We start from the raw sequence: 72,089 nt of genomic DNA, 5'->3' as shown, positions 1-72,089 counted from the left end.
TTGATGGCCAATTATCTTTTTTAGTGGCCAATTTTTTCAGTTTGACTTTTTTTACCATTTTGAATTAAAGCTTTCGTGACTGCAGGGATTCATATTCTTGGTTCCTTCGGTAAAGTCACGTAGAAGGGAATTTAATTGTATTATGTTTTCATTATTTTTTTTTTTTTACCAGTCAAATTTTTTTATGGCCACTCATCTGTTTTTTACTGGCAATTCTTTTACTGGTCTCTTTTTTTACGGGCCACCTACCTCTTCCGCCTCCTCCTCCTCCTCCGCCTCCTTCTCCGCCTCCTCCTCAGCCTCCTCCTCCTCCGCCTCCTCGTCCGCCTCCTCCTCCGCCTCCTCCTCCTCCGCCTCCTCCTCCGCCTCCTCCTCCAACTCCTCCACCTCACTGTGTGATGAGCAATACATTTTTTTACTGACCAATTTTATTTGACTTGTCTTTCCTTTTTACGGGCCAATTTTTTGTAATCACCTTTTTTAATGGGCAATTTTTTTAACGGGTCACTTTTTTTGATGGCCACTTATCTTTTTTACTTGCCAATTTTTTTCGACTGCTCTTTTTTAACAGGCCAATTATTTTTTGGTAGGCCACTGTTTTTTTAATGGCCGCTCTTTTTTAACCGGTCGCTTTTTTGGATGGCCATTCATCTTTTTTACCGGCCAATTTTTTTCGACTGGTCTTTTTTTTATGGGCCAATTCTTTTTTGATCGGCCACTTTTTTTTACTGGCCACTCTTTTTTAACCGGTCACTTTTTTTGATGGCCATTTATCTTTTTTGCCAGCCAATTTTTTTCACTTTTTTCATGACCATTTTTTTTTTACCAGTCAAATTTTTTCATTAATGGCCACTCTTTTTTAAGCAGTTACTTTTTTTGATGGCCAATTATCTTTTTTAGTGGCCAATTTTTTCAGTTTGACTTTTTTTACCATTTTGAATTAAAGCTTTCGTGACTGCAGGGATTCATATTCTTGGTTCCTTCGGTAAAGTCACGTAGAAGGGAATTTAATTGTATTATGTTTTCATTATTTTATTTTTTTTACCAGTCAAATTTTTTTATGGCCACTCATCTTTTTTTACTGGCAATTCTTTTATTGGTCTCTTTTTTTACGGGCCACCTACCTCTTCCGCCTCCTCCTCCGCCTCCTCCTCCGCCTCCTCCTCAGCCTCCTCCTCCTCCGCCTCCTCCTCCGCCTCCTCCTCCGCCTCCGCCTCCTCCGCCTCCTCCTCCGCCTCCTCCTCCAACTCCTCCTCCGCCTCCTCCACCTCACTGTGTGATGAGCAATACATTTTTTTACTGACCAATTTTGTTTGACTTGTCTTTCCTTTTTACGGGCCAATTTTTTGTAGTCACCTTTTTTAATGGGCAATTTTTTTAACGGGTCACTTTTTTTGATGGCCACTTATCTTTTTTACTTGCCAATTTTTTTCGACTGCTCTTTTTTAACAGGCCAATTATTTTTTGGTAGGCCACTGTTTTTTTAATGGCCACTCTTTTTTAACCGGTCACTTTTTTGGATGGCCATTCATCTCTTTTACCGGCCAATTTTTTTCGACTGGTCTTTTTTTTTATGGGCCAATTCTTTTTTGATCGGCCACATTTTTTTAATGGCCACTCTTTTTTAACCGGTCACTTTTTTTGATGGCCATTTATCTTTTTTACCGGCCAATTTTTTTCACTTTTTTCATGGCCATTTTTTTTTTACCAGTGAAATTTTTTCATTAATGGCCACTCTTTTTTAACCAGTCACTTTTTTTGATGGCCAATTATCTTTTTTAGTGGCCAATTTTTTCAGTTTGACTTTTTTTACCATTTTGAATTAAAGCTTTCGTGACTGCAGGGATTCATATTCTTGGTTCTTTCGGTAAAGTCACGTAGAAGGGAATTTAATTGTTTTATGTTTTTATTATTTTATTTTTTTTACCAGTCAAATTTTTTTATGGCCACTCATCTTTTTTTACTGGCAATTCTTTTACTGGTCTCTTTTTTTATGGGCCACCTACCTCTTCCGCCTCCTCCTCCGCCTCCTCCTCCGCCTCCTTCTCCGCCTCCTCCTCCTCCGCCTCCTCGTCCGCCTCCTCCTCCGCCTCCTCCTCCGCCTCCTCCTCCTCCTCCGCCTCCTCCTCCACCTCCTCCGCCTCCTCCTCCGCCTCCTCTGCCTACTCCTCTGCCTACTCCACCTCACTGTGTGATGAGCAATACATTTTTTTTACTGACCAATTTTGTTTGACTTGTCTTTCCTTTTTACGGGCCAATTTTTTGTAGTCACCTTTTTTAATGGGCAATTTTTTTTAACGGGTCACATTTTTTGATGGCCACTTATCTTTTTTACTTGCCAATTTTTTTCGACTGCTCTTTTTTAACAGGCCAATTATTTTTTGGTAGGCCACTGTTTTTTTAATGGCCACTCTTTTTTAACCGGTCACTTTTTTGGATGGCCATTCATCTCTTTTACCGGCCAATTTTTTTCGACTGGTCTTTTTTTTTATGGCCCAATTCTTTTTTGATCGGCCACATTTTTTTAATGGCCACTCTTTTTTAACCGGTCACTTTTTTTGATGGCCATTTATCTTTTTTACCAGCCAATTTTTTTCACTTTTTTCATGGCCATTTTTTTTTTACCAGTCAAATTTTTTTATGGCCACTCATCTTTTTTTACTGGCAATTCTTTTACTGGTCTCTTTTTTTATGGGCCACCTACCTCTTCCGCCTCCTCCTCCTCCGCCTCCTTCTCCGCCTCCTCCTCAGCCTCCTCCTCCTCCGCCTCCTCGTCCGCCTCCTCGTCCGCCTCCTCCTCCGCCTCCTCCTCCGCCTCCTCCTCCTCCTCCTCCGCCTCCTCCTCCACCTCCTCCGCCTCCTCCTCCGCCTCCTCCACCTCACTGTGTGATGGCCAATACATTTTTTTACTGACCAATTTTGTTTGACTTGTCTTTCCTTTTTACGGGCCAATTTTTTGTAGTCACTTTTTTTAATGGGCAATTTTTTTTACTGGTCACTTTTTTTGATGGCCACTTATCTTTTTTACTTGCCAATTTTTTTCGACTGCTCTTTTTTTATGGGCCAATTATTTTTTGGTAGGCCACTGTTTTTTTAATGGCCACTCTTTTTTAACCGGTCACTTTTTTGGATGGCCATTCATCTTTTTTACCGGCCAATTTTTTTCGACTGGTCTTTTTTTTATGGGCCAATTCTTTTTTGATCGGCCACTTTTTTTTAATGGCCACTCTTTTTTAACCGGTCACTTTTTTTGATGGCCAGCCAGCCAATTTTTTTCACTTTTTTCATGACCATTTTTTTTTTACCAGTCAAATTTTTTCATTAATGGCCACTCTTTTTTAAGCAGTTACTTTTTTTGATGGCCAATTATCTTTTTTAGTGGCCAATTTTTTCAGTTTGACTTTTTTTACCATTTTGAATTAAAGCTTTCGTGACTGCAGGGATTCATATTCTTGGTTCCTTCGGTAAAGTCACGTAGAAGGGAATTTAATTGTATTATGTTTTCATTATTTTATTTTTTTTACCAGTCAAATTTTTTTATGGCCACTCATCTGTTTTTTACTGGCAATTCTTTTACTGGTCTCTTTTTTTACGGGCCACCTACCTCTTCCGCCTCCTCCTCCTCCTCCGCCTCCTCCTCCGCCTCCTCCTCAGCCTCCTCCTCCTCCGCCTCCTCCTCTGCCTCCTCCTCCGCCTCCTCCTCCGCCTCCTCCTCCAACTCCTCCTCCGCCTCCTCCACCTCACTGTGTGATGAGCAATACATTTTTTTACTGACCAATTTTGTTTGACTTGTCTTTCCTTTTTACGGGCCAATTTTTTGTAGTCACCTTTTTTAATGGGCAATTTTTTTAACGGGTCACTTTTTTTGATGGCCACTTATCTTTTTTACTTGCCAATTTTTTTCGACTGCTCTTTTTTAACAGGCCAATTATTTTTTGGTAGGCCACTGTTTTTTTAATGGCCACTCTTTTTTAACCGGTCACTTTTTTGGATGGCCATTCATCTCTTTTACCGGCCAATTTTTTTCGACTGGTCTTTTTTTTTATGGGCCAATTCTTTTTTGATCGGCCACATTTTTTTAATGGCCACTCTTTTTTAACCGGTCACTTTTTTTGATGGCCATTTATCTTTTTTACCGGCCAATTTTTTTCACTTTTTTCATGGCCATTTTTTTTTTACCAGTGAAATTTTTTCATTAATGGCCACTCTTTTTTAACCAGTCACTTTTTTTGATGGCCAATTATCTTTTTTAGTGGCCAATTTTTTCAGTTTGACTTTTTTTACCATTTTGAATTAAAGCTTTCGTGACTGCAGGGATTCATATTCTTGGTTCTTTCGGTAAAGTCACGTAGAAGGGAATTTAATTGTTTTATGTTTTTATTATTTTATTTTTTTTACCAGTCAAATTTTTTTATGGCCACTCATCTTTTTTTACTGGCAATTCTTTTACTGGTCTCTTTTTTTATGGGCCACCTACCTCTTCCGCCTCCTCCTCCGCCTCCTCCTCCGCCTCCGCCTCCTTCTCCGCCTCCTCCTCCTCCGCCTCCTCGTCCGCCTCCTCCTCCGCCTCCTCCTCCGCCTCCTCCTCCTCCTCCGCCTCCTCCTCCACCTCCTCCGCCTCCTCCTCCGCCTCCTCCGCCTACTCCTCCGCCTCCTCCACCTCACTGTGTGATGAGCAATACATTTTTTTACTGACCAATTTTGTTTGACTTGTCTTTCCTTTTTACGGGCCAATTTTTTGTAGTCACCTTTTTTAATGGGCAATTTTTTTTAACGGGTCACTTTTTTTGATGGCCACTTATCTTTTTTACTTGCCAATTTTTTTCGACTGCTCTTTTTTAACAGGCCAATTATTTTTTGGTAGGCCACTGTTTTTTTAATGGCCACTCTTTTTTAACCGGTCACTTTTTTGGATGGCCATTCATCTCTTTTACCGGCCAATTTTTTTCGACTGGTCTTTTTTTTATGGGCCAATTCTTTTTTGATCGGCCACATTTTTTTAATGGCCACTCTTTTTTAACCGGTCACTTTTTTTGATGGCCATTTATCTTTTTTACCGGCCAATTTTTTTCACTTTTTTCATGGCCATTTTTTTTTTACCAGTGAAATTTTTTCATTAATGGCCACTCTTTTTTAACCAGTCACTTTTTTTGATGGCCAATTATCTTTTTTAGTGGCCAATTTTTTCAGTTTGACTTTTTTTACCATTTTGAATTAAAGCTTTCGTGACTGCAGGGATTCATATTCTTGGGTCTTTCCGTAAAGTCACGTAGAAGGGAATTTAATTGTTTTATGTTTTTATTATTTTATTTTTTTTACCAGTCAAATTTTTTTATGGCCACTCATCTTTTTTTACTGGCAATTCTTTTACTGGTCTCTTTTTTTATGGGCCACCTACCTCTTCCGCCTCCTCCTCCTCCTCCGCCTCCTTCTCCGCCTCCTCCTCAGCCTCCTCCACCTCCTCGTCCGCCTCCTCCTCTGCCTCCTCCTCCTCCGCCTCCTCCTCCACCTCCTCCGCCTCCTCCTCCGCCTACTCCTCCGCCTACTCCTCCGCCTCCTCCACCTCACTGTGTGATGGCCAATACATTTTTTTACTGACCAATTTTGTTTGACTTGTCTTTCCTTTTTACGGGCCAATTTTTTGTAGTCACTTTTTTTAATGGGCAATTTTTTTTACCGGTCACTTTTTTTGATAACCACTTATCTTTTTTACTTGCCAATTTTTTTCGACTGCTCTTTTTTATGGGCCAATTATTTTTTGGTAGGCCACTGTTTTTTTAATGGCCACTCTTTTTTAACCGGTCACTTTTTTGGATGGCCATTCATCTTTTTTACCGGCCAATTTTTTTCGACTGGTCTTTTTTTTATGGGCCAATTCTTTTTTGATCGGCCACTTTTTTTTAATGGCCACTCTTTTTTAACCGGTCACTTTTTTTGATGGCCATTTATCTTTTTTGCCAGCCAATTTTTTTCACTTTTTTCATGACCATTTTTTTTTTACCAGTCAAATTTTTTCATTAATGGCCACTCTTTTTTAAGCAGTTACTTTTTTTGATGGCCAATTATCTTTTTTAGTGGCCAATTTTTTCAGTTTGACTTTTTTTACCATTTTGAATTAAAGCTTTCGTGACTGCAGGGATTCATATTCTTGGTTCCTTCAGTAAAGTCACGTAGAAGGGAATTTAATTGTATTATGTTTTCATTATTTTATTTTTTTTACCAGTCAAATTTTTTCATGGCCACTCAGCTGTTTTTTACTGGCAATTCTTTTACTGGTCTCTTTTTTTACGGGCCACCTACCTCTTCCGCCTCCTCCTCCGCCTCCTTCTCCGCCTCCTCCTCAGCCTCCTCCTCCTCCGCCTCCTCGTCCGCCTCCTCCTCCTCCTCTGACTCCTCCTCCGCCTCCTCCACCTCACTGTGTGATGAGCAATACATTTTTTTACTGACCAATTTTGTTTGACTTGTCTTTCCTTTTTACGGGCCAATTTTTTGTAGTCACCTTTTTTAATGGGCAATTTTTTTAACGGGTCACTTTTTTTGATGGCCACTTATCTTTTTTACTTGCCAATTTTTTTCGACTGCTCTTTTTTAACAGGCCAATTATTTTTTGGTAGGCCACTGTTTTTTTAATGGCCACTCTTTTTTAACCGGTCACTTTTTTGGATGGCCATTCATCTCTTTTACCGGCCAATTTTTTTCGACTGGTCTTTTTTTTTATGGGCCAATTCTTTTTTGATCGGCCACATTTTTTTAATGGCCACTCTTTTTTAACCGGTCACTTTTTTTGATGGCCATTTATCTTTTTTACCGGCCAATTTTTTTCACTTTTTTCATGGCCATTTTTTTTTTACCAGTGAAATTTTTTCATTAATGGCCACTCTTTTTTAACCGGTCACTTTTTTTGATGGCCAATTATCTTTTTTAGTGGCCAATTTTTTCAGTTAGGCTTTTTTTACCATTTTGAATTAAAGCTTTCGTGACTGCAGGGATTCATATTCTTGGTTCTTTCGGTAAAGTCACGTAGAAGGGAATTTAATTGTTTTATGTTTTTATTATTTTGTTTTTTTTACCAGTCAAATTTTTTTATGGCCACTCATCTTTTTTTAGTGGCAATTCTTTTACTGGTCTCTTTTTTTATGGGCCACCTACCTCTTCCGCCTCCTCCTCCTCCACCTCCTTCTCCGCCTCCTCCTCAGCCTCCTCCTCCTCCGCCTCCTCGTCCGCCTCCTCCTCCGCCTCCTCCTCCGCCTCCTCCTCCTCCGCCTCCTCCTCCTCCGCCTCCTCCTCCACCTCCTCCACCTCCTCCTCCGCCTCCTCCGCCTACTCCTCCGCCTCCTCCACCTCACTGTGTGATGGCCAATACATTTTTTTACTGACCAATTTTGTTTGACTTGTCTTTCCTTTTTACGGGCCAATTTTTTGTAGTCACTTTTTTTAATGGGCAATTTTTTTTACCGGTCACTTTTTTTGATGGCCACTTATCTTTTTTACTTGCCAATTTTTTTCGACTGCTCTTTTTTTATGGGCCAATTATTTTTTGGTAGGCCACTGTTTTTTTAATGGCCACTCTTTTTTAACCGGTCACTTTTTTGGATGGCCATTCATCTTTTTTACCGGCCAATTTTTTTCGACTGGTCTTTTTTTTTTATGGGCCAATTCTTTTTTGATCGGCCACTTTTTTTTAATGGCCACTCTTTTTTAACCGGTCACTTTTTTTGATGGCCATTTATCTTTTTTGCCAGCCAATTTTTTTCACTTTTTTCATGACCATTTTTTTTTTACCAGTCAAATGTTTTCATTAATGTCCACTCTTTTTTAACCAGTCACTTTTTTTGATGGCCAATTATCTTTTTTACTGGCCAATTTTTTCAGTTTGACTTTCTTTACCATTTTGAATTAAAGCTTTCGTGACTGCAAGGATTCATATTCTTGGTTCTTTCGGTAAAGCCACGTAGAAGGGAATTTAATTGTTTTGTATATATATATTTTTACCAGTCAAACTTTTTCATGGCCACTCATCTTTTTTTACTGGCCAATTATTTTACTGGTCTCTTTTTTTACAGGCCACCTACCTCTTCCGCCTCCTCGTCCTCCTCCGCCTCCTCCGCCTCCTCCACCTCACTGTGTGATGGCCAATACATTTTTTTACTGACCAATTTTGCTTGACTGGTCTTTCCTTTTTTACGGGCCAATTTTTTGTAGTCATTTTTTTTAATGGGCAATTTTTTTAACCGGTCACTTTTTTTGATGGCCACTTATCTTTTTTACTGGCCAATTTTTTTCGACTGGTCTTTTTTTACGGGCCAATTATTTTTTGGTAGGTCACTGTTTTTTTAATGGCCACTCTTTTTTAACCGGTCACTTTTTTGGATGGCCTTTCATCTTTTTTACCGGCCAATTTTTTTCGATTGATATTTTTTTTATGGGCCAATTCTTTTTTGATCGGCCACTTTTTTAATGGCCACTGATTTTTTAACCGGTCACTTTTATTGATGGCCATTTATCTTTTTTACCGGCCAAATTTTTTCACTTTTTTCATGACCATTTTTTTTTACCAGTCAGATTTTTTCAATAATGGCCACTCTTTTTTAACCAGTCACTTTTTTTGATGGCCAATTATCTTTTTTACTGGCCAATTTTTTCAGTTTAACTTTTTTACCATTTTGAATTAAAGCTTTCGTGACTGCAGGGATTCATATTCTTGGTTCTTTCGGTAAAGTCACGTAGAAGGGAATTTAATTGTTTTATATATATATTTTTTACCAGTCAAACTTTTTTTATGGCCACTCATCTTTTTTTTCCTGGCAATTATTTTACTGGTCTCTTTTTTTATGGGCCACCTACCTCTTCCGCCTCATCCTCCTCCTCCTCCTGCGCCTCCTCCTCCGCCTCCGCCTTCTCCTCCGCCGCCTCCTCCTCCGCCTCCTCCGCCTCCTCCGCCTCCTCCACCTCACTGTGTGATGGCCAATACATTTTTCTACTGACCAATTTTGTTTGACTGGTTTTTCCTTTTTACGGGCCAATTTTTTGTACTCACTTTTTTTAATGGGCAATTTTTTTAACCGGTCACTTTTTTTGATGGCCACATATCTTTTTAACTGGCCAATTTTTTTCGACTGGTCTCTTTTTTACAGGCCAATTATTTTTTGGTAGGCCACTGTTTTTTTAATGGCCACTCTTTTTTAACCGGTCACTTTTTTGGATGGCCATTCATCTTTTTTACCGGCCAATTTTTTTTCGACTGGTCTTTTTTTTATGGGCCAATTCTTTTCTGATCGGCCACTTTTTTAATGGCCACTGATTTTTTAACCGGTCACTTTCATTGATGGCCATTTATCTTTTTTACCGGCCAAATTTTTTCACTTTTTTCATGACCATTTTTTTTTACCAGTCAGATTTTTTCAATAATGGCCACTCTTTTTTAACCAGTCACTTTTTTTGATGGCCAATTTTCTTTTTTACTGGCCAATTTTTTCAGTTTAACTTTTTTACCATTTTGAATTAAAGCTTTCGTGACTGCAGGGATTCATATTCTTGGTTCTTTCGGTAAAGTCACGTAGAAGGGAATTTAATTGTTTTATATATATATTTTTTACCAGTCAAATTTTTTTTATGGCCACTCATCTTTTTTTTCCTGGCAATTATTTTACTGGTCTCTTTTTTTATGGGCCACCTACCTCTTCCGCCTCATCCTCCTCCTCCGCCTCCGCCTCCTCCTCCGCCGCCTCCTCCTCCGCCTCCTCCGCCTCCTCCTCCGCCTCCTCCACCTCACTGTGTGATGGCCAATACATTTTTCTACTGACCAATTTTGTTTGACTGGTTTTTCCTTTTTACGGGCCAATTTTTTGTAGTCACTTTTTTTAATGGGCAATTTTTTTAACCGGTCACTTTTTTTGATGGCCACATATCTTTTTAACTGGCCAATTTTTTTCGACTGGTCTTTTTTTACGGGCCAATTATTTTTTGGTAGGCCACTTTTTTAATCGCCACTGTGGCCAATTTTTTTCAACTGGTCTTTTTTTATGGGCCAATTATTTTTTGGTAGGCCACTGTTTTTTTAATGGCCACTCTTTTTTAACTGGTCACTTTTTTGGATGGCCATTCATCTTTTTTATCGTCCAATTTTTTTCGACTGGTCTTTTTTTTATGGGTCAATTCTTTTTTGATCGGCCACTTTTTTTAATGGTCACCCTTTTTTAGCCAGTCACTTTTTTTGATGGCCAATTATCTTTTTTACTGGCCAATTTTTTCAGTTTGACCTTCTTTACCATTTTGAATTAAAGCTTTCGTGACTGCAAGGATTCATATTCTTGGTTCTTTCGGTAAAGTAACGCGTGTAACACTCACACGAGTGTAACACTCACACGAGTGAAACACTCGCACGAGTTTAACACTCACACGAGCGTAACACTCGCACGAGTGAAACACTCACAATAGTGTAACACTCACACGAGTGTAGCACTCACACGAGTGTAGCACTCACCCGAATGAAACACTCACACTAGTGTTACACTCACACGAGTGTAGCACTCACACGAGTGTAGCACTCACACGAGTGTAGCACTTACACGAGTGTTACACTCACACGAGTGTTACACTCACACGAGTGTTACACTCACACGAGTATTACACTCACACGACTGTAACACTCACACTAGTGAAACACTCACACGAGTGTAACACTAACACTAGTGTAACACTCACACGAGTGAAACGCTCACACGAGTGAAACACTCACTCGATTGTAACACTCACTCGAGTGAAACACTCACACGAGCGAAACACTAACTCGAGTGAAACACTCACACGAGTGTAACACTCACACGAGTGAACGTGACACTCACACGACTGAAACACTCACTCGACTGAAACACTCACACGAGTGTAACACTCACTCGACTGAAACACTCACATGAGTGTAACACTCACTCGAGTGAAACACTCACACGAGTGAAACACTCACTCGATTGTAACACTCACACGAGTGAAACAGTCACTCGAAAGAAACACTCACACGAGCGAAACACTAACTCGAGTGAAACACTCAAACGAGTGTAACACTCACACGAGTGAACGTGACACTCACACGAGTGAAACACTCACACGAGTGTAGCACTCACTCGAGTGAAACACTCACTCGACTGAAACAATCACACGAGTGAAACACTCACACGAGTGAAACTCACACGAGTCGCTCTAACACTCAGATGAGTGAAACACTCACTCGAGTGAACCTCACACGAGTCGCTCAAACACTCACATGAGTGAAACACTCACTCGAGTGAAACACTCACTCGAGTGTAACACTCACTCGACTGTAACACTCACTCGACTGTAACACTCACTCGACTGTAACACTCACACGAGTCGCTCTAACACTCACACGAGTGAAACACTCACACGAGTGAAACACTCACACGAGTAAAACACTCACACGAGTGTAACACTCGCACAAGTGTAACACTCGCACGAGTGTAACACTCGCACGAGTGAAACACTCGCACTAGTGTAACACTCACACGAGTGTAACACTCGCACGAGTGAAACACTCGCACGAGTGTAACACTCGCACGAGTGTTACACTCGCACGAGTGTAACACTCGCACGAGTGTAACACTCACTAGTGAAACACTCAAAATAGTGAAACACTCACACAAGTGTAACACTCACTCGACTGAAACACTCACACGAGTGAAACACTCACTCGACTGAAACACTCACACGAGTGTAACACTCACACGAGTGAAACACTCACACGAGTCGCTCTAACACTCACATGAGTGAAACACTCACACAAGTGAAACACTCACACAAGTGTAACACTCACACGAGTCGCTCTAACACTCACACGAGTGAAACACTCACACTAGTGTTACACTCTCACGAGTGTTACACTCATACGAGTGAAACACTCACACTAGTGTAACACTCACACGAGTGTAACACTCGCACCAGTGTAACACTCACACTAGTGAAAGTGACACAAACACGAGTGAAACACTCACACGAGTGTTACACTCACACGAGTGTAACACTCACACGAGTGTTACACTCACACGAGTGAAACACTCACACGAGTGTTACACTCACACGAGTGAAACACTCGCGCAAGTGAAACACTTACACGAGTGTTACACTCACACGAGTGTAGCACTCACACGAGTGTTACACTCACACGAGTGAAACACTCACACGAGTGAAACACTCACACTAGTGTTACACTCACCCTAGTGTTACACTCCCACTAGTGTTACACTCACACGAGTGTAGCACTCACACGAGTGTTACTCACACGAGTGTTACACTCACACTAGTGTTACACTCACACGAGTGTTACACTCACACGAGTGTAGCACTCACACGAATGAAACACTCACACTAGTGTTACACTCACACGAGTGTAGCACTCACACGAGTGTTACACTCACACGAGTGTTACACTCACACGAGGGTAGCACTCACACGAGTGAAACACTCACACGAGTGTTACACTCATATGAGTGTTACACTCACACGAGTGAAACACTCAAACGAGTGTTACACTCACACGAGTGTAACACTCACACTAGTGTAACACTCACACGAGTGTAGCACTCACACGAGTGTAGCACTTACACGAATGTTACACTCACACGAGTGTAGCACTCACACGAGTGTTACTCACACGAGTGTTACACTCACACTAGTGTAACACTCACACTAGTTTTACACTCACACGAGTATTACACTCACACGAGTGTAGCACTCGCACGAGTGTAACACTCACTAGTGAAACACTCACACTAGTGTTACACTCACCCTAGTGTTACACTCATACTAGTGTTACACTCATACGTGTGTAGCACTCACACGAGTGAAACACTCACACGAGTGTAACACTCACACGAGTGAAACACTCACACGAGTGTTACACTCACACGAGTGTAACACTCACACTAGTGTAACACTCACACGAGTGTTACACTCACACGAGTGTTACACTCACACGAGTGTAGCACTTACACGAGTGTTACACTCACACGAGTGTAGCACTCACACGAATGAAACACTCACACTAGTGTTACACTCACACGAGTGTAGCACTCACACGAATGAAACACTCACACTAGTGTTACACTCACACGAGTGTAGCGCTCACACGAGTGTTACACTCACACGAGTGTTACACTCACACGAGTGTTACACTCACACGAGTGTTACACTCACACGAGTGAAACACTCACACGAGTGTTACACTCACACGAGTGTAACACTCGCACGAGTGTAACACTCACACGAGTGAAACACTCACACGAGTCGCTCTAACACTCACATGAGTGAAACACTCACACAAGTGAAACACTCACACAAGTGAAACACTCACACGAGTGTAACACTCACACGAGTCGCTCTAACACTCACACGAGTGAAACACTCACACTAGTGTTACACTCACACGAGTGTTACACTCATACGAGTTAAACACTCACACTAGTGTAACACTCATACGAGTGTAACACTCGCACGAGTGTAACACTCACACTAGTGAACGTGACACAAACACGAGTGAAACACTCACACGAGTGTTACACTCACACGAGTGTAGCACTCACACGAGTGTTACACTCACACGAGTGTTACACTCACACGAGTGTAGCAATCACACGAGCATTACACTCACACGAGTATTACACTCACACGAGTGAAACACTCACACGAGTGTTACACTCACACGAGTGAAACACTCACACGAGTGTTACACTCACACGAGTGTAACACTCACACTAGTGTAACACTCACACTAGTTTTACACTCACACGAGTGTTACACTCACACGAGTGTAGCACTCGCACGAGTGTAACACTCACTAGTGAAACACTCACGATAGTGAAACACTCACACAAGTGTAACACTCACTCGACTGAAACACTCACACGAGTGAAACACTCACTCGACTGAAACACTCACACGAGTGTAACACTCACACGAGTGAAACACTCACACGAGTCGCTCTAACACTCACATGAGTGAAACACTCACACAAGTGAAACACTCACACAAGTGAAACACTCACACGAGTGTAACACTCACACGAGTCGCTCTAACACTCACACGAGTGAAACACTCACACGAGTGTTACACTCACACGAGTGTAACACTCACACGAGTGTTACACTCACACGATTGAAACACTCGCGCAAGTTAAACACTTACACGAGTGTTACACTCACACGAGTGTAGCACTCACACGAGTGTTACACTCACACGAGTGAAACACTCACACGAGTGAAACACTCACACTAGTGTTACACTCACCCTCGTGTTACACTCACACTAGTGTTACACTCACACGAGTGTTACACTCACACGAGTGTAGCACTCGCACGAGTGTAACACTCACTAGTGAAACACTCACACGAGTGAAACACTCACTCGACTGAAACACTCACACGAGTGTAACACTCACACGAGTGAAACACTCACACGAGTAGCTCTAACACTCACATGAGTGAAACACTCACACAAGTGAAACACACACAAGTGAAACACTCACACGAGTGTAACACTCACACGAGTCGCTCTAACACTCACACGAGTGAAACACTCACCCTAGTGTTACACTCACACTAGTGTTACACTCACACGAGTGTAGCACTCACACGAGTGAAACACTCACACTAGTGTTACACTCACACGAGTGTAGCACTCACACGAGAGTTACTCACACGAGTGTTACACTCACACGAGTGTTACACTCACACGAGTGTAGCACTCACACGAGTGTTACACTCACACGAGTGCAGCACTCACACGAGTGAAACACTCACACGAGTGTTACACTCATATGAGTGTTACACTCACACGAGTGAAACACTCACACGAGTGTTACACTCACACGAGTGTAACACTCACACTAGTGTAACACTCACACTAGTGTTACACTCACACGAGTGTTACACTCACACGAGTGTAGCACTCACACGAGTGTTACACTCACATGAGTGTAACACTCACGAGTGAAACACTCACACGAGTGTAGCAATCACACGAGTGTAACACTCACTAGTGAAACACTCACACTAGTGTTACACTCACCCTAGTGTTACACTCATACTAGTGTTACACTCACACGAGTGTAGCACTCACACGAGTGAAACACTCACACGAGTGTAACACTCACACTAGTGAAACACTCACACGAGTGTTACTCACACGAGTGTTACACTCACACGAGTGTTACACTCACACGAGTGTTACACTCACACGAGTGTAGCACTCACACGAGTGTAGCACTCACACGAATGAAACACTCACACTAGTGTTACACTTACACGAGTGTAGCACTCACACGAGTGTAGCACTCACACGAGTGTAGCACTCACACGAATGAAACACTCACACTAGTGTTTCACTCACACGAGTGTAGCACTCACACGAGTGTTACACTCACACGAGTGTTACACTCACACGAGTGTAGCACTCACACGAGTGTTACACTCACACGAGTGTTACACTCACACGAGTGAAACACTCACACGAGTGTTACACTCACACGAGTGTAACACTCACACTAGTGTAACACTCACACTAGTGTTACACTCACACGAGTGTAGCACTCACACGAGTGTTACACTCACCCGAGTGTAGCACTCACACGAGTGTTACCCTCACACGCGTGTAGCACTCACACGAGTGTTACACTCACACGAGTGTAACACTCACACTAGTGTAACACTCACACTAGTGTTACACTCACACGAGTGTTACACTCACACGAGTGTAGCACTCACACGAGTGTTACACTCACACGAGTGTAGCACTCACACGAGTGTAGCACTCACACGAATGAAACACTCACACTAGTGTTACACTCACACGAGTGTAGCACTCACACGAATGAAACACTCACACTAGTGTTACACTCACACGAGTGTAGCACTCACACGAGTGTTACACTCACACGAGTGTTACACTCACACGAGTGCAGCACTCACACGAGTGAAACACTCACACGAGTGTTACACTCATATGAGTGTTACACTCACACGAGTGAAACACTCACACGAGTGTTACACTCACACGAGTGTAACACTCACACTAGTGTAACACTCACACTAGTGTTACACTCACACGAGTGTTACACTCACACGAGTGTAGCACTCACACGAGTGTTACACTCACTAGTGAAACACTCACACGAGTGAAACACTCACACGAGTGTTACACTCACACGAGTGTAACACTCACACTAGTGTAACACTCACACTAGTTTTACACTCACACGAGTGTTACACTCACACGAGTGTAGCACTCGCACGAGTGTAACACTCACTAGTGAAACACTCACGATAGTGAAACACTCACACAAGTGTAACACTCACTCGACTGAAACACACACGAGTGAAACACTCACTCGACTGAAACACTCACACGAGTGTAGCACTCACACGAGTGAAACACTCACACGAGTCGCTCTAACACTCACATGAGTGAAACACTCACACAAGTGAAACACTCACACAAGTGAAACACTCACACGAGTGTTACACTCATACGAGTGAAACACTCACACGAGTGTTACACTCACACGAGTGAAACACTCACACGAGTGAAACACTCACACTAGTGTTACACTCACCCTAGTGTTACACTCACACTAGTGTTACACTCACACGAGTGTAGCACTCACACGAGTGAAACACTCACACTAGTGTTACACTCACACGAGTGTAGCACTCACACGAGAGTTACTCACACGAGTGTTACACTCACACGAGTGTTACACTCACACGAGTGAAACACTCACACGAGTGAAACACTCACACTAGTGTTACACTCACCCTAGTGTTACATTCACACTAGTGTTACACTCACACGAGTGTAGCACTCACACGAGAGTTACTCACACGAGTGTTACACTCACACGAGTGTTACACTCACACGAGTGTTACACTCACACGAGTGTTACACTCACACGAGTGTAGCACTCGCACGAGTGTAACACTCACTAGTGAAACACTCACGATAGTGAAACACTCACACAAGTGTAACACTCACTCGACTGAAACACACACGAGTGAAACACTCACTCGACTGAAACACTCACACGAGTGTAGCACTCACACGAGTGAAACACTCACACGAGTCGCTCTAACACTCACATGAGTGAAACACTCACACAAGTGAAACACTCACACAAGTGAAACACTCACACGAGTGTTACACTCATACGAGTGAAACACTCACACGAGTGTTACACTCACACGAGTGAAACACTCACACGAGTGAAACACTCACACTAGTGTTACACTCACCCTAGTGTTACACTCACACTAGTGTTACACTCACACGAGTGTAGCACTCACACGAGTGAAACACTCACACTAGTGTTACACTCACACGAGTGTAGCACTCACACGAGAGTTACTCACACGAGTGTTACACTCACACGAGTGTTACACTCACACGAGTGAAACACTCACACGAGTGAAACACTCACACTAGTGTTACACTCACCCTAGTGTTAAACTCACACTAGTGTTACACTCACACGAGTGTAGCACTCACACGAGTGAAACACTCACACTAGTGTTACACTCACACGAGTGTAGCACTCACACGAGAGTTACTCACACGAGTGTTACACTCACACGAGTGTTACACTCACACGAGTGTAGCACTCACACGAGTGTGGCACTCACACGAGTGTTACACTCACACGGGTGTAGCACTCACACGAATGAAACACTCACACTAGTGTTACACTCACACGAGTGTAGCACTCACACGAATGAAACACTCAAACTAGTGTTACACTCACACGAGTGTAGCACTCACACGAGTGTTACACTCACACGAGTGTTACACTCACACGAGTGTTACACTCATATGAGTGTTACACTCACACGAGTGAAACACTCACACGAGTGTTACACTCACACGAGTGTAACACTCACACTAGTGTAACACTCACACTAGTGTTACACTCACACGAGTGTTACACTCACACGAGTGTAGCACTCACACGAGTGTTACACTCACATGAGTGTAACACTCACTAGTGAAACACTCACACCAGTGTAACACTCACACTCGTGTAACACTCACACTAGTGTAACACTCACACTAGTGTTACACTCACACTAGTGTTACACTCACACGAGTGTAGCACTAACACGAGTGTTACACTCACACGAGTGTAGCACTAACACGAGTGTTACACTCACACGAGTGTAGCACTCACACGAGTGTAGCACTCTCACGAGTCTAGCACTCACACGAGTGAAACACTCACACTAGTGTTACACTCACACGAGTGTAGCACTCACACGAGTGTTACTCACACGAGTGTTACACTCACACGAGTGTTACACTCACACGAGTGTAGCACTCACACGAGTGTTACACTCACACGAGTGTAGCACTCACACGAATGAAACACTCACACTAGTGTTACACTCACACGAGTGTAGCACTCACACGAGTGTTACACTCACACGAGTGTTACACTCACACGAGTGTAGCAATCACACGAGCATTACACTCACACGAGCATTACACTCACACGAGTGTTACACTCACACGAGTGTTACACTCACACGAGTGAAACACTCACACGAGTGTTACACTCACACGAGTGTAACACTCGCACGAGTGTAACACTCACTAGTGAAACACTCACTAGTGAAACACTCACGATAGTGAAACACTCACACGAGTGAAACACTCACTCGACTGAAACACTCACACGAGTGTAACACTCACACGAGTGAAACACTCACAAGAGTCGCTCTAACACTCACATGAGTGAAACACTCACACAAGTGAAACACTCACACAAGTGAAACACTCACACGAGTGTAACACTCACACGAGTGTAACACTCACATGAGTGTTACACTCACACGAGTGAAACACTCACACGAGTGTTACACTCACACTAGTGTAACACTCGCACGAGTGTAACACTCGCACGAGTGTAACACTCGCACGAGTGTAACACTCATACTAGTGAACGTGACACAAACACGAGTGAAACACTCACACGAGTGTTACACTCACACGAGTGTAACACTCACACGAGTGTTACACTCACACGAGTGAAACACTCGCGCAAGTGAAACACTTACACGAGTGTTACACTCACACGAGTGTAGCACTCACACGAGTGTTACACTCACACGAGTGAAACACTCACACGAGTGAAACACTCACACTAGTGTTACACTCACCCTAGTGTTACACTCACACTAGTGTTACACTCACACGAGTGTAGCACTCACACGATTGAAACACTCACACGAGTGAAACACTCACACTAGTGTTACACTCACACGAGTGTAGCACTCACACGAGAGTTACTCACACGAGTGTTACACTCACACGAGTGTTACACTCACACGAGTGTAGCACTCACACGAGTGTTACACTCACACGAGTGTAGCACTCACACGAGTGTAGCACTCACACGAATGAAACACTCACACTAGTGTTACACTCACACGAGTGTAGCACTCACACGAATGAAACACTCACACTAGTGTTACACTCACACGAGTGTAGCACTCACACGAGTATTACACTCACACGAGTGTTACACTCACACGAGTGTTACACTCACACGAGTGAAACACTCACACGAGTGTTACACTCACACGAGTGTAACACTCGCACGAGTGTAACACTCACTAGTGAAACACTCACGATAGTGAAACACTCACACAAGTGTAACACTCACTCGACTGAAACACTCACACGAGTGAAACACTCACTCGACTGAAACACTCACACGAGTGTAACACTCACACGAGTGAAACACTCACACGAGTCGCTCTAACACTCACATGAGTGAAACACTCACACAAGTGAAACACTCACACAAGTGAAACACTCACACGAGTGTAACACTCACACGAGTCGCTCTAACACTCACACGAGTGAAACACTCACACTAGTGTTACACTCACACGAGTGTTACACTCATACGAGTGAAACACTCACACTAGTGTAACACTCACACGAGTGTAACACTCGCACGAGTGTAACACTCACACTAGTGAACGTGACACAAACACGAGTGAAACACTCACACTAGTGTTACACTCACGCGAGTGTAGCCCTCACACGAGTGTTACACTCACACGAGTGTTACACTCACACGAGTGTAGCAATCACACGAGCATTACACTCACACGAGTATTACACTCACACGAGTGAAACACTCACACGAGTGTTACACTCACACGAGTGAAACACTCACACGAGTGTTACACTCACACGAGTGTAACACTCACACTAGTGTAACACTCACACTAGTTTTACACTCACACGAGTGTTACACTCACACGAGTGTAGCACTCGCACGAGTGTAACACTCACTAGTGAAACACTCACGATAGTGAAACACTCACACAAGTGTAACACTCACTCGACTGAAACACACACGAGTGAAACACTCACTCGACTGAAACACTCACACGAGTGTAGCACTCACACGAGTGAAACACTCACACGAGTCGCTCTAACACTCACATGAGTGAAACACTCACACAAGTGAAACACTCACACAAGTGAAACACTCACACGAGTGTTACACTCATACGAGTGAAACACTCACACGAGTGTTACACTCACACGAGTGAAACACTCACACGAGTGAAACACTCACACTAGTGTTACACTCACCCTAGTGTTACACTCACACTAGTGTTACACTCACACGAGTGTAGCACTCACACGAGTGAAACACTCACACTAGTGTTACACTCACACGAGTGTAGCACTCACACGAGAGTTACTCACACGAGTGTTACACTCACACGAGTGTTACACTCACACGAGTGAAACACTCACACGAGTGAAACACTCACACTAGTGTTACACTCACCCTAGTGTTACACTCACACTAGTGTTACACTCACACGAGTGTAGCACTCACACGAGTGAAACACTCACACTAGTGTTACACTCACACGAGTGTAGCACTCACACGAGAGTTACTCACACGAGTGTTACACTCACACGAGTGTTACACTCACACGAGTGTTACACTCACACGAGTGTAGCACTCACACGAGTGTTACACTCACACGAATGAAACACTCACACTAGTGTTACACTCACACGAGTGTAGCACTCACACGAATGAAACACTCACACTAGTGTTACACTCACACGAGTGTAGCACTCACACGAGTGTTACACTCACACGAGTGTTACACTCACACGAGTGAAACACTCACACGAGTGTTACACTCACACGAGTGTAACACTCACACTAGTGTAACACTCACACTAGTGTTACACTCACACGAGTGTTACACTCACACGAGTGTAGCACTCACACGAGTGTTACACTCACATGAGTGTAACACTCACTAGTGAAACACTCACACCAGTGTAACACTCACACTCGTGTAACACTCACACTAGTGTAACACTCACACTAGTGTTACACTCACACTAGTGTTACACTCACACGAGTGTTACACTCACACGAGTGTAGCACTAACACGAGTGTTACACTCACACGAGTGTAGCACTCACACGAGTGTAGCACTCTCACGAGTCTAGCACTCACACGAGTGAAACACTCACACTAGTGTTACACTCACACGAGTGTAGCACTCACACGAGTGTAGCACTCACACGAGTGTTACTCACACGAGTGTTACACTCACACGAGTGTTACACTCACACGAGTGTTACACTCACACGAGTGTAGCACTCACACGAGTGTTACACTCACACGAGTGTAGCACTCACACGAATGAAACACTCACACTAGTGTTACACTCACACGAGTGTAGCACTCACACGAGTGTTACACTCACACGAGTGTTACACTCACACGAGTGTAGCAATCACACGAGTGAAACACTCACACTAGTGTTACACTCACACGAGTGTAGCACTCACACGAGTGTTACACTCACACGAGCATTACACTCACACGAGCATTACACTCACACGAGTGTTACACTCACACGAGTGTTACACTCACACGAGTGAAACACTCACACGAGTGTTACACTCACACGAGTGTAACACTCGCACGAGTGTAACACTCACTAGTGAAACACTCACTAGTGAAACACTCACGATAGTGAAACACTCACACGAGTGAAACACTCACTCGACTGAAACACTCACACGAGTGTAACACTCACACGAGTGAAACACTCAAACGAGTGAAACACTCACACGAGTGTTACACTCACACTAGTGTAACACTCGCACGAGTGTAACACTCGCACGAGTGTAACACTCGCACGAGTGTAACACTCATACTAGTGAACGTGACAGAAACACGAGTGAAACACTCACACGAGTGTTACACTCACACGAGTGTAACACTCACACGAGTGTTACACTCACACGAGTGAAACACTCGCGCAAGTGAAACACTTACACGAGTGTTACACTCACACGAGTGTAGCACTCACACGAGTGTTACACTCACACGAGTGAAACACTCACACGAGTGAAACACTCACACTAGTGTTACACTCACCCTAGTGTTACACTCACACTAGTGTTACACTCACACGAGTGTAGCACTCACACGATTGAAACACTCACACGAGTGAAACACTCACACTAGTGTTACACTCACACGAGTGTAGCACTCACACGAGAGTTACTCACACGAGTGTTACACTCACACGAGTGTTACACTCACACGAGTGTAGCACTCACACGAGTGTTACACTCACACGAGTGTAGCACTCACACGAGTGTAGCACTCACACGAATGAAACACTCACACTAGTGTTACACTCACACGAGTGTAGCACTCACACGAATGAAACACTCACACTAGTGTTACACTCACACGAGTGTAGCACTCACACGAGTGTTATACTCACACGAGTGTTACACTCACACGAGTGCAGCACTCACACGAGTGAAACACTCACACGAGTGTTACACTCATATGAGTGTTACACTCACACGAGTGAAACACTCACACGAGTGTTACACTCACACGAGTGTAACACTCACACTAGTGTAACACTCACACTAGTGTTACACTCAAACGAGTGTTACACTCACACGAGTGTAACACTCGCACGAGTGTAACTCACACTAGTGAACGTGACACAAACACGAGTGAAACACTCACACGAGTGTTACACTCACACGAGTGTAGCACTCACACGAGTGTTACACTCACACGAGTGTTACACTCACACGAGTGTTACACTCACACGAGTGTAGCAATCACACGAGTGTTACACTCACACGAGTGTTACACTCACACGAGTGTTACACTCACACGAGTGTAACACTCACACTAGTGTAACACTCACACTAGTTTTACACTCACACGAGTGTTACACTCACACGAGTGTAGCACTCGCACGAGTGTAACACTCACTAGTGAAACACTCACGATAGTGAAACACTCACACAAGTGTAATACTCACTCGACTGAAACACTCACACGAGTGAAACACTCACTCGACTGAAACACTCACACGAGTGTAACACTCACACGAGTGAAACACTCACACGAGTCGCTCTAACACTCACATGAGTGAAACACTCACACAAGTGAAACACTCACACAAGTGAAACACTCACACGAGTGTAACACTCACACGAGTCGCTCTAACACTCACACGAGTGAAACACTCACACTAGTGTTACACTCACACGAGTGTTACACTCATACGAGTGAAACACTCACACGAGTGTTACACTCACACGAGTGAAACACTCACACGAGTGAAACACTCACACTAGTGTTACACTCACCCTAGTGTTACACTCACACTAGTGTTACACTCACACGAGTGTAGCACTCACACGAGTGAAACACTCACACTAGTGTTACACTCACACGAGAGTTACTCTCACACGAGTGTTACACTCACACGAGTGTTACACTCACACGCGTGTTACACTCACACGAGTGTAGCACTCACACGAGTGTTACACTCACACGAGTGTAGCACTCACACGAGTGTAGCACTCACACGAATGAAACACTCACACGAATGAAACACTCACACTAGTGTTACACTCACACGAGTGTAGCACTCACACGAATGAAACACTCACACTAGTGTTACACTCACACGAGTGTAGCACTCACACGAGTGTTACACTCACACGAGTGCAGCACTCACACGAATGAAACACTCACACGAGTGTTACACTCATATGAGTGTTACACTCACACGAGTGTTACACTCACACGAGTGAAACACTCACACGAGTGTTACACTCACACGAGTGAAACACTCACACGAGTGTTACACTCACACGAGTGTAACACTCACACTAGTGTAACACTCACACTAGTGTTACACTCACACGAGTGTTACACTCACACGAGTGTTACACTCACACGAGTGTAGCACTCACACGAGTGTTACACTCACACGAGTGTTACACTCACACGAGTGAAACACTCACACTCGTGTAACACTCACACTAGTGAAACACTCACACTAGTGAAACACTCACACTAGTGAAACACTCACACTAGTGAAACACTCACACTAGTGAAACACTCACACTAGTGAAACACTCACACTAGTGAAACACTCACACCAGTGTTACACTCACACGAGTGTTACACTCACACGAGTGTAGCACTCACACGAGTGTAGCACTCACACGAGTGTAGCACTCACACGAATGAAACACTCATACTAGTGTTACACTCACACGAGTGTAGCACTCACACGAGTGTTACACTCACACGAGTGCAGCACTCACACGAATGAAACACTCACACGAGTGTTACACTCATATGAGTGTTACACTCACACGAGTGTTACACTCACACGAGTGAAACACTCACACGAGTGTTACACTCACACGAGTGAAACACTCACACGAGTGTTACACTCACACGAGTGTAACACTCACACTAGTGTAACACTCACACTAGTGTTACACTCACACGAGTGTTACACTCACACGAGTGTTACACTCACACGAGTGTAGCACTCACACGAGTGTTACACTCACACGAGTGTTACACTCACACGAGTGAAACACTCACACTCGTGTAACACTCACACTAGTGAAACACTCACACTAGTGAAACACTCACACTAGTGAAACACTCACACTAGTGAAACACTCACACTAGTGAAACACTCACACCAGTGTTACACTCACACGAGTGTTACACTCACACGAGTGTAGCACTCACACGAGTGTAGCACTCACACGAGTGTAGCACTCACACGAGTGTAGCACTCACACGAATGAAACACTCATACTAGTGTTACACTCACACGAGTGTAGCACTCACACGAGTGTTACACTCACACGAGTGTAGCACTCACACGAGTGTAGCACTCACACGAGTGTAGCACTCACACGAGTGTTACACTCACAGGAGTGTTACACTCACACGAGTGTTACACTCACACGAGTGAAACACTCACACGAGTGAAACACTCACACGAGTGTACAGCCTTAGCGCCGGCATTCCTAGTATCGGCTGGCCATAGCAAATGTTGTGGTAAAGCGGTGTCTAGTTGTGCGGTCGTGGTGGAAGTGTACAGCGTGTTAAGTCGTGTGGTAGTGTTGTGGTACAGTGCAGTCGTGAGGCGGAGCGCAGTTGAGCCAACTTGAAATTGATGTCGCCTTAAGTTTGACCCGCACCGCACTTTCACCCGCCCCTCGATGTCCGTCGACTCCACTCGAGGCTCAAACCGCGTGCGTGCGGAGAGACGCCCAAAGACTTGGCGCTCTCCGCCGCGACGTAATAAGAGGGCGTGGTAGACGTCGCCCCCTTCCTTCACGCCCATAAACGCAAAGGGCGCTGTACGAAACGTTGCAGCGCAACAACCACACGAGCAGACGTGACACAAACACGACTGTAACGTACGGAGCCCGGCGGTCGCTTGACCGTTGGTCCAGCCTTAGCGACGGCGTCCCTAGCAACGGCCGGGTATAGCAAACGGCGTGATTAAGCGGTATAGAATGTAGTGTATTCGTACAACGTAATAAGTCGCAGTGGTAGCGCAATTGTAGCTACTTGTAATTGATGATGTATCCTTCAACGTGACCTGATTCACACGTACTCACCCGTATCTGCTCCGCCACTTGGATGTCTGTCGTTTCGAATGTCGACAGAGCTTAAAACCGCGTCCGTGCGGCGAGACGACTTCGTGCTGCCGCAACTTCCGCCGTTGTGCATTCTGTTGCTAGGCGACGTAGTAGGGAAGGGGGCGTGGTGAACAAGGCCACGCCCATCGACTCGAGGAATGGTCACGTGCCCGCTCATGAACATCGCCAGTAAACGATGCACGCACTACCGCCATTCACCACTAGGTGTCGGCGCCGATAACAACGGCGAAGTGCACAACATACCCAGGTGCCGTGGGCTGAGATGACTGACTGGAAGACACACCATGGTCCCAACTGCTAACCTGGGTTTTAACCGTATAGCGCTCGGCTCGTTGTCACTGGAGGGCGACTGCCTCCAACTCCCCAGCGGCGTCCTTCACGAACCTCCTCCACAGTGGCCGATCTTGACACCGCTGGTACCAGTAATCGGCAGTCCAATCAGCTCCGCATCCTTCTGCACCACTGTATTCCATCTCCCTAGTATGTGCCACACCCATTTAGCCCTATCTATCTGGCCAAACAGAAGCTGGCATGCAGTGGCTAGGTATGCAGGCTACATGTCACCGATGGAAGTGTCCAGATCTTTCAAGGTTCTGTGGGTTCCTCGCACAATCCAGTCTGGTTAAATCCAGAATGGATCGTATGGCTAGCCTGAAGGTTTAAAAGTTACGCAGATGTTCCATTAAGAGGGCTACACGTTTCACAAGCATAGAGGGCATAACAAGCCAGGTAGCTTCTACATAGCGTTACACAGCTGATGAAAAGATGTCGCTCGACTGATTCAGAGACCTCGGCTGCCAAACCAGAGCTGGTCATAAGCGCACTGCCCAAGTACAGAGACTTCTCTACTCTCCCCACAACTCTCCCATCACTTATGAGGAGTTAATGGAGGGGAGCATGTGATGACATAAAATACCCAGGCAGGTACTTTGTTTTTGTGGGGCCAATGGCAAGGCGCTATTTCTGAAGTAGCATGCTCCAGGTTCAGCAGTAGGATCTGCAACTCTTTCTCAGTGGGAAGCAATCGCCAGATAATCCGCATACGTAGTATGGTTGACACAGACATGTAGACATGCAAAGATTCCCCCAACTCATGTACTGTACCACTAGGACTGCACTAAACAGCATCTTGGATGAAATACAATTTTATACAAAACTGTGTTGCCTTTAAGGACTAGCCTTATTCAAAATCAGTCAAATTCACTACGGGGTTGCACAAAACTTTCAACATGCAAACCATAGGATATCACATAATCCACATTCATAATTCTCAAAAAATTAATACTCAATTGAAAGTGTGCACTATTGACTTTTTAGGCTGAATTTGAAGAAATATTCTGACACAGCAGGTTGCTGGACGTATGTGGAACGTCTTTCGTACCATACATATCCAACCATGCTAATAAGTACTTAAATCAGTTCTAAATAATGTTAGTTAATGCTGGAGCACCTGGATGTAACATCTTTCAAAAACAGATATCTTGGGCCGTCATCATCCTCTTCCACACAAAAGAGAGAGAGAATAGTGCGTGAGCAACATCTTCCATTTTTAAACCATGAGACTTTCTTTAAAGTAGCAATCACAGTACAAACGTGTAGGGACTGTGTTGGATACCGTCTCCTTTACTAAAACAGATGCTCCCTGCTTCCCCATCTCAATCTCTCCACTGTCAAGTGGTTCAGATGGACAAGCCTCTGAAGGAACCGGAATGGCGCAAGAGTCACGTGCGGCTGCACCGAGCCCTGCTGCAGAGAACATGGGAGAGCCCTCGTCTGCATAGACTGGCTGCTCAACACTTTTAAGATGCCCGGCGCTTGCTGTACACCTTTGTGATCACGCCATTAGTGCGGGTTCCATCCAAGGGTGAGGCGATGGGGGTGATCGCATCCCCCTTGAGACGCCAAAATAGCTTTTCTAGTGTTATTTCTTCTACGTGGCTTTCCCAAAAGACCCAAATAATCTTTTATTGATATTTACCAGTAAGACGTGTTTTAAGCAGCTTAAAATGTCGGCGCTACCGTCTCTCCCGTTACGAAGTTTATAGACCCGCCTCTGCACTACTGTGCACTGCAACTCTAATCCAGTGTTGTTGCGCTGCTAGGTGTCATTCAGTGGGCAGGCAGGAACATCGAGACGTCGCTGCTGGGGTTCACTCGAAGTGTGCAGCGCGTGTGGTCCTCGGTGGAGAATGGGGGTCTGGGACAAGTCCGTCGTCCACATCTTCACAGAAGAGGAATACTGTTTGGAATCGGAGACGTCCACATACGAATCTGCCAGCATCACAAAACAAATATTGGCGATGAGTAAAATTCCATCTTTGGTCACAAATTTTCTTTTGAAATGTGAAAATAAGTACATTTAACTTCACATTGTTTTAGTGTAAGTGCTCATCTCAGAAATATCCACATGCAGCTGATTGCTCACACCATTGCCGGCAGAAGGAACTCAACTGGGGGAGCTCTGGAGAGCTCCTCGAGGATTATCAATTATCTTTAAAGATGGACAGGCGTCTTGGAAAGGAAGTACCCACATGCGTATTGCCGATAAACTCGTTGCAGTGCGCCTATTTTACTGCTGGGTGGACAGGCACTGTGAATTTAGGAAACATGCTTTCACCTTTAGGTCAACCCAGCCTTAAATTAGTCTGAACCTATACTAGGTCTCCCCTAGGTCAAATCAGCCTTAAGTTAATACAAACCTAAATTGGCCCTCCCTTATGGTTTACTTTGGATACATACAAGGCACAATTATTACAACTAATACTCATAACCATACTATCCACCCTACCCCTAAATCTATTCCGAACATTTGCTCCTGTCTGTAGCCGGAAGGTTACACTTCATATGAAAGTGTATGTGCTTGTATTTTAGATGTAAATTTGCAGCATGGGTCTTGCAACGTTGTCATGTACACTCAATGGGGAGAAAACTCGCCACGCAGGAAGTTGCCCATGGTGGAAATGGAACGATGAGATGGGCTGTGTGCAGGGGACGGGTCCTGGCATCACAGGACAATGCAGGGTGGTAAGTGGCCTTGATCAGTGACCATCATGGCTGCTGATTGAGAGCATACAGTAATGTTTCACGACGGATTACCACAACATTTTTTCTTAATAGTAGAGTTTTGTTATGGGTATAGTGCAACAAAACATTCCGTAAAAGTAATCTTCCTACAATATATACATTGCAAGCAGTATTTGAACATGACTTTCTCTAATTTTGTACAAACTTTTTGTGTTTAAAAAGGAAAACATTTCATTTCAATGTTTGTTTGCAATCTGTCCCTTTGAATATTATACGTATGGAAATTAACCAGAGAAAGCCCACAGAAACCACGGGATAACACTCAAGCTAAGTCATTCAGTACTACGTCGCATATCCGACTTGCTGGGGAGTGTGGTATAGGCATATCGGTGAAACGTTTGTATGTGACTGAACATCTATATACAATGACAGTCAATACATGCAAAGATGCTGCACTGGGTGTGGCCGGTGAATTGATCAGGACGAACATGCAACGTACTCTATGTCAAGCATTCTTGCTGTACCAAATCCTACAGGTACCATCCCATCACCCTGCAGGCGCGTGCCCCCAGCAAACACGATGGCTCCATCTCCACAAATCCCACCAAACCCCAACTACAAACCACTGGTTCACAGGCTCATGTCACAGTGGTTATCATGCTGATTTACCCAGCAAAGCGTCACTGAGCAGTGACTATTTTTCAGAAGAGTCTTGCCAGGTTCTCACAGGAGGGGGTTACGATTGCTATGTATATTCCCAATTGAATCATTCGGGCACAATTGTTCATGAGAATAACATGACTCATGATGCCGCCACACAATGGCCTAACCTTGCGAATGACGTCACAAGATCTTTAATGTCCACTCTGAAGCAGACTGAGTGTATGTTTACAGTTAATAAACCCGCAGTATCAAATCCGAGCAGCCGCTGGATTCTAACCGCGCACCTTCGTAATAAGCGGCAAACGCACGACTGCTAGGCGGTCACCGCCCATTTGATTTTCGACCTCCCATTATCTTTGCATGAAAACAAATCACTTTGTTGACGTTTGTTTTCGCCACTAATTTCACGAACCAAATGAACCGTGACCCGGTGAATGTCACCGGAGCGCAGTGGCGACAATGGAGCCTCCAGACGGCGCTCTGCCAGAAGCGCGGAGCGAGTCCCGTGAGCCAGGCCGGCTCCAGTGCCATCACTTTCCTCACGAAGAAGCGAGACGTCTGCACCATCTCGTTCAACACCACCCAAACGCGCGTGCACAAAAGCACGCAGAGAGTGACCTTCGTTTAGAATTAAATACTGGAGGGGGCTGCTGTGGTGCAATGCCTAGCACGCTGGCCTGGCAACAGAGAGGTTGCTCGTTAGACCCTCTGGCACAGCAGTTGAAACAAATGGTCAAGTAATCTTAAATTCCCCTGCCTATCTACCAAGCGGTAAAACATATGACCAGTGTGGAAGAGTAGACCAAATATTTTGTAAAGGGGCTCTCACACGAGCATCCTCGTGGAAATTCTTTCTGCCAGCAGAGGCATGAGAAAAAGCAATATCATGACTGTGCCACAGCTCCACAATCCCAATTGTTTTGGCAAAGTGGTCAAAGAATGTTGCTAATTAAAAAGGTTGCTTATGTATTTAACACGTGGGTGTTTAGAGGCCAGAGCACTGAACTGGCACCACCGAGTACCTGAGTTTGAATCCAGGCAGCTGCCTGTGATTAAAGCGGGTTCTCAAATCGAGTGAGTTAATGGTCTCAGTCCGGTCGTCATTGACTGCACAAAATAATGCATCACATTACTGTCACTCTGCACTTTATTGGGATATATTTCCAGCTATGAGAAGTCACAACATTATTACGACTAACATTACTCCCATATGAGGAACGGGTGGGAAAGTCCTGCCCTTTACTATGTGGACGAAAGGTCAATTTAAAGGGTACAAAGTAGCTCTGTGATATCAGATTTAGTGGGCTATGATCTAACACAAGGCTTGTATTGCTCTGTAAGACACGAATGACTACTTGGGGACCCATGACATGATGGCGAGAGCACAGTCGCGGTAAATTGGGAAAATATGGAAAAAAATGCAGGTTTACGAATAAAAAACATTGCGGGTTTATTACCAATACAGTGGCTTCTTGGCATTGAGCACGGAGGTGGGTGTGGATGTGGAGCTGAAAGTCATCTCATACCTTCCTGTTCCAATAAAAAGTGTAAAATCAGAGTACTAGTCAACAGACGTCTACTGCCATTAATATCAACAAAAAATATATAACACACACATTTGCATGAAATTGTCCACGTCTACAACATGGCCGTGATGAACCCAGTGAGACAGTCAAAGCTGGGGACAGCATGAAGAATCTCAGTACTGTTAGATCAGTTTCTCTGGCAAAGACACTGACACAGAAGCATGTACACATACAAAGACAAAGATACCCCATATAGCCTTTACCAAACTTTTGGAACAAGTGGTGTTTTTGCAAGAACCCATGAAGTCCGGCTGGCATACTTGGAGCTGGGTGGCCAGCACCACGCCCGGCCGCCTTCGTCTCCCAAGTGGGTATGTTTACACACCGCACCAGGTACTGATTTCAGGTTGAGTCGACATAGAGGAGGCCGAAGACCGGTTCGGATAATCGTCACTGGTGTTGGCCATGAGCGGGACCGAACTCGGGTCACCAGGTTCGTAGTGCAGCTCGCTAAGCGCTACAATACCACTCCCCACCACTGCACACATACGTACACTCACACACAAAACAAAAACACAAAGAGTCACATCGTTTATACAGGCTGCCAGGCAAGTGCTGCTGGTATGTGCCTATTAAGACTGGCAATGTGCACAAGGGGGTGGTGGGGCCAGTTCCAAGCCTAGCTCCCTTTGCTGATGTTAATACACGCTGAAACATGCACTTATTTGGAGCTGAGTCTACATACAGGAGACTCGAATTGGTTAAGATATCACTCACCACTGATGTGAGCCATGGCACGGAATCAAACTTAGGTCGCTGGATTTGTAGCCACTAGCCTCCTGCAACACATACGCCAATTTCTACAAACGTACACTCAGACCCCTGAAAAAACAAACAGAAATTACCAGGGATCCAACCTCAGGTGTCAACAGTGCCAGCGTAGTGTATCTGACCCTGGCCATTGTGAACTCTTTCAGAGCAGCAGGTAGATACCCCTCTTAATCCAGGAGCTCAGCAGTGCTCACTTCATGTAGGACATAGCCATTCTGATTGCCCTGAACCACACAACCAACTTTTCTTATTCCAAGCCAAACGTTCCATTATTGCATGTAGTCAGCTGCTTCTATTTCCTTTCTCCGTGAGCTTCCATTCCGTGCCTCTTTTCTCGTCATATCCACCGTCCTCGTGTCTCGTGCCACCGCAGCCTCCCATCTCCCCCTCGGTCGCGCTCTACTCCTTTGGTGCTGCATCGGTAGCATCTCCATAGCAACTTTCCCTTACACCTCCTTTGTCTCTTCTCAACACATACCATCAAAGTCCCACCTCTCTAACCTTCGCGATAATCTCAAAAACCCCTAAGGCACATGACCACTTCGTCACATTAAAACATGAGGCAGGATGGAGAAACTGCACCTGTAAGATTCACTGTGGTGCAGTTTGGCAGCATTGGTGAAGAAACCGGACACAATGCACGGGGTTGGCATCTCCTACTCATGCAGATGGAGCGGAAAACAAGACACACAACACACACATTGGGAATAGTGACTCAAATCCAATTCTTTGGTTCTTTCAGTAAAGTCACAAAGACAGAAAAATAAAACAAAAAAATAATATATCACGACGTTAGGATCGCAACACAAGCGCTGCTTCAGCAGTTCCGCTGCTGGATTATTTTTTCTGCCTGAGGACGACCGCTTGTGTTGCGATCGAAACGTGATATATATTTTTTAATTTTCTACCTACGTGACTTCACTGAAATAACCAAAGAGTATGGATTCCTGCAGTCACGAAAGACTCAAATCAAAATTAAAATCCAATTATCTGTGATTCAATTTTCGCCTTATCTGTATTTGTCCACGGGTAAGAGCAGATAATGAGAAAGTTGGCAATGTGGGAAATATCCTGGGTCAGCTGGGGATTTGATGAAGATAACGCTGCAAATAAAAATGGAAAGGAGAAGGGGAAGAGGGAGGAACTGATCAGTTGGTGGAAAAATGTGAACAGTTAGACGGGACTCTCCATGAGAAGAGCCTGAAGATCACGAAAGATGAAGAGCATCGTTCTTGGGCATCAACCCTCGGTTATAACGACGACAAGAGATGGACAAGAGCAATGAGATAAGAGTTGTCATGCAACATGTAACATTACATTTGGTTTTGCACTTCAGCCAGGCAGAGGTGGCGCAAGCCTGTGATCCAGTACTGTGGAGGCAAGAGTTGGCGTCACACAAATGTTTGTTAGAATGCAGCACAGCACAAATCTTGACGCCACCTGTTCCATCTGTATGGGAAGGAATGTTGCACTCCTCCGCACTCAAGAGACTGATCTAGGCAACCATACTAAAGGAAAGTGTGCTACTTGAAGGTGAATTGCGAATAAAATTACGATGAACGCTTACAAACCACTGCATTGACATAGTTGGGAACCCAGGTAACCGCAACTACCGGTCAACCCGATATGTTTACCTGTGACACTTGGATCGGACTCGCACGAGTTCAGCCCGTGAGTCTGTCACTCCACATGGTCTCAAAGTGCCCCTAGCCTGGGCAGAAGCAGACATCGTCGGGAAGTCATCTGTACTTGTAGAACATCTCTGAGAGATGGTTGCATCCCTCCACGGTTAGGACGGTGCTCGTGTACTTGTGGTTGAAGAGCTTTGGAATTTCTGGATTAAAAGTAGAAAGTCATGGTGCAGTTCTACAATTATTTGCTTGTGTCACTGCTGGCAGAAGGGCCTCCACTCGAGAGACCGTGCAGTGGCTGGTGCACCAAGCAGTGGCGAGGCCTTTGTGTTCCTGAGGTTGGTGATCATCAGTGTTGATTTCGTCAGCATTTCACTCGTTTAGTATTCGTCTACAATAACCTGCAACATTTTAGTCAACCCATCATCTGTTTTATTTAGCCATTAAAATAAACATGCCAACTAAATGAAATCCACAGAATAAGACGTTACGTAAATTCCACAGGTATTTGGTAACTAACAAAATTAACGCTCCTGTTGATACATCAGAAGCCACCGACTACTTTTACTCAGAGTTGACCTACAATAATGGGAACAAAGCAGCATGGGTCAGTATAACCGTAGCACTGAGAACCAACACGGCCTGCTCATCACATGCAATAGCACGGCATCGATACTTGCATTTTAAAGCCACGCTAGCATCAACCACACAATCAACTCAAACCTCTATATCAAAAGTAGCAGATGTAATAATCCTCAGCTCTTCTCTCTTCTTCTTGATTTGCCAATAAAAAGAATACCATGTGTAAGTATGTATGTTGAAACTTCTTTTGCACCATTCAAAGTCAACTGTGCTAATCGGAGGTGTGGAAATTTAAGGTGAATTGTGAATAAAAGTATGAAATAAAGACAATTAGGGCAGGAGATAGTGCTTTTGGAATATCGATTTGATCATCAAAAGCAGCACGACAAAGTGCCTGAATAATAAAGGTTGTTTCCAATCGGTACACATTACCCACTGTGAAAATGATCAGAAAACAATGACACTAAGCTGAAACTTATGCAAAGAACAGAGTTGCATTCTTGGGATTGCAGTGAAAGACAGATAGGGGAACATGTGATTCAGGGAACAAACAGAATCAGAGAAATCTTATTGTAGATGTAGAGGTGCTAACTACTCACTGTTCGGTAACCTGCATTGCCACTAGGTATCAAAGGGGCAGTGCAGCGCTACCTCTGTGTGAATAACGGTTGGGGTCAGACGAGGTGAACTGGATCGTAGCCACAGTTTGGTAACAACCAATCAGACAGTTCCACGTGGGAATGTGGGATTGGTTACACCTGGCCACAAACGGGTATAAGAAGGGTGAGCGCGCGAAGCGCGGGGAGTTCTCTCCCTACACGAAGACCGAAGCCCGGGCTGAAGATAGCCAGGACCCTGGACCCAGCCTTCCAGCCCTTCTGAGGGCTAAGGCTCAGCGTATCCAATGGTCAAGACCCACCGGGCCAGCAGTGGGTCAGATAGCCTCCCCTAGGTCCCAGCCGGAGGACTCTAGGATAGCGGTAGACTCGAGAGTAAGTCCCGCCAAGACAGGAAGCTGTACTTCCTTAGGTTAGCAAGAGACCTGTGTAGGTCCCGCTAAGTCTAGAGGCTGTACCTCCTTAGGTTAGCAAGAGACCTGTGTGTAGGTCCCGCTAAGTCTGGAGGCTGTGCCTCCTTAGGTTAGGAAGAGACCTGTGGGTAGGTCCCGCTAAGTCTGGAGGCTGTGCCTCCTTAGGTTAGCAAGAGACCTGTGTGTAGGTCCCGCTAAGTCTGGAGGCTGTGCCTCCTTAGGTTAGGAAGAGACCTGTGGGTAGGTCCCGCTAAGTCTAGAGGCTGTACCTTCTTAGGTGAGGGGACCGTATACCCCTTTGTGTGTTAAGGACTGTGTAAGAGAAGACAATAAAGAGTGTGCCTCATAAGAAGTGTATTTATCATTATAAACACTACATATGTATGTACAACTTCTTTCGTACAGTATAAAGCCAACCACGCCAATCAAACTGTTAAGAAAAGCAAGGAGGGGCTTAGGCTGGACACCACTCGATGGGATGATAGCCGATGGACAAAACCGGTGCCGGAATTGCAGCCAAAGAAGAAAACAAGGGCAAGACAGAGCGATGAGATTAGTTCAAGAGCGCGATGGATTGTGGCACCGCGCAGGGCAATGAGGGATGCCGATGGCATGGGGATCTGTTCATTCAGCAGTGCAGATACCAGGGCTGATGTTGACAATGTACATTTACATATACAGTACATTGACGATTAATTCTGTACAGAAAGTACAGCTGTTCCATTACGATTACTGTCAATCTTAGCTCATTACACCGAGGTTAAAACGTTCCCATATAAATAAGGTAAATTGTTCTAACTTTCTCAGCAGCCCAAGCGTAATGAATATTGGTGTACAGTGTCCACTCATGTGCTTCATCAAATATAATGGCATAGCGGGCACAAAAAACAAAACTCAATTAACCCTCGCACAGCACTCACTAAACACTACACCAGGAAGCAGAGTGCATTAGACACATTGTTTAAGGGAGGATGAGATACAATCCTGAACTGTATGACTGAAACCACTGCTGGCTGCAGGGCCTCAACTAGAGGGAACCCTAGAGAGGTGAGTGTGACAGTGAGACAGACCAAGGTGAGTGAGCAAGCGCGTGAGTCGCGAGCAAGGCAGCGTCCCTCTCACCGTTGCGTGGGGGGTCGGGCACGAGGCTGTGGCTGCCACTGCAGGTCGTGCACCCCCACGCGTAGCTCCATCGTGTGGCTGGCAAAGATAGTTGTCACCGATGGTGGCCGTGAGCAGGAATCCACCTACACCCTACACATACATAGACAGAGTTGTCATTAAAATGGATCCTCGAGTTGTATTGATTTCATGGTTTCAGCACAGCCACCAATGATTTACATCAAGACCCAGTGTGTCGCACAAGACACCCATAAGCGCACATAGAGACACAGACTCCCAATGAGTTGTGATTAAACCTGATCCTCCATTTCAGTGAGTTGATGGTCTCAGCTCAATCACCGATGACTTACGTAAAGAACAATAGACTATTCTGGAGATACGACTCCTCTACTTAGCCTGGCACCATCAGTAAACCTCATGGCACCTGGGTTTCCCCCGTGACCTTCTGCACCTAGCCTGGCACCATCAGTAAACCTCATGGCACCTGGGCTTCCCCCGTGACCTTCTGCACCTAGCCTGGCACCATCAGTAAACCTCATGGCACCTGGGTTTCCCCCGTGACCTCCTGCACCTAGCCTGGCACAATCATTAAACCCCTTGGCACCTGGGTCTGTCATATGACCTGCTGCACATTGCCTGGTAACATCAGTTAACCCATAACACCTAGGTCTGTCACGAAACCTCCTGCACCTAGCCTGGCACCATCACTCAAACCCGTGGCACCTGGGCCTGCAGAATGACCTTCTGCACCTTGCCTGGCATCATCAGTAAACCCCTTGGCACATGTGTCTGTCCAATGACCTCCTACACCAACCATGTCACAATCAGACAACCCAAAGTACCTGGGTCTATCCTGTGATCTTCTGCAGCACATAGCCTGGCATTTTCAACAACCCCTTGGCACCTGGGGTTGTCCTGTGACATCCGGTACTTAGCCTGGCACCACCAGTTAACACCTTGACACCTGGGTCTGTAGCGTGACCTCCTGCACATAGCCTCGCACAATCTATAAACCCCATGGCACAAGGATCTACCAGTTACATCCTGCACCTGGTCTGGCACCATAAGTCAACCCCTTGACACCTGGGTGTGTCCTGTGATATCCTGCACATAGCCTGACACCACCAGTCAACCCCATGGCACAAAAGTCTGACATGTGACCTTCAGCACCACTCTTCCTGCCTGTACCCTCTCATCTCACTCTACCTCCCTCCACACACTCACCTGTCTCTCATCTCACTTTACTCCCCTCCACAAAGTGACTTGTCTCCCATTCTAGATTTGAAGTTTTCGTGACTGCAAAGATCCATACTCTTTAGTTCTTTCGGTAAAGTCACGTAGGTAAAAAATAAAATAAAACAAAAAGTGAAAACTAAATCAAATCACGGCGTTTCGGAGGCAGCACAAGCTTCCGTCATCAGGTGGCAACAGTCACAGCAAAATTACTGTGGTGAGTCGAGAGAGCTGTTTGTGACAAGAGATTATATCGGGTAAGAAGGGGGGAGGAGCCAGGGAGGACGGATGCAGGGTGGGGGGGTGTTGGGGGACGGAGATTAGAGAAGCTCCTGGGCATGGTACTCATGTACCACGGATGGGGGGGGGGGAGAGTGGGATGAGGGACAAATTTGCACGACTGAAACATTGCACGTCAAATTTCATAGTGATGGTAGTGTGTAAGGCTGGGAGTAAAAGACCGGAGATATGAATATAAACTATAAGGCAGTTAAAGTTTAACTTGGTTAATAACATCCTTCCAATGATTGCTCAATTGCTCAACACTCTCGTCCACTCACCTACCTCTCCCCTCTCATATCACTCTAGTCCACACGCTCACCTGTTTCTCCCCTCTCCTCAATCTACTTCCCTCCACAAACTCATCCGTCTCTCCCCACTCACCCTACTCGACTCCCCTTCACACTAACCTGTCTCTCCCCTTTCATCTCTCTACGCCCCTCCACACACTCACTGTCACTCCCCTCTAATCCGACTTTACTCCCTCCACATACTCTGCTGCCTGTCCCCTCTCATCTCACTCTACTCAACTCCACATACACAACTATCGTCCACTCTCATCCCATTGTACTCCCCTCCCCACACACACAATCACTTCCCCCTCATCTCACTCTAGGCCACAATCACCTGTCTCTCTCCTTTCATCTCATTCTACTCGTCTCCCCACTCACTGTCACTCCCCTCTCATACCACTGTAGTCCCCTCCACACACTCACCTGTCTCACACCTCTCATCCCACTCTGCTCACCTCAATACACTCATCCATCTCTCCCCGCTCATCGCACTCGAAACCCTCCACACACTATCCTGCCTCTCTCCCCTCTCTTCTAACTCTACTCCCCTCCACAAACTCACCTGTCTCTCCCTTATCGTCTAACTATACTACACTCCACACTCACCAGTCTCTCCCCTCATTTCCATGTACTCCCCTCCACACACTCACTGTCGCTCCTCTTGAATCCCCCTCTACGCCGCTCCACAAACTCCGCTTCCTCTGTACTCTCTCATCCACTGTGCTCCCCTCCCCACACTCACTAGGCTCTCACCTTTCATCTCACTCTACTCCCCTCACACACTAATCCATCTCTCTCCCCTCATCTCACTCTAGGCCACATTCAGCTGTCTCTCTCCCCTCTCATCTTACTCTAGGCCACACTCAGCTGTCTCTCTCTCCTCTCACTCGAGGCCACACTCAGCTGTCTCTCTCTCCTCTCATCTCATTCTACTCCTCTCCCCACACTCACTGTCACTCCCCTCGCATACCACTGCAGTCCCCTCCACACACTCCCCTGCCTCTACCCTTTCACCTCACTCGACTCCACTCCACACACTCACCTGTCTCGCCTCTTTCATCTAACTCTACTCCCTACCATACACTAACCTGTCTCTCCCTCTCATCCCACTCTACTCCCCTCCACGAACTCACTTGTCTCTCCCGTCTCATTTCACTCTAGTCCACACTCATCTGTATCTCCCATCTCATCTCACTACTCCTCTCCATACACTCACTGTCACTCCCCTCTCATCCCACTCTACTCCCCTGCCTCTCCCCTTTCATCTAGCACAACTACCCTCGACACTCACCTGTCTCCTCTCATACCACTCGACTCCGCTCCACACTCACCTAACCCCTCTCATCCCACTCTACTCCCTCAACAAACTCACATGACCCTCTCATCTCACTCTACTCACCTTCACACACTCACCCGTCTCTCCCCTCTCATCTCACTCTACTCCCCTCCACACTCACCAGTCTCTCCCCTCATCCTAATGTTCTCCCCTCCACACACTCAGTCACTCCTCTCTCATCCCACTGTACTCTCCTCCACACACTCACCTGCCTCTCCACTTCCAACTTACTCTACTCCTCTCCACACACTCACCTGTCTCGCCCCTTTTATCTAACTCTACTCCCTACCATACACTAACCTGTTTCTCCCCTCTCATCTCACTCTAGGCCACAATCACCTGTCTCTCTCCTTTCATCTCATTCTACTCCTCTCCCCACTCACTGTCATTCCCCTCTCATACCACTGTAGTCCCCTCCACACACTCACCTGTCTCACCCCTCTCATCCCACTCTGCTCACCTCAATACACTCATCCATCTCTCCCTGCTCATTGCACTCGAAACCCTCCACACACTATCCTGCCTCTCTCCCCTCTCTTCTAACTCTACTCCCCTCCACAAACTCACCTGTCTCTCCCTTATCGTCTAACTATACTACACTCCATACTCACCAGTCTCTCCCCTCATTTCCATGTACTCCCCTCCACACACTCATTGTCGCTCCTCTTGAATCCCCCTCTACGCCGCTCCACAAACTCCGCTTCCTCTGTACTCTCTCATCCACTGTGCTCCCCACCCCACACTCACTAGGCTCTCCCCTTTCATCTCACTACTCGCCTCCACACACTAATCCATCTCTCTCCCGTCATCTCACTTTAGGCCACACTCAGCTGTCTCTCTCCTCTCTCATCTCACTCGAGGCCGCACTCAGCTGTCTCTCTCCTCTCTCATCTCACTCTAGGCCACACTCAGCTGTCTCTCCCCTCATCTCACTCTAGGCCACACTCAGCTGTCTCTCTCCCCTCATCTCACTCTAGGCCACACTCAGCTGTCTCTCTCCTTCATCTCATTCTACACCTCTCCCCACATTCACTGTCACTCCCCTCTCATACCACTGTAGTCCCCTCCACACACTCCCCTGCCTCTACCCTTTCACCTCACTCGACTCCACTCCACACACTCACCTGTCTCGCCCCTTTCATCTAACTCTAATCCCTACCATACACTAACTTGTCTCCCCCTCTCATCCCACTCTACTCCCCTCCACGAACTCACTTGTCTCTCCCCTCTCATCTCACTCTAGTCCACACTCATCTGTATCTCCCATCTCATCTCACTACTCCTCTCCATACACTCACTGTCACTCCCCTCTCATCCCACTGTACTCCCCTCCACAAACTCACCCATCTCTCCCCTCTCATCTCACTCAAATCTGCTCCACACTCACCTGTCTCTCCCCTCATCTCAATGTACTCCTCTCCACACACTCACAGTCACTAACCTCTCATCCCACTGTACTCCCCCCCCCCCAACACACTCCCCTGCCTCTCCCCTTTGACCTCACTCTACTCCACTCCACATACTCACCTGTCTCCCCCTCGCATCCCAATCTACTCCCCTCCACAAAGTCACCCGTCTCTCCCCGCTCATCTCTCTCTACTCCTCTCCACACACTATCCTGCCTCTCTCCCCTCTCCTCTAACTCTACTCCCCTCCACAAACTCACCTGTCTCTACCCTCTCTTCTCACTCCACTCTGCTCCACACTCACCAGTCTCTCCCCTCAATTCAATGTACTCACCTCCACACACTCACTGTCGCTCCTCTCGAATCCCACTCTACGCCCCTCCACACACTCTGCTTCCTATGTCCCCTATCATCCACTGTACTCCTCTCCACACACTCACCTATCTCTCCCCTCTCATCTCACTACTCCTCACAACACACTGCCCTGTCTCCCCCTCTCATCCCATTCTACTCCCCTTAATAAACTCATCCCTCTCTCCCCGCTCATCCCCCTCTACGCCCCTCCACACACTCTGCTTCCTCTGTCCCCTCTCATCCACTGTACTCCACCTCCACACACTTCCCTGCCTCTTCCCTTTCACCTCACTCTTCTCCACTCCAGACTCACCTGTCTCCCCCTCTCAACCCAGTCGACTCCGCTCCACACACTCACCTTTCTCACCCACCTCATTCCAGTCCATGCCCCTCCACACACTCCTCTGCCTCCTACCTCTCATCTCACTCTACTGCTCTCCATAAATTCACTTGTCTCTCCCCAATCAACCCATTCACTCTACTCCCCATCACATGCAAGAACCTGTCTCTACCCTCTCATCTCACTCTAGGCCACACTCGCCTGTTTTTACCCTCATCCCACTGTACTCCCCTCCCCACACTCACCGTCACTCCCCTCTTATCCAACTGTACTACTCTCCACACACTCCCCTGCCTCTCTTTGAACTCTACTCCCCTCCACAAACTCACCTGTGTCTCCCTTATCATCTAACTATACTACACTCCACACTCACCAGTCTCTCCCCTCATTTCCATGTACTCCCCTCCACACACTCACTGTCGCTCCTCTTGAATCCCCCTCAACGCCGCTCCACAAACTCCGCTTCCTCTGTACTCTCTCATCCACTGTGCTCCCCTCCCCACACTCACTAGGCTCTCACCTTTCATCTCACTCTACTCCCCTCACACACTAATCCATCTCTCTCCCCTCATCTCACTCTAGGCCACATTCAGCTGTCTCTCTCCCCTCTCATCTTACTCTAGGCCACACTCAGCTGTCTATCTCTCCTCTCATCTCACTCGAGGCCACACTCAGCTGTCTCTCTCTCCTCTCATCTCATTCTACTCCTCTCCCCACACTCACTGTCACTCCCCTCTCATACCACTGCAGTCCCCTCCACACACTCCCCTGCCTCTACCCTTTCACCTCACTCGACTCCACTCCACACACTCACCTGTCTCGCCTCTTTCATCTAACTCTACTCCCTACCATACACTAAGCTGTCTCCCCCTCTCATCCCACTCTACTCCCTTCCACGAACTCACTTGTCTCTCCCGTCTCATCTCACTCTAGTCCACACTCATCTGTATCTCCCATCTCATCTCACTACTCCTCTCCATACACTCACTGTCACTCCCCTCTCATCCCACTCTACTCCCCTGCCTCTCCCCTTTCATCTAGCGCTACTACCCTCGACACTCACGTGTCTCCTCCTCTCATACCACTCGACTCCGCTCCACACTCACCTAACCCCTCTCATCCCACTCTACTCCCTCAACAAACTCACCTGACCCTCTCATCTCACTCTACTCACCTTCACACACTCACCCGTCTCTCCCCTCTCATCTCACTCTACTCCCCTCCACACTCACCAGTCTCTCCCCTCATCCTAATGTTCTCCCCTCCACACACTCAGTCACTCCTCTCTCATCCCACTGTACTCTCCTTCACACACTCACCTGCCTCTCCACTTCCAACTTACTCTACTCCTCTCCACACACTCACCTGTCTCGCCCCTTTTATCTAACTCTACTCCCTACCATACACTAACCTGTCTCCCCCTCTCATCTCACTCTAGGCCACAATCACCTGTCTCTCTCCTTTCATCTCATTCTACTCCTCTCCCCATTCACTGTCACTCCCCTCTCATACCACTGTAGTCCCCTCCACACACTCACCTGTCTCACCCCTCTCATCTCACTCTACTCCCCTCACACACCAATCCATCTCTCTCCCCTCATCTCACTTTAGGCCACACTCAGCTGTCTCTCTCCTCTCATCTCACTCTAGGCCACACTCAGCTGTCTCTCTCCTCTCTCATCTCACTCGAGGCCACACTCAGCTGTCTCTCTCTCCTCTCATCTCACTCGAGGCCGCACTCAGCTGTCTCTCTCCCCTCTCATCTTACTCTAGGCCGCACTCAGCTGTCTCTCTCCTCTCTCATCTCTAGGCCACACTCAGCTGTCTCTCTCCCCTCTCATCTCACTCGAGGCCACACTCAGCTGTCTCTCTCCTCTCTCATCTCTAGGCCACACTCAGCTGTCTCTCTCTCCTCTCATCTCACTCGAGGCCACACTCAGCTGTCTCTCTCCCCTCTCATCTCACTCTAGGTCACACTCAGCTGTCTCTCTCCTTCATCTCATTCTACTCCTCTCCCCACACTCACTGTCACTCCCCTCTCATACCACTGCAGTCCCCTCCACACTCCCCTGCCTCTACCCTTTCACCTCACTCGACTCCACTCCACACACTCGCATGTCTCGCCCCTTTCATCTAACTCTACTCCCTACCATACACTAACCTGTCTCCCCCTCTCATCCCACTCTACTCCCCTCCACGAACTCACTTGTCTCTCCCGTCTCATCTCACTCTAGTTCACACTCATCTGTATCTCCCATCTCATCTCACTACTCCTCTCCATACACTCACTGTCACTCCCCTCTCATCCCACTCTACTCCCCTCCACAAACTCACCCATCTCTCCCCTCTCATCTCACTCAAATCCGCTCCACACTCACCTGTCTCTCCCCTCATCTCAATGTACTCCTCTCCACACACTCACAGTCACTAACCTGTCATCCCACTGTACTCCCCTCACACACTCCCCTGCCTCTCCCCTTTGACCTCACTCTACTCCACTCCACATACTCATCTGTCTCCCCCTCTCATCCCAATCTACTCCCCTCCACAAAGTCACCCGTCTCTCCGCGCGCATCTCTCTCTACTCCTCTCCACACACTATCCTGCCTCTCTCCCCTCTCTTCTAACTCTACTCTGCTCCACACTCACCAGTCTCTCCCCTCATTTCAATGTACTCACCTCCACACACTCACTGTCGCTCCTCTCGAATCCCACTCTACGCCCCTCCACACACTCTGCTTCCTATGTCCCCTATCATCCACTGTACTCCTCTCCACACACTCACCTATCTCTCCCCTCTCATCTCACTACTCCTCACAACACACTGCCCTGTCTCCCCCTCTCATCCCACTCTATTCCCCTCAATAAACTCATCCCTCTCTCCCCGCTCATCCCTCTCTACGCCCCTCCACACACTCTCCTTCCTCTGTCCCCTCTCATCCACTGTACTCCACCTCCACACACTTCCCTGACTCTCCCCTTCTATCTTACGCTACTCCTCTCCAAACACTCACCTGTCACCCACTCTCGTCCCACTCGACACCTCTCCACACACTCCCCTGTCTCTCCCCTCTCATCCCACTCGATTCGCCCCCACAAACTCACCTGTCGCTCCCCTCTAATCCCACTAGACTCCCATCCACACAATTGTATCTTACCTCTCATCTCACTGTACCCCTCCACACACTCCCCTGCCTCTCCCTTTTCACCTCCCTCGAATCAGCTCCACACACTCACCTGTCTCACCCCTCTCATTCCCCTCTACTCCCCTCAGAAAAATCACCTGTCTCCTCTCATCTCACTCTACTCTCCTCCACACACTCAACTGCCTCTCCTCTCTCATCCCACTCTACTCCCCTCCACAAACTCACCCGTCTCTCCCCGCTCATCTCACTCTACTCAGCTCTACACTCACCAGTCTCTCCCCTCATCTCAATGTACTCCCCTCCACACACTCACTGTCGCTCCTCTGGAATCCCACTCTACGCCCCTCCACACACTCTGCTTCCTCTGTCCCCGCCCATCCCACTCTACTCTCCTCCACACACTCCCCTTCCATCTTACTCTACTCCCCTCCACAAACTCACCTGTTTCTTCCCTGCGAGTTTGCGTTGCATTGTAGCCATGCCAGCTGCCCCGGGGAGCGCCAGGACCTGCGCGCAGTTCCAGGTAGGCGAGTGGCGCCGCTGGTGTTGAGTTCCCACCACACTCGCCGCGCCACAGCTGGGTGCAGACCCCAGCTGCGCTGTAGGGGCGGGGGGCAGACACAGAGAGAAGCAGATGCTCGCCGATTGATTCGCTGCTGGGTGGACGACGTGGCAGCGCATCGACGTGCAGAGGGGGAGCGCAGGAGGGAGGAACAGGATCAGGATCTGCCCGAGCAGACTCCCACCACAGGGAGTTCATGGAATATTCTTGATTCCTCACAGGATACGGTTGTTCTTGCTCTATTTCACCCTTGCAAATGCTTCCAAGCTCCTCTCTCGAGTCCTCACCTGGTGACATAAAATCAACTCTGGGACACTTAAGAATCGTGTCTGGTTCACAGGTGTTTCTGGGTCGTGCCGCGAGGCGTGGTTCAGCACGATGAGCGACGTCTTGCTCCACGTGTTGGGAGCTCGTGCAGGAACTGTGGGGAAGGCGGTGTTGGTGGGCGGGGACAATCGGGGTGGGACGGCTTCACGAGTAGCGAGACAACATATAATGAGGACGCCTGTCTCCACGGCTGCATCGCATCGTAACAGCAATGCCGGCGATTGAACTAAGACACCGTGAGGCGGGTGCCGCCACATTTGGATGTTTGACGACAAATTCCATTACTCGTCACAGATTAGCATCATGTGGGAGGAAACCGGAGACCCCGGGAGAAAACCTGCCATGTGTAAGTGGAGACAAGAGGCTGATATTTAGGAATCCACTGCACATGTATCACGTGTCGCTGTGCACCACCTGCCCTTCCCGCACGCGTTCTGGGAGTAGTCGGTGAGCCGGTGGCTCCACGCGCCGGCGACGATCGTGCAGATCGACTCTCCGCCACCGGGGGGTCCTGGTCCTGAAACAACAACAACAAACACGAAGATTCCCCCATAGCCTCAATGCTACGTTGGGGCAAGTGCCGAGTTGAAACCACGTGCTGAGTTTGTATGGTGTCTCCCTTTTTTGCAGAGTGTAGAGTGTGAGCGAGTATATATGTGTTTGGGAGCGTGTCTGAGTGTGTGATAATGTACAAGTGTTTGCGAGTGGGGAGCAGTAGCGTAGTGGCGTGAACCCAGCGAACCGAGTTCTATTCCTGCTCACGACCATTATCAGTGACAAATATACAAACCTGTTCCGAGCCTCCCCTAAATCAGCCTTAAATGAGTACAGGCAGTTCCTGGGTTACGGAAGACCCGACTTTATGAAAATGAAATTTGATTTAAAGCTTTCGTGACTGCAGGGATTCATATTCTTGGTTCTTTTAGTGAGAATTTTATTGTTTTATGAAAATGCTCTGATAAATGCATAAAAAAATTAAGATGCAGAAATGTTTGCATAAGTTAAGCGCAAATAGTGCAGCGCGGTGAGGTTGCGGATGAATACCGCGGAGGGACGCATAAGGCACGCCGCCTTACGCCTCACTCCACCAAAACGCCTCCTTCACCAAGCCCCACCACGATTATGGGCAATGTAATTTTTGTATACCATTACATTATTGTTTGTTCTCTATGCTTCGAATTATCTTTTCCCCCATGTTTCTATTGTTAGGTTTTTACTGTATTTAATGTGCGTGCATGTGTGTGAGTGTGTATGTAAAGTCTAGGCCTAGCCTAATGCACGGTAAACAAACATTCGGAAGTGACTGCTTTCTGTTAACGATTTTTATTAAAATGTTTCCTGGTATTCATAAACAATTGGATCCAGAATATGTCCCATTAGTTTAATTATGGGTAGTGTTATTCGATTAAATGAAAAACGAATATGAAGTGCAGAGTATGTAGAGCAATAGAATATAGGTAGCAATAGAAAACAGCACAATACAGTCCTGAGGGAAAACGAACTAGTATTCAGGTAGGGGAGGCACAACTATTTCTGGCTATTGGATTTTAGCTTTAATTCAGGGACAAATTGTTCAATTACTGACATATGGAAAATTCGGGTTACGGATCGTTCTCAGGAACCTAACCCTTTCGTAACCCGGGGACGACATGTACCTGGTGCTGTGTGTAAAACATCAGCACTGGGGAGACTAAGCCAGGTGTGGTGTTGGCCACCCACCCTCTCGTGTGATGTGTCGACCTTCACAGGTGCTCTCGAACAGCACTTTTCCCAGGTAGCGTGTGTCTGCAGATTGCCCGATATGATATAATCACAACTTTCTGGACCACAGAGGACACGTGCTGCAGGATTGGAAGGATACCTTAGTGGTCCCCCTCTATAAGGGGGACCGTACTACCGGAGCATCTTCCTACTCAGCGTGCCGGGAAAGGTCCTAGCAAAAAAATGTTCAACATCGCCCTCTCGCCAAACACACCGAGGAAAGGCTTGCAGTGCCCGAGTGTGGCTTCAGACGGGGCGGCCTGCACGGATGTAGTATTCTCTGTCCGTCTGCTATAGCAGCAGCAGCAGCAGATGCAGCCAAAGCAGCTCCACTTCTCAGGAAGAAATGTGAACTTGGCTTCCGATGAGGTGGACTCGCCATGTTCATGATGCAGGTGGTGTCCACCTCCATGAAAACAACCCCTCAGTGTAATAGGGTTTTTCCCCTTTTTTTCTGGCACCGAAACTGAAACCTATTTACAAGGATTCATGTCTGGTCGAGCACCAATTGGGTCGAGGCTCGAAAGAAAGCCGTCCCTTGGTGTGGACCAATCAGTTTCAAGGACAATGCATATATTATCATAGTATGTTTTCCTGTTTGCATTTTGACTGCAAGTATTGTGGTTAATGCAGACATGGATCCTTGTAAAAAGGTTTCAGTTTCGTTGCCAAAAAAAAGGGGAAAAACCCTATTATTATATTTTGGTACTGGCAAAGGAGGTCTAATGATGAAGATGCTAACCCCTCAGTATTTAGTGGCAGCAGTAGTAGAGGAAGGCACGCCATAAAGGAGCGCGCGTGACAGAGGGGAGCACAGAAATTGTTATAACAGTTTATTATAGTCATGAATAATGTTACCACCTTCGAAATATTATCGTTGTTTATCAAGTAGAATGCAATGTTGTTAATTTTATCATAGTTTATTGTTCTAAACAATGTTAAGAATGTTATAAAGGTTGTCAATGTTGATATAGAAGAATGCAATGTTGTTAATGTCGATTTAGTTCATAATACAGTTGACTCAATTATCCGCTTGCGTTTTATCCCATTTGAGGATTAACCACGCACCTGATATTGACACAAATTAATAACTCATGGATGTTTCCCTTAATCCCAAATTAATAATCTAAAAACAGTGATACACTTATTCATGGAAATGTTTATTACAAGTCACGTGCTCCGGTTAATCTGAAATCCATGTGATCGCCCCTACGGTACTTTAGTTGCATATCTTTACAACAGTGGGCGGAGTTTGATGTTGATTGGCGTGGCTCTGCTTCTGTCCACTTAGTGGGCCGAGTCTTCTGCGCGGGAGCAGGAAAGTTATCCCTGAGCATGTGCATCGTTCGGTCGATCGTTAGCATTCGTTCTAAATCAAATACTTTTGTAACAAAAAACAAGATCAATACATTCTTTACTAAAAAAATGTTGTTCATTAACAAACTCAATTTCCTTAACTTAAACATAATGTATATCTATATTAGTGGTTTTTGGCAAAGAGATCCACGTAAAATGGATATTTTTGGATGGTCCGCAATTTTTTATTAGCCATGGCTGTCCTCGGCATTAGCACGGATAGTCAAGAGGCTACTGTATTGTAATATATGTTACCATTTATCAATGTTGATATAGTAAAATGCAATGTTAATGGGGGAGAACATACAAACTCCACGCTCTCTTATACTCACTCTTATATTCACTCACTCAACCTCTTGCATACTCACACTGCGGAATAGCGGGCGAACATACAGAATCCACATGCTCTGATACTCACTCGCACACACACACACGCTCTTACCAAATAAATACATTAATTTTTAAAATGTAAAGGTGCAACCCTGGAATTGCTTGCTCACGTCACTGTTGGTGGAAGGGGCCTCCAGTAGAAGGAGCTCTAGTAGGAAAGCCGTGATCCAGCAGTACATTGAACATCGCTGTAAATAGAAATGTGGCACCCATGAAATCATAGAAGTCATGTTACCGGCTTCCTGGACTACCTGGGACAGCTTTCCCTGACACTCCCCACCGGCTCGCGGTTGACGACGCACTGACAAACCAGAGTGACTATGCCAATATAGTAAACCTTCTCTATTCACGAGGGTTACAGCCTTGTGTTGCAGTCGAAACGTCGCGAGAATTTTATTGTTTTATATATATTTTATTGTTTCCCTTCAACGTGACTTTACCGAAAGAACCAAGAATATGTAGAAATCTTGTTCACAGTAAAAATGTGATAGTTATTGATAAGAGAACACAGCACTGGGGGGCGATAGCCGCAACACTTTCCCTGATTGCATTCGCCTCATTCTTGATGGATCTCACAGTCCACGCCAAAATGTCGGCCTATCACAGACGTGCTCTCGAGTGCTAAAATGATAACTGTGCGTTGTTGTTATCAAACACCTGCATCTCCCGATGAGTCGTCCACCTGAATTCCTCACCATCTCCATTGTCATCAAATCATCATGAAAGGTAATAAAAACGAATTGTCATTCATATTTTATTATTTATTGTAGTCAGTGGTATTAAACATTTACTATTCCCCCCTATGTTCACTCGTGCCAGGAACGCAACCCCATTTTTCCTGGTCAACAAGGTTTCTACATTCGCGCGCGTTTTCAAGAACATAACCCTTGTGGTTTGAGAGGGTTTACTGTCCATATTTTATCCTGGAAGAAGCCAGTGTTATTGACGAATGCGTCCATGTATTTGTTGTTGTGCTTGTGTACCACTGCCAAAGTAGAAACACCAAGTCATTCGCTGTGCGGTGTGTACATGAGAGCAAACAGTCGGTGCGGTAGACCAAAATTGTTAACATGGGTGAGGGAATGAATCTGACTGCTCACCCTTCATCTAGATGAATCATCGATTGTGCATTTCATATATTGTACCGTCAAAATACACGACTGCATTCTTCTTCAGCGTCATTGTCAATGACGCGACACAACTGGGTGGGATCGTTTTTCATTAGTTCACCGATTTCAGGCTCACAGCCTTGCAGGTCAATGCCGCGCAAAGAACACATTGGCAGTTCAAACGTCTTTTGTGCATTCCATGTCGCCTTGGGTCTCATAAAGCCATCCTCACTGTCGATGTGATGGTAATGTCTGTCACTAATGGCTTCTCTAGGCCAGTGGTTCGCAACCGGGGGGGGGGGGGGAGTACGTGAGGTGATTTATAAATGTGTGAAATTATAGCAAACATGAGTCACTGGTGAATAATCACGTATGAATCTGCCAATAGAAAATTACGACGCTAACATCGAAGTCCATATCGTGACCTAGATCGGTATAAAAGACCTTTCTAAATAAATTATCAACAATGTTGTTTCCAAAAGTAACCAGCGAGCGCGAACAAATTACGCCGTTGGTTTGTTTATTCGCTTACAAGTTACTGGCTAGTTAGGGATACCTCACAAAATGGACAACTGGTTAACATTGACGTCCATTAGTCATACATTTATTTCTCAGAGCCGTGATGGGTCAGGCAAGCGAGGGTAATCGGTTGAAACACAATTCTAAAAGAGGGCTAATAGTAGCCAGAGAAGGTTGCATTCTTTTTAAACGAATCTAGACAGAATATATTCAAACCTACGAACATAAATGTACAAAAGACACTTAAATTGACGACTTGGTTAAGTTTGACTATTAAACGCTTATCTTAACACTTGTTTTCGATAGAAAGTAAAATAAACATTGAGTGAACCTCTAGGTGGGGGGAGGGGGTAACGCGCAAAACGATTCTGTGATATTTCCATTTGTCCCGCCAAAATACTGTACACGTGAGTTTTACTCAAACTTGCCGCTACCAAAAACTGCAGCCCTTAAGCGTCGGGCACAAAGAGAAGACTACATACCTGATATATAAAATCTATATGTAACACAACAATAATATATGCATAGTCAAGAGCTTACTTACCGACCGCTGTTGTTTGCGAGGGCTGGCAATTTGCGATGGCGGCCCCGCCCGCCGATCCTCGGGTGTGGGTGGGGTGGCTCACACCACGCCCGGCCGCCTTTGTCTCCCCGGTGGCGATGTTTACACACCGTACTCATTTGATGCCGAGTCGACCTCGGAGTGTCCCAGGACCACCTCGTACAATCGTCACCCGTGTTGGCCGTGAGCGGGAGTCGCGAGTAGCTCCCCACGCGCCGCCATGACAGTTTCGCCACCAACACCACGTGGCCCCCACCTGGGTCACGTGCTCAGGCGGCGCGTGCTCCGGCGGCACGCGCAGCACAGGAGATTGAGAATCTGACGGCTGGGCGCAGGGCACGTGGTAATACGATCCCATTGTTGTAGCGTAGCGGCCCTTGCCAACACGGGACGCGTTTGGTTGATCGGCCTCCGCTTGTTTCGGGAACATGTTCTCGTGTTGCGAACAAATTGAGAGTTATAGCAGACTCTCGTGAAGGAGAACGCTCGTTAAGCGAGACGCGCCTGTGGTTGGGAAACGAAACGACGTGAATGCAAATGTTGCAATGAAACCACAAATATACAAATGAGCGATCAAATCACAGCATCCGTGAGAGATGGTGTGTGCAAGATGAGTTTGTTGAAGTTGAACTGCCGGCTCCACTCAATTTCCAAAGTGTCTTTCCACTTGGGCGAAGACTCACCACCTCAGCTGCCTGGACGCACACTTCGCAACCAATTTCCCTGATTTCGACGTGAAAAGGTGTCACTAGGCACGAAACCCATTTCAATGCCCAGCCTAAAACAATGGATGTGACCGCGGCTGAAACGAAACAACTCGTTGAAATGTCACGTGATGAGTTTTTTTTTTCTCACGGAAAAGAGAGAATCCGCAAACCCCGACATCTTAACGCGTGCCTCGAAACCGATGGTACCCTTTGCAAGCATGTAGTGTACACGTGAGTGAGCGCACTGACTTTGGATGTGACCGCTGAAGGTGGGATGTGCAATGTCAGCCACACCGCAAGATTTTGAGAAGCTGTGTCGCATGCCTCAAGCAACACGCGTCTCGACACTCGACCTGGTGAGTCCAAATTATTGCTTCATTTATTTATCAAAAAAATTCATATTTGTTGTTCTATAATACCGACACAAAATGAACGTACAGAAATATCCTGTCACTTGAAATGTTTTTAAATTATGGTTATTGTCAGTTTAATAGGAATTTTGTCTTCAAATAGGGTCATATTGCAAAATTGTTTTGAAAGTGCTGCTATACAGTGCGGTTAAATTGCAATCTTCAGAATCGAATATTAGTGTAATTGATTAATTGCAAATATTGGAGGTTATTCCACACAATCAAAATATTCAAGTTGATCTGTGCAGAGTCCCAAAGACGCCAAGCGTCCAGCAACAAACAGCACCATCAAATGTCAAAGGAATGAGACCCACGTGAGTATTGAACACATCGAACACAGAGCCTAGGACGAGGGTGGGCGGAGCAGAAGTGGTGGTTACATCGAGTTTCCCCCTCCCAAAGGAAAGTGGAATATTGACCACCTTGCTGAGAGCTGCATACAGAATGGCATTGCAGCCCATGCTCGTTTGGAGCAGCAAGACTCAGATTTTTCAGTTTATGCCAAAATACACTTTCATTTACAAAAGCAAACCTGACAGCTCATTTGCGAGTCCACTGCTGTACAAGGGCCTCCACACACCGTGTCGGTCATTTTTGTTGTTCGACCATACTTTACCATGCTGCTCGGTATGGGTTGGGGGGGGGTACAGGATCTGTTCAGATGTCACCGATGTCAGCCATGGCCAGGAATCAAACTCAGATGACGCAGTGCATGAACCACTGCATCATCACTCCATCCATTATCTTGGATCCAGCTAAAGGTAAAAACAATTGCTGTAACATTTTTTTGTTGCAGCAGGAAACCATGAATAGCGAATACAGTACTATAAAGACAAAATCGGTAGCACACGGATACCTTGAGTTTGCTATATCGCAGGTGAGTTCGTTGTCACATTGTGTTTGATATGCCGTTATGTGACACGCACTTGCGAGATCATATGGATTTGTTTTACTGAAATCATGTGTTTTTATGGTGAATTCCTGATTTAGACCCCACCCCGCCCTCAAGCTGGCTAATGTAGACGCAGAGCAACAACTGCAATCTCACATTCAGGTGGTCAAGCCAGACAACCGCGCCAAGAGCAGTGGAGTGTATCATCACTGTGATGTCTCTTTCGTATTTGTGGATCGGGCGTTGCGTCGTTATATGCTGTACGGTCTGTTCTGGATGACCACAGTCACACACTACTGGGGAGTTTTTAATTTTCCACTTGTGCATCAGGTATCCGCATCTACTGCCGTGGTTTGTGCAGTGGATACAGTTTAGGGTGGACCATGAGCTTCGTGGAAGATCAAACCTAGGGATCTTCTTGCGTTGGCTCTTTCACAACAAGGCGGTGTTTGTGGGCGATGGGTGAGGGGCATGTCTAGTATGCGAGACTGAGACTGCGAGCGCAAGACATGGAAACGTCTCCTCGTGGTACATGCAGGCAGTGGTTTGCAAGGCTGGCACGGCCCGGTTTTATTCATTCGGGCTTTAATCGTTTTTTTATATAAAACCGGAGCACCTGGATCCTGCCCAAATCCGGTTTTATTCGGTTTTATTAAAGTGAAGTCGGGATTTCAGTCGCACGCACCTATTAGCAGCGTTCGGGCCGGGGCCCGGGCTCAGCCGCCGTGCGCGTGAGTCACGCGCACGGCGGCATGGCCACGTCGACCGCCGCTGCTGCTGCGTCTGAGCGAAACTGCTCGACGATGGGATTTATCCACTCCAAGTTGAGGAACAGCCTGGCGCCCAGCACAGTCGAGAAGCTCGTCTTCATTAAGTCGAACCTCAACGCGTTCTACGACTGCCCCACGCCCGGCGATGGCCACGACAACACCGAGTCCAGCGGCGAGAGCGACGACGAAGACGACGCGGCGGCGGACGACGACGACGAGCAGGATTGAAGTGTGCACGAGACGCCGATAATACAACCAGGTTTTAATCGGCAAAATCGGGTTTAATTCCATTAAAACCAATAACCCGATTTGTCGGGCAAAAAAAAATCGGGGTTTTCCCACCCTTGAGTGGTGGTGCTGGCCTATTTGGTGACCCCGAGCAGAAATTGTTTTGCCCCTACCCCTTTCCTATCCATAAACTCATTGTGAGGCGACACGGAAGATGTAGCAGTTTTATATTGAATCACTTTTTAAAATATTCCTTAGAAATTGAAATCGAGCTTAAATTTAGTCGACCTCTAGTGTCCTGAGTTCGAGACCCTGCATGATTATACAGTTCTATTTTCCTATAACGCGGTAGTTGCGTTCCTGAAGAACACCGCGTTATGGAAAATCGCGTTACAATAAATAATGTACGGGGTGCTTAAATTGTTTTAATACTTGTGAGAATGTGCAACAATACCACAAGAAATGTGCCTCCGGGCTCTGGAGACCACCTAGAGAAGATTCCAGGCATGTGTTGACAATGATGGCGAGCAAGTGGAGACTCTTTGACTTTTTGCAGCTATTAACATACATTTCTTTATCATGTTACAGTGTATTATCCGTTCTTTTTCCATTAAAAACGATAGTCCCATATAAGTGTTAAAAACATGTTGAAGCACCCTGCATAATATAGGGTAAAGCAATGTCTGCGATAACACGTGATGTGCGTACGCAGCCTGAACAAAGACTGAGGCGTGTGGGTAGCATCAAGAGCATCCAGCAGCATCCCACCTTGTGTGATGCTACACCGAGGTCGCCTTACAACTGCTTGTTCCTACTCGCGCAACGTAGTTCTGTTCACTCGATTGCTTTATAACCAATTCGTATGCGCGTTATAAAAATGTGTTCCCTAATACATTCATAGAATTATATCCAATTCGCCTTATGAAAACACGCAGCATTACAGAACAGGGGTTGCGCAATCAGAGGGGAGGCTGAGCGCGTCGCTGCCTCACCTCTCGTCTCTTCCTGTATTTGCAGCGGAGCTCCGCAAATTTGGCGACTTTGACTATAAAAATGTTTGGAATCGTACAGAAATGACATTTATAACACAGATCAGTGGGAAAATTTAAATTTTTATTTGATTATTCTTTTTTTTCGTAACAGCTATTCTCATTGGAGTATGACAGGTGAGGCTGTGCCTCCCCTGACCGCACGTCCCTGCGCTACACGTACATACAAGTGTATTTGATTTTACATTGAGATATGCCGTGCTGTATATAAGTTGTTGATCCTTGTTATGGAGGTGGTTTTATTGGAGACTAAAGAGAAGCCATTGAGTTTCAACAGCTCTCTGTGCCACCCCGCCCTCTATAACCCTATCTATTGTACGAATTTACAAGAGCTTGCCATCACATGCCAAGCTATTGTAAATGATAGAGCAGCTAAGCAGTCCGAGGGCCCCAAAACGCCAAATTAGAAGATTGATCAGGTAAAAAGTATTTGTATTGTTTTAATATAATATAAACTACTTTAGTTTTAAAATGACTCCTTGTTAATTGAATTTCGTGGAGATTATAGAAACAAACGTACAGCCAAGCATACAGATTAGCCACTTATAGAGTAGATGCCCTCCAGTTGGCCAGTGGACCTCCACTAACCGATACATTTCAAATAAACCACCTCAGAAACAATTACGGCGTGTTTCAAGGTACCTACTGAATTTCCCTCTGACTATACAGCACGATAGCATGATGCATGAAAGAGCCATTGTTATCACGTCTCACATGCTGACTGTAAATACTTTTTTCGTAACATTTTTCACCTCGTGCGCATCACTGTTTATGTGAATAAACACAAAAAGTAAAAAAACACGGTTAATCTTCTTTGGTTCCTTCGGTAAAGTCACGTAGAATGAGAATAAAATAATAAATTGATAAAATTAAATAACACAATAATATTCTCACTTTAGTTTTGAGAATATTATTGTGTTTTGAGAATAAGTGAGAATATTATTCTGTTATTTTATTTTATCAATTTATTATTTTATTCTCATTCTACGTGACTTTACCGAAAGAACCAAAGAAGATGAATCATTGCAGTCACGAAAGCTTTAAATCGAAATACGGTTAAAATCAAAACAATTACAAGAGCAAATTTTGATTTAAAGCTTTCGTGACTGCAGTAATTCATATTCTTAGCTCTTTCGGTAAAGTCACGTTGAAGGGAAACAATAAAATATATATAAAACAATAAAAATTCTCACGACGTTTCGACCATAACACAAACGGTCATCATCAGGTGTGTCGGTTTGCATTAATGTATTTATTTTTAAACGGTGTATTTATTTATTTATTTATTTTAAAAAAACCCGTTTGCGCCCTTCGCAGCGATTTGGCAGTTTTATTGTTTCCCTTCAACGTGACTTTACCGAAAGAGCTAAGAATATGAATTACAAGAGCACTTTAAAAAGGAGGAAAAAACCTCCCGCCTGCCCCGATAAGTCCGGTATGCCCGATACCTTAGATGCCCCTTGGAACTGCTGCCCGGAGTGTCAAAATATTGCAATGTATGATGCGAGGGAGGATGTGGAATAAAATATTTTTCATGAATAAAAATTTGGGCCAAAAAAGAAATGGTCAAATATCCTCAAGCAGTGCTGTTCACGAGGGATGTTTGACCATACTTCACTCAGCTTGTCAGTGCTGTTTAACAAAGGGGGCATCCAGGACCAGTTCAGATACCACTCCGCACTGCTTTTTAGCGGTGGCCGGGGATCGAACTTGCTTCGCTGGGTTCACAGCGCAATGCACGAAAACCACCGCGCCGTTCATCCACCCCCATCTTCGATAAACAAGGGGTCATCGTTGGCTTTAGAAACGCATTGTAAATATTGTGCTTCGGTTAAACGCAAATCAACTCTAGGCAAGTGCTATTTTTTAAAAGCTGAAGAAAACAAGGCACTTTCACAGCTCGATTTAAAAACACGACCCAACGCAAAGGCGCCGAGGAGGCTCGCGCGTTACTCGCGTTGGAACCTCGCTCGCGGCACGCTCAGTGGCGCCGATTCTCGTCCTCCTCCAAGAGGTCCTGCTCGATGAGGACGTCCTCGTGCTCCACGAGGCTGCCCTGGCTGATGCACGTGGCCACCGTGGAGGCGCTGCTGACGTGCGGCTCGCTCGCGTGCAGCACGTGACGCGCCTCGTCACGTACAGGGTGCGCGCGTGCACACAGCACGTGACGAGCCTCGTCACGTGCAGGGTGCGCGCGTGCACACAGTGCGTCCCGGGGACCCGGGGGCCCTGCCACGCGTGCTCACGGTGCACAAAGCACACCGACCTGAGACTCTCACCACACTACCACCAGCGTATCGCAGTCGTCTACGGTTGGCCACGTACGGTGCTAAAGAAGTTCAACGTACGTACGTCTCTACTACTATCCTCACCACTGCCATCGTTACAAAGATACTCACCACCATCGTCGTCAGCCAATTCCTATCCGTCCTCACCACCCCCATGATGAGGCAGCCAATCTCCGTCTCTCGCGATCGTCATCCAACGTCAACCATCTGCCGAGACTTGTCATCGTAATCATTGTTACCCAATGAATATGTATGTTGAACTTCTTTCACGCCGTACGTAGAGAACGTGCTAATCGGGGGTGCGGGGGTAGGAAAACAAACTAAATAGGATTGGTTCAAGTGTCGCTCACGTTAGCCTTGGCTGAGAATCAAACTTAGGGGCACGGGGTTTTCATCAGTGGTACGTGTTTAATGCTACTGTACTGCTCCACCCAAACAATTACAGCAACAAAACGTATTGGGTTGGTTATTTATGCATGTCATGATGTCTTAAAGTGAGGTTTGTGTTTATATAATGCTGATAAAACGATAGCGGTATAGAGAACGGATCAGAGAATTATGTCGATTCACTCACGCGCTTTACTGCAGTGTTAATTTCTTCATCGGGATGCTGTCGGTAACTACCCCCGGAACAATATGCTGCCTTGCCCAAATCTTTTTTTCTATCACAGTTGCTTAGCACAGGCCCAAAATGCCCATCGGCCATCAACAAACAGCACTCCTGAAGTTGAAAAAAACAAAATATATTTCTTGCATTGAGCGAGGTTACAAGATCTTGGGAAAGAGACGATGGGAGGGAATGTCGGCGTCACGGTCCAAATTGTGCAAATTGTCTGCAAAAGCCACTCATTAGGAGAAATGCACAGCAACATCACCCCCCCTCCCACTCCCCCCCGCAAAACTCCTGCGGGTCTGCGAGACAGAGAGAATTGGATCGTCGCTTATTAATGCTCGTGGCTGGCGATCGCGAGAGTCGGCGGAGTGGCGCTGTGGCCCTCCAGCTGCGCTCACCCTGGGGGTTGTAGCAGTCCTCGGCCATGCAGCTGAGCTGCTGCCCGGAAGGGCGCGCAGCGCTGTGCGTGTCGGGGCGCTGCACGCGCGTGGGCCACACGCCGCCTGGCACCGGTAGCACGGCGATGTGGGCACGCCCATCTGTCCCCAGCCGCTGCTCACAAACAAGCAGAATATTGATTTATACTGGAGGAATCCCATGAGCTATGAAGCTCTTTTTCACAGATGTCCAGTTAGGGGCGGATCAGAACGTTACAACCACAAATAATACAAAAACACGACAGCAGGACAAATTAGGGGTAGTTTCAAACAATATATAGTTGGTAAGGCCTTCTGAACCATGAGCGCCCAGGGCATCAGAAGACGTGCCATGCTTGGGGAAGGTCTTGACGACCCCATCGATTTGTTCCATGCTTGTGATCACTTCAGAAGGTTTATTTGATACGTCTTCATTATTAATCTGTTGTTTATTTTGATAATACTCTATATTTACTACTTTCGTAATCGTATACAAAATACATTGCGCTAATTATTTTCAATGATTTTCGTTCTCATCATCAGCAGCAATGTTCAATCCACTGCCGGATGAAGGCCTCCCCCAAACAATTTAATAATCCACCGAACACGAGCACCTGTGCGCGAGCCGATGTCGTCGCTCCATCTCCGCAGTGGACACTCTCTGAGATGCGTTTCATTCCTTGCCTGCTGCCACTATCTGTCCTCAACACGGCTTTTGTGGTTCCAGAGGATTTGCTCTCAGTTTGCTTTCACACCCCCCACTTTATACTCTACATCATTATGCAAATGTATTTGAGTGGCGACATCCTTTTAAATGGTTTGCTCCTCTCGTATTACGATATACATTTTTATTTATAAAACACCGTATCTCATGCGCACTCGCGCACAACTCGCGTAAACTTTGCGAATCAATGCATCAATACACACATACAAGCTGTCCCTTTTATCGCCGTCAACCTGAAGGTGTTATCGCAGGTTGTGCAGTTGAAGAGCGCTCCACTCCCCCACTCCCTGTCCCGTGGCACTGGCTGGTACTTCCTGTTGCAGCTCCTGCACTGGGACACCTGCACAGCAAAGACAACGAATGATCCACACCCCGATCAGCAACGGTGGAAGCAACAGAAGTTGTTGTTGGCGGTGGCATTGCCGCTCGTTGGCAAGGTTCACGATTCATCCCCGTGGCCACCCTGGTTAATGCTGTGGGTGTATTACCAGAAAATATATGCCGTATGCTCCACAGTGGATGTGACAAATCCCGTGACGCGATTAGGAAAAAGAGTAGGCCACGTGCACTAGGGTCATGGTTCAAATAAATACAAATATTTGCAGATTACCCAATTGATAAAACCCATTGAAACATTTCGGGCAACTGGCAAACTGCTACCTACTTGCAGCCTGGGGCTGTGTTCACCTTGTGCCATATGGGGACAGCTGCCATCAGGGGCTCCCCTGGGCTAAAAATAAAGTTAAGTATTGGAATGATTGAGATGAGATGGAAGATGCGAGTTTCTGAGGCAAGCACCTTATAAATGGAACTGCAAATCCTACTCGAGCTAATTTATATGAGGCAAGGTTCCAACTCACTCCACACTCACTATTTGCGTTCACCTAAGGCAGGGGTGGGTTACCTTTTATCTGCCAAGGGCCATTTGTATATTTATAACATCATTCGCAGGCCATACAAAATTATCAACTTAAAATTAGCCTGTTATATTTGGTCAAACATTTAATTAACTCGCCCCCTAATGTGATGGCTGGAACTGCTTCTCTTTGGTGAGGCGTATCCTTCTCTACATCAAAGGTCTGCCCGGCTAACCCACGATACCCCACCGCCACTGGTGTGCCCGTCTCGGTGCCTTCACAGACATCCGCTTCCCTCTCTACCCATCAACAGGGGCCGCCGTTGGGTCGTTGCCATTGGCCACGGCGTGCAAACATACTTTTCCGGCCAATCGGATGCTTCCCCTAGGCTCGTGTGGACCTAACCGCGGTAACTGAGTAGCCTCGTCGTGACCATGCAATTGCACGTCAATTCATGGCTCCGCGGTGTAATTCAACCTGGGGGAAGTCGTCCAATTCCCTGGCCCCAGGAAACCGTGGGGGATGTCCCTACAAAGAGGGCCCCTGGGTGAAAACCTGGAGGCCAGGTGACTTCCCCACGAGGTCCTACGTGGGGGTGTGGGTGTTGTGTGTGCTCATTTGGGGGGTGGTGAGGGAGAAGCAGTGTCGGCCCGGACGCTCTCCCGTGGTGGCGTTGCAGGAACGGCTCCGACGGAGAGGCTTCGCTGTTGTGGCACCACATAGTCTCTCCAAAGGGCCACTGATACTCATTCTTATCCAAGTGCTCCTTACTTGTCTTACCCCAGAATGGACGATGGGTTGAGTCAACTTCCGACTAGCATATGATCTATCTGCCTGTTGTGGGATGGGTGCTCTGCTACCTGGCGAGATGACTTATCATATAAGATGAACTGATGCGATGTTATTTACAAAACACAGCCAATTCTGGCTGTCACCTGATAAGGATGGTTGTAATTACTGTCGAAACGTCGTACTCGACTTTTTAATGGTGTGGGTTTACTCTCCAACACACAACCGGTGTGCTGAACGAGTAAGGGAAAAAAAGTGAGGGAAAAAAGTATTTGATCCCCTGCTGATTTTGTACGTTTGCCCGCTGACAAATAAATTATCAGTCTATAATTTTAATGGTAGGTTTAATTGAACAGTGAGAGACAGAATAACAACAACAAAATCCAGAAAAACGCATGTCAAAAATGTTATAAATTGATTTGCATTTTAATGAGGGAAATAAGTATTTGACCCCTTCTCAATCAGAAAGATGTCAGGGACAAGATTGTAGACCTACACAAGGCTGGAATGGGCTACAAGACCTTTGCCAAGCAGCTTGGTGAGAAGGTGACAACAGTTGGTGCGATTATTCGCAAATGGAAGAAACACAAAAGAACTGTCAATCTCCCTCGGCCTGGGGCTCCATGCAAGATCTCACCTCGTGGAGTTGCAATGATCATGAGAACGGTGAGGAGTCAGCCCAGAACTACACGGGAGTATCTTGTCAATGATCTCAAGGCAGCTGGGACCATAGTCACCAAGAAAACAATTGGTAACACACTACGCCGTGAAGGACTGAACTCCTGCAGCGCCCGCAAGGTCCCCATGCTCAAGAAAGCACATATACATGCCCGTCTGAAGTTTGCCAGTGAACATCTGAATGATTCAGAGGACAACTGGGTGAAAGTGTTGTGGTCAGATGAGACCAAAATGGAGCTCTTTGGCATCAAGTCAACTCGCCGTGTTTGGAGGAGGAGGAATGCTGCCTATGACCCCAAGAACACCATCCCCACCGTCAAACATGGAGGTGGAAACATTATACTTTGGGGGTGTTTTTCTGCTAAGGGGACAGGACAACTTCACCGCATCAATGGGGCCGTGGACGGGGCCATGTACCGTCAAATCTTGGGTGAAAACCTCCTTCTCTCAGCCAGGGCATTGAAAATGGGTCGTGGATGGGTATTCCAGCATGACAATGACCCAAAACACACGGCCAAGGCAACAAAAGAGTGGCTCAAGAAGCACATTAAGGTCCTGGAGTGGCCTAGCCAGTCTCCAGACCTTAATCCCATAGAAAATCTGTGGAGGGAGTTGAAGGTTCGAGTTGCCAAACGTCAGCCTCGAAACCTTAATGACTTGGAGAAGATCTGCAAAGAGGAGTGGGACAAAATCCCTCCTGAGATCTGTGCAAACCTGGTGGCCATCTACAAGAAACGTCTGACCTCTGTGATTGCCAACAAGGGTTTTGTCACCAATTACTCATGTTTTAAGTCATCTTTTGCAGAGGAGTCAAATACTTATTTCCCTCATTAAAATGCAAATCAATTTATAACATTTTTGACATGCGTTTTTCTGGATTGAAAATGGCCTTGCTGTCGCTGCCGTTTATTTAATTGGAAACTTTGGCATTAGTTCCAGCTTGGTATTTTTCTCCAGTTTGCACTGTGATTGTGTATTGCTTCACCCTAAGTGCTGTAATCTCCATATATATAAAAGGGAAATTTGTGATTGTGTGTTTGTTCAAAATGTTTAGTGTACTTCCCAACATGCAACAAACTTTAAATTTGCCATGTGGGTACTTTCCAGACTGTACACCATGCAAAAAGTATAAAACAGACTTTTGTATTTTTGGGGGGGGGGGGGGCTCAATAATGCATATATTTTTTGCACGGCAAGTGAGCTGTGATGTCACATCTGTCATGTGACCCGTCTGCGGAAGCGAAACGGAGTGTGCCTGCTGATCGCGGCTGAAGTGAAATCCAAATGTGTTGCAGGTCTAAGGCGTTCTTCGCGCAGCATTGCTTTATTATTTCAGTCGTTTACTGCCGAATGCACCCTGAAAGTTGTGTGTCTGCAGCAAGCGCGTCTATGTGTACCTATGGTTAGCGCGCTGCGCTACGAACCCGGCGACCTGAGTTCAATTCCCGTTCATGGCCACCATCGGTGACGATTATTTGAACCGATCCTAGGCCTCCCCTAGGTCGACTCAGCCTCAAACGAGTTACTGGTGTAGGGAGACAACGGCGGCCAGGCGTGGTGAATCCAAGTCCCGAGCGAAGCCGGGTAGTAAAGCTAGTGTATCATATAATAAAAGTGTATACTGTGTAGGAAGTGGTCAGGCATTGTGATGTATGCCCAAATCTGGTGGTATTATGTGAAATTTTATAGTTTACTGCACAGCTGTATAGGCGCAGCCTGACAGAAATGTTAGGAGTTTGTGGAAGCCCCCGTGCCATTTGGCTTCTGAGAGGTACTCCCACCTCTTCCAACATGTCTGCCCCAGCATGGAAGTGGAGACCAAAATCTCAGTGATAGACCAGAGGACGCAAAAAGGCGAACAGCACAAAGACAATGCCACTATGAGGACAGTGAGAGCTCGGGGTGAGCAGCTACATCATGGGACCTCCCTTGCCAGTATCAAAATATAAGAATAGGTTTGACCCTTTCTGGCAATAAAACAAATTCTTATATTTTGATTGTCTCTGTGCTGTTCGCCCTTTGGCTTCTTCTGGTCTAACACTGTTTGAGACTTGGCTTTAAAGAAAGCGATCTCTGGTGTGGATCAATCCGTTTCAAAGACAATGCATATACTATCAAAGCACGTGTTTGTTTGCATGCTCACCACAAGTATATGTGCTTGATGCAGACATGGATGCTTGCAAAATGTTTCAGTTTGGTGTTTTAACATCTTAACACCTTTTATTATATGAATTCCTGTAGTCACGAAAGCTTTAAATCAAAATCTTAACACCTGTTTTATTGCCAGAAAGGGTAAAACCTATTCTTATATTTTGATACTGGCAAGGGAGGTCCCATGATGTCTGGTGATTGTTGAGGGTGGGCAACATAGCAAGGGTGACACTAATGGTGGAATAACAACCAGTAAGTAGAGTGGAGAAAGGCCAGGGCTACCCTCTACTCCATGAAAAACAACCTAAATAGGCCATCATCCTTTACAAGAAAAACAAGTGATTTTCAACAGCCAAAGTAATGCAGTATTGTGTATCCTTTAAGTAATGGGTGAATACACAAGTCCGACATTTTTAAAATCTTTATTGTCGAGCACATGTCATCCACAAAGTTTAAGGCACTTCGGCAAAATTAAGACCATACTTTTACAAACAGACATTCCCCGATTTACGCCCAGGATGCATCCCTAAAAACCAGAAATTTTATCGAAGTAAAGAGATGGGATGGTGGATCAGTCAGGGACGCGAACGCTTCGGCGCCACCTGGCACGTAAATGTCGCTAAACAGCGTAAACAATGTTGGGTCTAAATGGTAAAGTTCGTAAATCTCGAGTATGTTATCGCAACGTGCCACAGTACGTAAAATGGGATAGGGTATAAATAAGTTGAGTACGTTCTCGTTAACGTACATAAAACGGGAGAGCGTACAGACTTAAAAACACTCGTAAAATAATAAAAATACATTTTTTGGATTTTTAAAAACCAGTAATATCATCTTCTTTCGTATGGCTGATGTAATGATCCCCGCTATGGGGTAAACACTTCGTTGAGAATAAGGGGTAAGGGCATCAAATGGCCCAGCTGGAAAGTGGCAGGAGTGGAAAAAGTAGGGTTGTTATCCTTTGAGCAAGTACAGGCAAGTTATAACATCCCCTGGTCGCATTTCTTAAGGAACCGACAGATTAGTGGGATGCCATCACCAAAACCCCAGACAAGAACTTTGATCACTCTGCACACCCCTATCCTTGACCGGCTAGAGGCACCGAAACTTAATTATAGACTAGAAGCATACCGTCTTGTGGACAGTGAGGGATTTTTGATTATACGCAGCATTAGGTGTGGCACCTAGTCTCTTGCCTGCTGTTCCAGGCTCACCTTTATCGGTGTTACTATTATATTTTCGGTAAGCCAAGTCACTCCTGTGTATTGTGGGTCAAGTCTAGTGAGAACAGTCGTGCCCATTCACCTGAGGCGATTCAATAGGGTTGGTCTGTCTTAAATTTTTAGACAAGCCACCCTGCCAGTTGTCACGCCGTAGCGTATCTCTGGGACAACACGGTGCGCTCACAATGTTACAGGATGACCCCTTTATCCCGACACTCACACCTAAGCCTACACGTTCCCAAACACTCACACATCCTTCTTTGGTTCTTTCGGTAAAGTCACGTAGAATGAGAATAAAATAATAAATTGATCAAATAAAATAACACAATAATATTCTCACGACGTTTCGGCCACAACACAAGCGGCCTTCATCAGGTGAAGGGACGGGACTGTCTGGTAGGACAGCGCTGGGGTGAAAGAGCTACGTTCAGATACGGCCTTTAAGCTGTGTGAGAGGAACAAAGCGCCTTGACAAAGGAATTAGCATATAATTTAGCATTGAAATGGCTGAATGATTAGCTTGTGACTGGTCACAGAAATAGCTATGTTAAAAGTTAAAGCATACACACCCGCAGAGGCACCCATTGTTAAAGGGATTAGCATAGAATTTAGCATTGAAATAGCTAAGTTAAAGCATACACATCCGCAGAGGCACCCCTTGACAATGGAATTAGCATAGAATTTAGCATTGAAATAGCTGAGTGATTAGCTTGTAACTGCTCACAGGAATAGCTACGTTAAAGTCAGAGCATACACATTCACCGAGGCACTTAGTACAAATCAAACAGGAGAATTTAGCATTGAAATAACTAGGCGAATTTAGCATTGAAATAACTGAGTGATTAGCTAGTGACTGGTCACAGAAATGACTATGTTGAAGTCAAGGCCTACACATCTGAGCTATTCCCAGTACTATATAGTGAACCAATAAAAAAACTAAAATATAAATTACCTTAATGTTATCAATAAACTCTATATTCTCCAATCAGCTAAGCTACCAACAATAAGTCGTTATATATCACAATGCTATATGGCGAAAAAATGGGTGGATTTGGAATGGAAATAAAATAATAAAAATAAAACAATAAAAAAGATTCTCACGACGTTTCGGCCATGAAACAAGTAGCCTTCTTCAGGTGAATAAACAGGACTGTCCAGAAGACAGCGCTCGAGTGAACATTGCAAAGCCTGGATCGCGTCTTTTTAAGCTGTGTGGGCCGAATTAACATATGAATTAGCATGTTACCAGTACCAGCACCACCAGATCGGGGGAGGGTGGCGGCGGGTACACAGAAAAACGGAAAGAAAAAAGGAATAGGATAGGTGCGCTGCTCTGTCCTGTATTGCGTTAATAACTATGCTATAAACTGGACTACTATACAATGTAATATTATACCTTCAATCTAAACTACATGGTATAATATCATATCCATAGACAAAAAATTCACCTTTGAATTATACAATGCGTTACTCTACACTGCCCTATACTTTAGACTATAAAATATTAGACTTGTAATTTTACACTGTCTTATTTTATCAACCCCACTATATGCCACACTGCTGTATATTCACTATACAATTACGATAACTATATATTGCCATATGAATTGTGTTATTCATATTTGTAAAGGAAAATGCAGATCATAAAGAGGAGGGGTAGAGGCGGGAAAGATGAAAAGTGAAGTGACACATTCGTTGGGGTTGGTGCCGTGCACCTTCAGGACCATTTTAAACCAAGCAGACGAAGTGAAGGCGACTGTGCAGCAATGTTTTGCTATTGTACCCCCTTCTCTGAAGTCCGGAAACGCATCCCCTATGCCTCAGATGTTATACCTAACTCTGGTAACGACGTTTCTGATAACAAAGTGACGTCATGGAATGCATTTACTTCGTTAACCGAGATATTACTATACACACACTATGTATTAACAGATTATAAGTTGCATGCACACAGGTAAGTTTTAGCTCTCCGATTTCTTTTATTTGCCAATCTTAAGACTCCCTAGGGAAGGAGTTCTTAAATCCTATTTTAATATGACCAAAACACATGCGATGAGTAGAAATTTTAACTATCGATAGTGCAGTCAATAGTTTGATGAGAACTGTAGAGTAGCTATAGTTTTCTTTAAGGAAGACTCCAAATTTGAATTATTGAAATCCAATAGCATGGTTTAACAAATACAGATTCGATTGCAGGGCCTTCGGCCCTCTATAAAATTAAGAATTAAATTTCGCCAGCAAGCGTACAACATGACAGGCATTGCTCCATCACCAACGAAGAGCTACTTTGCCCACTCTAATTTCAGCCTTCGCGGATTTGACCGTTGCCAAATTTATTGAGGTATAGCTTGCCCATCGTGCCCCTGCGGCTTGACCATCCACAGTTGACCATGAGATTCCTTTATGCATCATAAAGAAGTACTATACTCTAACTGCACTGCTCCCGATGATGAGACCATGAAAACCACATGAAATCATCTTTCATAGTATGTAAAAGTATTTTTAGTTCATGTTTTAAACTGCAAAAAAAAGTACATGTTATTAACCTCATCTTAATTTTCATATTTACTTTAGCATGTACAGTACAGCACTAGAGATTACACTAAAAACACATTAATCATATTTTACATTTAAATAAATACTTCCCGCTCCATGGTTGGGTTAATGTAGGGTAACATAAAACAAAATGAGCAGTTGTCGTAGTACAAATCAAACCCTATTTGTCTTATGCCTCAGAGTTTGTGGATTTCGTATTTGCCGATTGTGCCAGGGACCCTTGTTGACCCCAGTATGAAGGAGCGTAGATGGCTCGATTTTTTTTCCCCCAAAAGTATTTAATCAACAAAACGATATCAGGTACAGAGGATGTGAAAGGGGGTTGACACCAGTACAAACACACGTTACGAATTACAGTTCAATGGAAACCTGTCTAAACTGCATGTTGAAATAAAATCGACAACCCCAGTCTTCCTAAGCTCTGATACCCCTGTAGGAAAAAAAGGGAGGGGGGGAACTGCCTAAATGTCCTAATGAATACTCTTAAGAATCAATGCCTACTGGAGGAGAGGTCGTGAAAGGGTTCCATGGTTGGTGGTAAGCTTCTTAGTTTGGCACTTAGATGCTCTAGTGGCAAATTTTGAAAGTTTATTGGCCCATTCCTGCACTGTTGGGGGAGCATGCTCTTTCCAGTTGGCTGTAATGGTGCGTTTTGCCATAACATTGAACATTTGGAATACACAGTAATGTATTTGCCCCCCTGGAAAGGCCTTGAGGTTTCAACCTCAATAGGGATGTGTCTGGTGAGGGTGAGACGCTCGTTTTGTGAATGTGGTTAAAGTAGCAAGTGTTGATTTGAAAAAACTTGTTAATGTCTGGACATTCCCAAAAGGCATGCCTGTATGTTTGAGGGGTATCCGGGAGGCATCGTGGGCAGTTGGAGGAGGTTTGGATGACAAATGTTGACGAAATACATTTATGTGAAATAAAACGTTTATACCAAAGTGACACATTTTTTAAAGATCATCAACAAACTATCCATCACAATTATAAACTAACAATCAGTGTAGTTTTTTAAAACATTAAGTACCGTTTATATGCCAATATTTCTGCATCTATTCAGTTTTTTTCATAAATCCACTGCATATGATTAAAACTTCTCCCCAACAGTCTGCACATAACAATAGCCCCTATGTCATAAAGCAGGAGTTTTTGCTCACCTCTGGGATTTACATCAAGAATTATATTATCTTTCACCACTGCAAGGTTTTGGAAGTGTTATTTGGAAAATATATTCCCCACTTTCATTCTTCTGAACGTTGCTCAACGTTATTGTTGCTTTGCCCTTAAGGATGTATCCAGACCATGCAGTATTCTTTCGAGCAGATCATAGGTGTTCAAGGTAACCAAGGACCTAAGCAAAGAACATTTTTTTTATTTACTCATTAATGGTCTTTGAAATGTGAATTGTGGTATAAAATATTAAGTGCACCGTTAAAGACATGCAAAATAATGCACGTGCTAAAACTAATCATAGTAATTGTCAATGTTTTACTTTAAGAAAAACGTGAGCATCCAACAGCAATGTTGGTAATGCTCTTCATTGAAAATGGATAGATATATGGCTACAGAGCACCATTCCTGAGTAGATATTAAGGATCATGTTCAGGAAATTTACAAATTAAATTAGAAAACGAGATGACTCAGATGTTAGTGTTGAGTTAACACCACTCAGATCCTGGGTTTTAATGCCTTTAACTAAATCTAGGTTCTCAAGGTAGTGAGTTTATGGTCGCAACCTAGAGATCAATGATTGCACTAAAATATCTATATAAAGACCTTAATCTGCATGTCTCAAAAACCTCGAGGGTACTTCTCGACATGGTAAAAATCTGAAATTAGGCACAAAGGTAGCTTTGAGGACAAATGACAGGAAATATGAGAATCTGAGATTTTTCATTTGAAGGCCCCATAAAAGTACCCCCTAAAAATGTTTGTCATTCAGAAACCGTTCAAAATATAAGATTGCGGTTTTTTTCGTTTGATAGAGCATTAAACATCAAATAACATTTAATCGAGAACCATTGTTTCATCTTTTATTGTTTTTTACATATTTCGGACGCATTATGATGTTCAAATTTGAATACGAAAACAGTAAAAGATAGGAGCTTCCCCTCGTAGTATTAAGAAAGCACCCTTGCTGGTCATTAACCACAGAAATACATTCATTCAGAAACTGTGGATTGGCTTAATACATGTAAGTATGGATAAAAGGTGAACATCACAATTGGGAATGAAATATGACTCCCTCCACAGAAGGGTGGTTGCTTATGCAGAGAAATGGATGAGCCAAATGCGAAAACTTTACACACCACCCTGCTCACAAACACCACAGTTATGTCAGAAGAGACCCGTGGAGTGATATAAACTTACCTTAAAGAGTTGCAGCCATTCATTAAATTGGTCTAATTTAGATCGTTGCTCTGGCACGTAGCTGAAGACTGAATTTCATCACAATTCTCATCCATTTCATAAGCGCTCTTCCTGTAACGGTTCACATTGAAAGCCATGAGGTACTGTATGTATTAAATAAGGTACATTCGGGACAGTTTTTAATTACCGATGTGAAATGGCCATTGCTCAATGGAATTAATTGTGCGATGAAACACATTTATTTGCATGTTTACCAAAGTATGCAGTTTGAACATGAATGGGGCACGCACTATCATGTAATAAACATGGATACAACAAAATATGAATATAGATTTGTAACCCTTTCCAACATTTTCTGCTGGATGAGGACCTCCACACAAAGTGGGGGTCGTGTGAGTTAATTGGCCATACTTCACCAGGCTAGTCGGTGCAGGTTAGTGAAGGCTTCCAGTATATAGATGTGGGAGCGTGGAAATGGATGTTGCTGCACTGCCCTCTGCTGCAAATCACGCAGCACTCCAGCTTCTTCTAAAGAACCTGCTGTGGTGGGTGCTCTTTCAAGCACTATCCACCAGGCTCAACACTACTTCGCTTCTGAGATCAGATGCATCCAAGGCAATTGGTTATAGACCAGAAACAGATTAAAAGCCTTGATATCGACCCTGAAGGTCTACATTTGGATTTCATATTGAACCTTTTCTTTATGAAACACCAATTAAGAGCTCTCAAATAACTTTGGCTGGCTACACATCAGCACACACCTTAGCTATATAAAATAACAGGGAAAACAAAGTGCACGCTGACCAAGCATAACAAAGACTGCACTGATTGAGTGTGCTAGAATTAGAAAGTGTTTCCCGGTCAAAAATATTCCCCTGCAGCACCGGATAAGTGAGGCTAAGATGCTTGCCGTTATGGATAAGTATGATTTGTGGGTAGTTTTGAAGTGGTCAGCATCATGTGGCTGCTAGCCATATAAAATTAATTTGTGGTCAATATGTTGCCCACAGGCCGTAAGTTCCTCACCGCTGTCCTAAAAGCAAACTGATGCTACGTCTCAGCGATTACAAACGAGACGCAAGCTGCGCTGTTCCTGGAATTGATTGGCTTGGTTCTTCTCCCAAGATTGACTTGGATTAAACCCCTTCCCTGCCATCCCCTGCATGGCTGGAAGGCAACAATCCATACAAAAAATATATAAAGAACTTATGTTTGGTTTGTCAATGTTTTGAAAATGTTTACTATGAAGTCAGCACTGTTTCCATCCTAGCTAAAGCAGGTCGAGTGGCCCGATCACAGCTTTCTTGACCTCGTGCCCCACTGCCGTGGGAACCCCGACTTGACCCACTTTTCCAGTTCCCAAACATAGGTCAGTCCACTATTAAATAAATATGGGAATGCGGTGTATTTTTTCCCTATATGAAGCTCTGTGAAGTGGCTAAATCTGCCTTTTTATGCGAGTTCCTTGCTATCACTTGTATTTACTGACACCATCTGGTCAAATAGTTACAAAAATGAAACATGGAGAAAAATATTCACCTTGTTTATAATGGCAATGGAAATATTGTAAACTACAAGGACAAGGAACAACAGCAGACCGAGGGGTAGAAGGAGTAGTCTGGATATCTGTGGAAACAAAAAAAGCAGCCACCTTGAGACATACAACAATGTAATCGGTTTAAACAGTTTTAAAATACAACACTACAATTGATACACAGTGATACCTCTGTCAACAAATCATCTGGGAAACTAATTCCGTTATAATGAAGTCAACCGTGCAGGGCCCCTTCTGCCCTCCTATTTTTGCAAAAAAAATGAAAAAAATATCTTCAGAAATAATACACAGTGATTTAAGAGTAAAAGGTTGAATGCTGTGCGTGCACATCACTTTTGGACATCTGTGAAGA

General features: G+C 45.5%; 1 protein-coding gene across 45 annotated transcripts; it reads right to left on the bottom strand.

The window, feature by feature from the left end:
- Positions 1 to 27,205: 27,205 nt before the first annotated feature.
- On the bottom strand, positions 27,206 to 51,758 carry LOC142930154 (uncharacterized). 45 transcript variants are annotated; one of them, XR_012946173.1, is made up of 12 exons: positions 47,737 to 47,949; positions 46,176 to 46,278; positions 45,314 to 45,471; positions 36,486 to 36,617; positions 33,755 to 33,831; positions 32,703 to 32,776; positions 32,067 to 32,128; positions 31,610 to 31,827; positions 31,221 to 31,293; positions 30,176 to 30,330; positions 29,011 to 29,130; positions 28,313 to 28,347 (listed from the first exon to the last, which is right to left on the bottom strand). XR_012946173.1 is itself a non-coding variant. In XM_076072240.1 (11 exons), exons 2-11 carry the CDS (start codon positions 49,445 to 49,447, stop codon positions 28,175 to 28,177), a joined length of 1,011 nt encoding a protein of 336 aa, XP_075928355.1. In that variant the 5' UTR covers positions 49,448 to 49,456; positions 51,441 to 51,758; the 3' UTR covers positions 27,206 to 28,174. The 45 variants fall into 45 exon arrangements, 21 of the variants coding, with proteins under 21 accessions (XP_075928355.1, XP_075928359.1, XP_075928357.1 ...); XR_012946178.1 differs by lacking the exon at positions 33,755 to 33,831 and adding an exon at positions 33,438 to 33,490; XM_076072240.1 differs by lacking the exons at positions 30,176 to 30,330; positions 31,610 to 31,827; positions 32,067 to 32,128; positions 47,737 to 47,949 and adding exons at positions 47,481 to 47,546; positions 49,379 to 49,456; positions 51,441 to 51,758 and having other exon boundaries at positions 27,206 to 28,347; positions 28,989 to 29,074.
- Positions 51,759 to 72,089: the final 20,331 nt, after the last annotated feature.

Source organism: Petromyzon marinus, chromosome 37, assembly GCF_048934315.1.
Source record: "Petromyzon marinus isolate PM22_M1 ecotype Great Lakes invasive population chromosome 37, UKy_Petmar_22M1.pri1.0, whole genome shotgun sequence".
Taxonomy (NCBI): domain Eukaryota; kingdom Metazoa; phylum Chordata; class Hyperoartia; order Petromyzontiformes; family Petromyzontidae; genus Petromyzon; species Petromyzon marinus.
The sequence above is the reverse complement of the archived record's forward strand: the minus strand, read 5'-3'. Positions and strand labels throughout refer to the sequence as shown.

Coding starts and splice junctions, on each gene's coding strand:
- LOC142930154 (XM_076072237.1), bottom strand. CDS start 47,934: ATGGAGGTGGACACCACCTGCATCATGAACATGGCGAGTCCACCTCAT. Junction 45,472..46,175: donor AACGCGTGCGGGAAGGGCAG/GTGGTGCACAGC, acceptor CCGCCCCTACAG/CGCAGCTGGGGTCTGCACCC. Junction 29,075..31,220: donor GCCAAGAAGCCACTGTATTG/GTAATAAACCCG, acceptor CTGTGATGCCAG/GACCCGTCCCCTGCACACAG.